Genomic DNA, 72,089 nt, shown 5'->3' with positions numbered 1-72,089 from the left:
AAATGATGAGTCCCTTCAATTTGACGATATATTCAAGATAGACTGTCAGGACCAGTCCTGTGACTAAGAAATGTCTATCAAGAGAACTTGAATGTCAAAAGTTGAAAATGGTCCCTGGTCGGAGTTTTCTATAAAGATGGACGCATAGAAAACGTTAGACGACTGGAATGCAAGATGACTAGTAGTTCTGTTTCTTGAACTATGTGGACATGGCAATGTCGTAATCATTTGCATAGATACTTACTTTGGGAAGACTAGTATCGGACAGACCTATGAAACTTTACTGTAAGAGATGAAAATCTGTCATAAGTAAATTTCATTAAAATTATTAGACACTAAATCCTCAATACCTGAGTGATTTGAGATTACTTGTTTGAGAACTGCTTACTTTGACGTTGACCAACCGTCGCACCGTAAAAGGACGTTATAAAGGCAACGCTCAGGTAATCACCTATCAAACGAAGTCTAATCTCAAGATCGCAAGATTGGGATTGTCCTCCCATAAATCGGGATGAGATGCTTAAAAGTTGTACAAGGCCACTCGGAGAGCTAGAAACTGTAAAATGCATGGCCGTGCTCGGATGAATCATAGGTTATGATTATCTGTTTATTTGATCAGTTGAACTCTGAAACCGAGAAACACCTCTGGACGTAATAAGGATGACAACTCTTACCTTATGTTCAAGAGCAAGCATCGAGCGACAAAGGAATTAGGAAATGCACACTTGTCCCTAAGGACAAGTGGGAGACTGAAGGAAATAATGCCCTTGGTCCAAGTATGCATTTAATGTTAAGTCTAATAAATGCGGTTCAGTATTAATTAACAAGTTAATAATTCAGTGAGATCAAGTGAGCTGATTGCCTATCTAGAGGCCGCTTCAGTTCAAGTGGAATTAACGATATTAATCCACAGCTTACTCTTGACTGAACCCGTAGGGTCACACAAATAGTACGTAAACGGATCAAGTATTTAATGGAATTAAATACTCCATCTATGGATAATCGGAATCGACGGATCTTGGTTTCAGTGGGAGCTGAGATCGTCAAAGGAAAGAAATGAATACTCCGGAAACGATGATATTGTTAGGTTATGATACATATGACATTACATAAATCATGCGGAAACAACCATTAACCCAGGACAACATATTATTTACACATAATCATATAGCATAATTTAGATGCATACTCTTTGTTGCGTGCCCTCCCTAGCTGCGCCCGAACCGAACAAGAACAAGTCTTTTAGGACTCCAAGTGTCGTCCCTCCGTAGATAGTCCACAGCACGTCCGGATCCGCCTTAAGATTGACCAACTAGAATCGCCCTTAAGGTACTAGAAAATTTCGGCACTTTTGAGCAAGATGTGTGTTTGATTTTCTCTCAAAAAACTCACTTTTGAATACTTTGAAACTTGTGTATAAATTATGACCCCTAGGCCTTTATTTATAGAGTTATGGAAAAGGAATCGTAATCCTAGTAGGATGCGAATTAATTGGAATTAGAATTCTACATGAATTCTATTTAATTAATTTATCCAATTAGGAATAGAAATTTAATCATACACTGACTCTTGTAGATTCAGGAATCACGCATCAGCACAAACTCACACACACACGGCAGCCACAAGGGCTGCCCATGCGCGTGCAAGCAGCAGCCCGCGCAGCACGGCCCACGCAGCCGTGGCCCTTGGCGCGCGCTGGGCCTGCCTTGCGGTAGGCCTGGCCGCTGCCTTGGCTGGGCTTGTGGCGCGCATGCTTGCTGGGCGATGGCCCCGGCTTCGTGCTGGGCCTTCGTCCGGCAAGCCTCGTCCGATGCTAATTCGTACGATATGCTTCCGATTAAATTTCCATTTCCGGAATCTATTTCCGATACGAACAATATTTAATATTTCCGATTCCGGAATTAATTTCCGTTTCGAACAAATATTTAATATTTCCGTTTCCGGAATTATTTTCCGATTCCGGCAATATTCATAGATGGAGTATTTAATGCCATTAAATACTTGATCCGTTTACGTACTATTTGTGTGACCCTACGGGTTCAGTCAAGAGTAAGCTGTGGATTAATATCATTAATTCCACTTGAACTGAAGCGGCCTCTAGCTAGGCATTCAGCTCACTTGATCTCACTGAATTATTAACTTGTTAATTAATACTGAACCGCATTTATTAGACTTAACATAGAATGCATACTTGGACCAAGGGCATTATTTCCTTCAGTCTCCCACTTGTCCTTAGGGACAAGTGTGCATTTCCTAATTCCTTTGTCGCTCGATGCTTGCTCTTGAACATAAGGTAAGAGTTGTCATCCTTATTATGTCCAGAGGTGTTTCTCGGTTTCAGAGTTCAACTGATCAAATAAACAGATAATCATAGCCTATGATTCATCCGAGCACGGCCATGCATTTCACAGTTTCTAGCTCTCCGAGTGGCCTTGTACAACTTTTAAGCATCTCATCCCGATTTATGGGAGGACAATCCCAATCTTGCGATCTTGAGATTAGACTTCGTTTGATAGGTGATTACCTGAGCGTTGCCTTTATAGCCTCCTTTTACGGTGCGACGGTTGGTCAACGTCAAAGCAACCAGTTCTCAAACAAGTAATCTCAAATCACTCAGGTATTGAGGATTTAGTGTCTAATAATTTAATGAAATTTACTTATGACAGACTTTCATCTCTTACAGTAAAGTTTCATAGGTCTTGTCCGATACTAGTCTTCCCAAAGTAAGTATCTATGCAAATGATTATGACATTGCCATGTCCACATAGTTCAAGAAACAGAACTACTAGTCATCTTGCATTCTAATCGTCTAACGTTTTCTATGCGTCCAATTTTATAGAAAACTCCGATTAGGGACCATTTTCAACCTTTGACATTCAAGTTCACTTGATAGACATTTCTTAGTCACAGGACTGGTCCTGACAGTCTATCTTGAATATATCGTCAAATTGAAGGGACTCATCATTTAATAAACCACAAATTAAATGGAAAAATGAATTCCTTTCATTTATTGTGAATGATTAACCAATAATGTTTTACAAAGATTTAAACTCTAAAACTTTAAAACATTAAACAGAGACATCAAAGCCATTCTCCAATATGCTTGATTCCCATAGCTGCAGTGTGCGAGTTGTGCTTCGCTTGCGGCAGAGGTTTAGTTAATGGATCTGATATGTTGTCATCAGTTCCAATTTTGCTTATCTCGACTTCTTTTCTTTCAACGAACTCTCGTAGAAGGTGAAATCTACGAAGTACATGCTTGACTCTCTGGTGGTGTCTAGGCTCTTTTGCCTGTGCAATAGCTCCGTTATTATCACAATACAGGGCTATTGGTCCTTTAATGGAGGGGACTACACCAAGTTCTCCTATGAACTTCCTTAGCCATATAGCTTCCTTTGCTGCTTCATGTGCAGCAATGTACTCCGCTTCAGTTGTAGAATCCGCAATGGTGCTTTGCTTAGCACTTTTCCAGCTTACTGCTCCTCCGTTGAGGCAGAAGACAAACCCAGACTGTGATCTGAAATCATCTTTGTCGGTTTGGAAACTTGCGTCCGTATAGCCTTTAACAATTAATTCATCATCTCCACCATAGACCAGGAAGTCATCTTTGTGCCTTTTCAGGTACTTCAGAATGTTCTTGGCAGCAGTCCAATGCGCCTCTCCTGGGTCTGACTGGTATCTGCTCGTAGCACTGAGTGCGTACGCAACATCCGGGCGTGTACATATCATAGCATACATTATTGAACCAATCAATGATGCATATGGAATCCCACTCATTCGTCTACGCTCATCAAGTGTTTTTGGGCACTGAGTCTTGCTTAGAGTCATTCCATGAGACATGGGTAGGTAGCCTCGCTTGGAGTCCGCCATCTTGAACCTATCAAGCACCTTATTGATATAAGTGCTTTGACTAAGTCCAATCATCTTTTTAGATCTATCTCTGTAAATCTTGATGCCCAATATGTACTGTGCTTCTCCTAGATCCTTCATCGAAAAACATTTCCCAAGCCAAATCTTGACAGAGTTCAACATAGGAATGTCATTTCCGATAAGCAATATGTCGTCGACATATAATACTAGGAAAGCAATTTTGCTCCCACTGACCTTCTTGTATACACAAGATTCGTCTGCGTTCTTGATGAAACCAAAGTCACTGACTGCTTCATCAAAACGTATATTCCAGCTCCTGGATGCCTGCTTCAATCCGTAGATTGACTTCTTTAGCTTGCATACCTTTTTAGCATTCTTTGGATCCTCAAAACCTTCAGGCTGTGTCATAAACACAGTTTCTGTTAAAACGCCGTTTAAGAAAGCAGTTTTGACATCCATCTGCCATATTTCGTAATCGTAATATGCAGCGATTGCTAACATTATTCGAATAGACTTTAGCATTGCAACTGGTGAAAAGGTTTCATCGTAATCCACACCGTGGACTTGCCTGTAACCTTTTGCAACCAATCTAGCTTTGAAAACTTCAAGTTTCCCATCCTTGTCCTTTTTCAGTTTGAAAACCCATTTGCTTCCAATGGCTTGGTAGCCATCTGGCAAATCGACCAAATCCAATACTTGGTTTTCAGACATGGAGTCTAATTCAGATTGCATGGCTTCTTGCCACTGCTTGGAGCTAGGGCTCGTCATAGCTTGCTTGTAAGTCGCAGGTTCATCACTTTCAAGTAATAGAACGTCATAGCTCTCGTTCGTCAAAATACCTAAGTACCTTTCCGGTTGAGAACTATATCTTTGCGATCTACGCGGGGTAACATTTCTAGATTGACCATGATTCTCACCAGATTCTTCTAAAGATCTCTGAGTTTCATCCTGAATGTCATCTTGAGCATTCTCTAGAGTTTGTTGTTCGACTCGAATTTCTTCGAGGTCTACTTTTCTCCCACTTGTCATTTTGGAAATGTGATCCTTCTCCAAAAAGACACCATCTCGAGCAACAAACACTTTGTTCTCAGATGTATTGTAGAAGTAATACCCCTTTGTTTCCTTTGGATAGCCCACAAGGATACATTTGTCAGATTTTGGATGAAGTTTGTCTGAAATTAATCGTTTGACGTATACTTCACATCCCCAAATCTTAAGAAAAGACACATTTGGAGGCTTTCCAAACCATAATTCGTATGGAGTCTTTTCGACAGCTTTAGACGGAGCTCTATTTATAGTGAGTGCAGCTGTATTTAGTGCATGTCCCCAAAATTCTAATGGAAGTTCGGCCTGACCCATCATTGACCTGACTATGTCTAGCAAGGTTCTGTTCCTCCGTTCTGACACACCGTTCCATTGTGGTGTTCCAGGAGGAGTCAATTCTGATAGAATTCCACATTCTTTCAGATGGTCATCAAATTCATAGCTCAGATATTCACCGCCTCTATCAGACCGCAGTGCCTTAATCTTCTTGCCTAATTGATTCTCTACTTCACTCTGAAATTCCTTGAATTTGTCAAAGGATTCAGACTTATGCTTCATTAGGTAGACATAACCATACCTACTGAAGTCATCAGTGAAAGTGATAAAGTAGCTGAAACCACCTCTAGCATTTGTACTCATTGGTCCACATACATCTGTATGGATTAAACCCAATAGTTCATTTGCTCTTTCTCCAACTTTAGAGAAAGGTTGCTTTGTCATTTTGCCAAGTAAACATGATTCGCATTTACCATAATCCTCTAAGTCAAATGGTTCTAGAATTCCTTCCCTTTGAAGTCTTTCTAAGCGTTTCAAGTTTATATGGCCTAATCGACAATGCCACAGATAGGTGAGATCTGAATCATCCTTTTTGGCCTTTTTGGTTTTTATGTTATATACTTGTTTGTCGTGATCTAATAAATAAAGTCCATTGACTAATCTAGCAGATCCATAAAACATCTCTTTAAAATAAAACGAACAACTATTGTTTTTTATTATAAAGGAAAATCCCTTAGCATCTAAGCAAGAAACTGAAATGATGTTTTTAGTAAGACTTGGAACATGGAAACATTCTTCCAGTACCAAAACTAGCCCGGAGGGCAACGACAAATAGTAAGTTCCTACGGCTAATGCAGCAATCCGTGCTCCATTTCCCACTCGTAGGTCGACTTCTCCCTTGCTTAACTTTCTACTTCTTCTTAGTCCCTGTGGATTGGAACATAAGTGTGAGCCACAACCAGTATCTAATACCCAAGAAGTTGAATTAGCAAGTATACAGTCTATAACGAAAATACCTGAAGATGGAACGACTGTTCCGTTCTTCTGATCTTCCTTTAGCTTTGGACATTCTCTTTTGTAATGGCCTATTCCATCACAATAAAGACAGCTTGATGTGGACTTGTCCTGCTTTGATTTAGCATTGCCCTTGGACTTTCCACCTTTCTTGAATGGTCTCTTTCTAGCCTTGAGTAAATCTTTGGCTTCACAGTCCAGTACTATTTCAGCCTTTCTGACAAGGTGAATAAATTCTGCAACTGTTTCTTCTCTTGGTTCACTAAGGTATTGTTGCTTGAAGCGACCAAACCCACTGTGTAGTGAATTGAGCAAGACAGAGACTGCCATCCTTTCGCTTATTGGTGTTCCTAGTAGACTTAGGCGATCAAAATATGAACACATAAGATCCACATGGAACCTCAGTGGGACGCCTACCCTCTGTTTAGTGCGAAGGAGCTGAACATGTGTTTCTTGGACCTCCATCCTATAACACCTGTTGGGAGAACTAACCTTTAGACCAGACATTGATTCAATCAACTCATGGACGTTTAGGTCCCTGTCCTCCGTACTTCCACGACAGATATCCCTCAGATTCTTGATGAGCGTAAAAGGTTCATAGGCTACAAACCTTCTAGCCCAATCATCAGGGATATTGTTCAGCATGAGACTCATAACCTTTTTGAGATCCGCATCCCAGGCGTAAAATCTCTCAGGGGTCATGTCTCTGGCATAGTAGCTTGGCATGGGATGTGATAGTACATACTCAAGTCCATTGAGTTTGACTATTTCAACTAGCTTAGCTTCCCATTCAAGAAAATTTGTCAGGTTCAGCTTGACCATAAGCTCAGAACCCATGATGATGTTTTGATTGTTGTTTGCCATATTAAAACTACAATTGAAAAGAATAAACAAATAAATAACCATTCACAGTTTCTCTTAATAAACTTAAATTCTAGCATACATGCATAATTCAATGTTTATTAAGCATTTTATTCAAGTTATGTGTTCCGGCAGGTGTGAATAAAATGATTCCAAGATCCTAAAATCATTGAAGAACTAAGCACAGTTTGTCGACTTAATCCTAGAACATCTTAGGTAAGCAAAAGCCTTTTGCTAATAGTCTAGAAACTATTCTTGGTTGATAGGTACGTCTAAGAACTTATTAGGTAAACCTATCGAATTTGCCACGACATAAAAGGACTCCTTACTTATATCGTTGAGTTTCACCAAAACTAACATGTACTCACAATTATTTGTGTACCTTGCCCCTTTAGGACCAATAAGTAACACCTCGCTGAGCGAAAACTATTACTAGATTGATGTAAAGGATATCCAAGCAAGTGTATATTTTGGCATGGCACCTTTTAACTCAATTTTTAAGTTTGGAACTTAAGGCTCTTACTATGTTGGTTAGATTTTAAGTGAACTAAAATCCTTAATCATGCAACATAATCAAGCTTTTGATCTCATGCATTTTAAGACATATTTAAAGCAGTAAATAACTTAAAACATGCATAAGATATTTGTGATCTAGTATGGCCCGACTTCATCTTGAAGCTTTGACTTCAAAGTCCGTCTTGAAAATCTCCGTAGGAGGCACCATTTTCTTCAAATAGGATAAGCTATAACTAATTACAACTATTTGATGGTTCGCAGACCATATTTGAATTGAAAAATAACTTTGGTACTTTAGACCAATTACATTCAAATTAATGGTACGCAGACCATATTTTCTATCCTATTTGGGCCATACTAGTCACTTCATAACCTGCAAAACAGTACATATACAATATATACCATTCACCCATTCATTATCATGAATGGCCCACATAGCTGGTTAGTAAAACACATTATGCATCACGTAAACATTTGCAGCAATTAATCAAGGGCACCAATAATCTACCAATTATTCAGTCCTTATTAATTCTAATCGAGTTGTTTTAACCTTAAGGATTTGTAGACCTAATCAAGAGTTTATGACTAAAAAGCGCTCCCACTCAAACCAATAAATTCATATGCTTTACTAATTTTAAACATAAAATTGTATTTCTAGTCTAACCGGAAACATACAAATTTAATTAAAATTTAAAGCTCATATAAATTTATGATTGAATCCAAAAATTTAATTTAATTTCAGTCGCATTTAAATTAATTCATGATTTTAATTTTAGTAAAATAATTAGAATAAATTCCATTTATTATAATTATAATATTCAAAATTAAAATCCAAGAAATTAATTCAAATTATTAATTTTAAAATTAATTAAAATTACGTGAACTGAAATTTTCAAATTAAACATTCAAAACGATCTAATCGTAACGCAAACACCCTACGCGTTGCACGCCCATGGGCCGTACGCACACAGCCATTGTTGGCCATGTGCGCGCAGCCCATGCGCTCGTCGCATAGCTGCTGCTGTCCTATCGCAAGCCTCCGCACAGCGCCCCATCGCACGCGAGCTATCGCTCGCAGTGCGCGCGCGAGATCGCTCGCTGGGCGCGCTGGCTCGCTCGCTGTGCGCGCGAGCCATCGCTCGCTGGGGCGCGACATCGCTCGCTGGGCGAGCGACATCGCGCGCTGCGCGCGCGAGCCATCGCTCGCTGGCGCGAGCCATCGCTCGCTGGTGCGCAACATCGCTCGCTGGGCGAGCGACATCGCGCGCTGCGCGCGCGAGCAGTGCTGGGCGCAGCGCTCGTGGCACGCGAGCTTGCGCTCGCTGCGCGCGAGGCTGCGCGCACTTGTGCGAGGCAGCGCGCGTTGTGGCGCAGCTCGCTTGCTGCCCACACGCGACTGCCTTGGCTCGCCCTTCGCCCATGCCCATTCGTTCATTGCTCGTGGCACACGACACAAGGCAGGGCTGCTGCCTTGTGCTCGTGCACTACGCCCTTGCTCATTGCATTCGTGCCGCACGGGCGACGAGCTCCCTTGCTCGTCGTCGCATGCCCGCATTATACAACACCCCTTAAGGGTAACACGAAGCGTCCATTGCTTCGTGCGTGCAAGTTATTTGAACGAATCGCATAAAATTTTAAAATTTATATTTAAAATTAATGACAAATTAATAAATATTATTAATTTCATAATTTTAGGGCGAAAAAATCGAAAATTTATTATCCAATTGATTTCCGATTGATATGGATTCAAGTCTAGGTCATAAAAATTTAAAATTTATCGTAAATTTACAATTTTTATGGTGGTTTTTAATCATAGGTTTCTAATTAAATTACAATTAATTATGAAAATCAAATTAATTCTAAATTATTCTAATTTTCAACAAATTAATCATAATTACAAATTAGATTGCATAATTAACAAGACTAGGCATTCAAACTTGTTAAACATATGCAGTAGGTCAATCAAAAATTCAAGATTTATCAACAGGAATAGCAAATATTTAATTTAACATCTTAAATTTACGAAATTTTGCATTCGAAAAACTAAAACCTTCGAAAAGTCATAGTTAGGCTTCGAATTTGAGAATTCTGGGTTCGGCAGAAAAATACTATTTTTGTCAAAATTTTAGAATGCCTTTTACATGCGGAATTGACACAAAAATCACTCAATTCGGATGAGTAATGAAGAAACTGCCGAAAAACTGCGTACATATAATTAAATAAACGCAATTTGCAATTAATTAACAATTACGAAAATTAATCACCCCTTTTAATTCTTGCAAATTTGTAATATTTAACCATGTTCATGCAATTTAGATTATGAAAATAATAAGGTGCTCGTGATACCACTGTTAGGTTATGATACATATGACATTACATAAATCATGCGGAAACAACCATTAACCCAGGACAACATATTATTTACACATAATCATATAGCATAATTTAGATGCATACTCTTTGTTGCGTGCCCTCCCTAGCTGCGCCCGAACCGAACAAGAACAAGTCTTTTAGGACTCCAAGTGTCGTCCCTCCGTAGATAGTCCACAGCACGTCCGGATCCGCCTTAAGATTGACCAACTAGAATCGCCCTTAAGGTACTAGAAAATTTCGGCACTTTTGAGCAAGATGTGTGTTTGATTTTCTCTCAAAAAACTCACTTTTGAATACTTTGAAACTTGTGTATAAATTATGACCCCTAGGCCTTTATTTATAGAGTTATGGAAAAGGAATCGTAATCCTAGTAGGATGCGAATTAATTGGAATTAGAATTCTACATGAATTCTATTTAATTAATTTATCCAATTAGGAATAGAAATTTAATCATACACTGACTCTTGTAGATTCAGGAATCACGCATGAGCACAAACTCACACACACACGGCAGCCACAAGGGCTGCCCATGCGTGTGCGAGCAGCAGCCCGCGCAGCACGGCCCACGCAGCCGTGGCCCTTGGCGCGCGCTGGGCCTGCCTTGCGGTAGGCCTGGCCGCTGCCTTGGCTGGGCTTGTGGCGCGCATGCTTGCTGGGCGATGGCCCCGGCTTCGTGCTGGGCCTTCGTCCGGCAAGCCTCGTCCGATGCTAATTCGTACGATATGCTTCCGATTAAATTTCCATTTCCGGAATCTATTTCCGATACGAACAATATTTAATATTTCCGATTCCGGAATTAATTTCCGTTTCGAACAAATATTTAATATTTCCGTTTCCGGAATTATTTTCCGATTCCGGCAATATTTCCGATTCTGACAATATTTCCGTTTCCGGTAATATTTCCGATTCTGGTAATATTTCCATTTCCAATAATATTTTCCGATACGTACCATGTTTCCGTTTCCGGCAACATCTACGACTTGGATAATATTCATATTTCCGATACGATCCATATTTCCGTTTCCGGCAATATCATCGTTTCCGGAGTATTCATTTCTTGCCTGTGACGATCTTAGCTCCCACTGAAACCAAGATCCGTCGGTTCCGAATATTCATAGATGGAGTATTTAATGCCATTAAATACTTGATCCGTTTACGTACTATTTGTGTGACCCTACGGGTTCAGTCAAGAGTAAGCTGTGGATTAATATCATTAATTCCACTTGAACTGAAGCGGCCTCTAGCTAGGCATTCAGCTCACTTGATCTCACTGAATTATTAACTTGTTAATTAATACTGAACCGCATTTATTAGACTTAACATAGAATGCATACTTGGACCAAGGGCATTATTTCCTTCAGATATTGCCGGAAAGGAAATATGGATCGTATCGGAAATATAAATATTATCCAAGTCGTAGATGTTGCCGGAAACGGAAACATGGTACGTATCGGAAATATTACCGGAAACGGAAATATTGTCAGAATCGGAAATATTATCGGAATCGGAAAATAATTCCGGAAACGGAAATATTAAATATTTGTTCGAAACGGAAATTAATTCCGGAGTCGAAAATATTAAATATTGTTCGTATCGGAAATGAATTCCGGAATCGGAAATTTAATCGGAAGCGCGTCGTACGAATTAGCATCGGACGAGACTTGCTAGACGAAGGCCCAGCACGAAGCCAGGCCTACGCCCAGCAAGCCAAGCACCCAAACACACGCCGCCAAACCGCGCCAGGCCCAGCGCAAGGCCAGGCCCAGGAAGGCATGGCGCGCGCGCGCGGGCTGATGCTCGTGGGCTGCGAGCAGCGCCAGCTCGTGTGGACCGCAAGGCCTGCGCGGGTTTGTGCGATGCTCGTGCTCGTGCAACGCTTGTGTTTCAATACAAATCCTAAAGCTAATGGAATTTGTTCTATGATTAAATCCTAATCCTAGTAAAGATAGAATTTGTTTAATAGAGTTTTAATAAGATTCTAATTAAATAAATTAGTATCCTAATAGGATTCCAAGTCCTTTTCCATAACTCTATAAATAGGTGCCTAGGGTCACATATTTAGATCGAGAATTGAAGTATTCAAAGGTAAGATTTTCAAGCAAAAATCAGCCACAAACACTTGCCCTATTAGCCGAAATTTATAGTACCTTAAGGGCGATTCTAGTTGGTCAATCTTAAGGCGGATCCGGACGTGCTGTGGACTATCTACGGAGGGACGACACTTGGAGTCCTAAAGACTTGTTCTTGTTCGGTTCGGGCGCAGCTAGGGAGGGCACGCTACAAAGTGTATGCATCTGAATTATGCTAAATGATTATGTGTAAATAATATGTTTTCTGGCTTTATGGTTTTTCCGCATGATTTATGTTTATTCATATGTATCATAACCTAACAGGAGCAACTTTATTGAACAAACACGACACGAAAAAACGGGTTAGTTTCAAGAGCTTTCGACACGATTAGTTAAACGAGTTAACACGACACACACGTTTATTAAATGAGTCGGGTTAGTGTTGAAATTTTTAATTTTCAACCCGTTTATATTCGACACGAACACGACCCAACACGGCAAGTTTGCCATATCTACTTAAGATTGATCTAATCAGAACCTGACCCGTATTTGAAACTGGATGATTCAAAATGGACATATCAAAATCAGATGTAGTTGAATATTGAAATGGATTTAGTGCCTTATAATAAGTTTATTTTCAATAAAACCCCAAATTAACATGACTAGCTTAAATGAGTATGACATGGCTTATACCCGATTCGAAATTATTCTTACCCGAATATTCCCTCTCCGTCCCATTTCAAATGCCACAAATGGGCTTTACTCGGAATTTTAAGCATAAAGAGAAAAATACAAAAGGAACTTTTTTTGATCATGGATTTTATTTATTTATTTATTTGAGTGCGTACGTGTAATTAGTAATGTACGTAATTAATTATGACACGAGATCCACTTTTTTAAGCAAAAATGTTACATTTAAGATGGGACAAACAAAAATGAGAAATATACTACATATTAAAAGACGTATGTAAGAAAGTACCACTAAACTATTATATGTTTCATGTTATCATTGCAAAAAATAAAAATTAAGTAAATGTGAATATTATTAGTATAGTAATCCGGGCTATCGTTCGTGTCAAAAACTAGTGTCTAACTTAAAATAGGACAGAGTGAGTGCTATCGATACCATAATCAGTTATCACCAACACTAGGTAACATCCACCGTTCTTGTGAGAGCTTTGAAAATGCAAAATACCAAAAATGAAGCTCCTTTTGTCCCTTTCCCATTCCCATTCCCATTCCCATTCCCATTCCCATAGATTGAATATTGTATTAAGGCTTATAATTGTTAGGTGACCCACTAATTTCTTGTTTAAGATAGACTAATTAAGTAATTAATCAGTGGTCAAGGGAGGAAAAGCAAAAGGCCCACAATTTTAGGGTCAGAGAGACCACCACCAATCCACCATTATCACTAAATATTTTTCTTTTAGCCTCTAGCCTAGCCAACCTTGAGATTTTGCTTCTTTCAATTCATTTTATTTTTAGAGTATAATACTGAAATTAAAAATAAATAAAAAAATCAAGACAATTTTATGTTGCCACGTGGCAAAGAGTGATCTTCTGACTCCTGCTACTGCCATGAGAATTAAGGTAATGCTCATAGGGATTAGGGATTAGAGATTAGAGATCCTCTGGCTAATTAAATCCCTTAAAATAATTCAAATTAGAACTTATTTAATTAATTATTACCAAAAAAAATGGTTAAATAGAAAGCATCTTCTTAATCTTGAAGGGTAGCCTTTGCTTTTGGGGTTACTTTGAGAGTAGTCGATCATATCGGAGGTTAAATAATTGTCAACTGATTTGTTAAGACTAAGACATACTTCGATATGAATACCACTTGGCTACATTGCAAGCAAGTAATCATATTGTACCTTTTCATTATTACTCTAATATTTTTTGCATCCTAACTCACAAGTCACTCCTATAGTTTACACGTACTCCCTCTGTATTTATTTAAGAGATACACTTGTTTTTTTCGGCCGTATTTATTTAAGAGATACATTTGTCATTTTTAGTAACTTATCAACCCCACCATCTAATTAAATAATATATCTACATCCACCCCCACCCCCCACTCCCTAAAATGACATGGTCCCCACTTATTTTTCTTATTAAAATATCTACTCAACCCCACTTATTTTATTACTTTATTTCATTCAATTCTTTTTCTTAATACGCGTGCCCGACCAAGTGTATCTCTTAAATAAATACGGAGGGAGTACATTATAACACATACAACTATTATATTATAAGATAATTTTAGGGTGCGTTATATTCACCTGATTTGATCTGAACTTACGCAAAATTCAACCTATGTTAAAAAAAAAATTATCTAAATTTATTTTTCCTGAAAAAGTGAATAAGGTTACCATAAGTACATAACAAAGCCGCAATTAGATTACCCCAATAATGGTATTAAAAGGGTAGACTCGTTCAAAAGTAATTATTGGTATCATAGCTGAAACATATACTTCGAAGTAGGTTGCTAGGGAAGAAGGGTTTTAGTTGTCTGACGAGGAATACTTGAGCGCATTTTCTTTTACTCTTGAGTCTATTAAAATTATTCGTGTGATGAGTTATTTAGTTTGGTTTTAAGTTAGTTTTTTTTTTTTTTTTGACATAGGCTTAATTTTGCATAAATAAAAAGGTTCACAAATTACAAAGAGTTACATAACACACTGAAAGCAAACTACATAACATTAAACAGATAGCAAGATCTTCTCCATTGGCCATCTGGTTGTTGACTTGACTTTGTTTACATCGCCACAGATCAAGTAGCATGCCAAAGCCTTTCATGTTGATTTTCTTGTAGAAGACTAGGAAATAGGGACCATAACCTGGAGGTTCCTTTAAAAACCTGATACAATTTAAACCCAAGGAAAGAAGTAGAAGAGTAGTAATGACATGGACCGGTTGCAAAGAACTTGTGATTTGCTCACAAGCGGCATGAGTCACTACAAGTGACTCGAAAGGCATGCTATGAACCCCCATAAAATGGGGAGCAGCGCTAAAATACAAGTTTTTGAAAGCGACAAACTCAGTTATCGCTAACCTAAAATGAGAATTAACTTTCATTAATCTCATAGACGACCTAACAACCAAGAACCAAGTAAACTCAAACCCCCTCCCACACCAATCTCCTTTCCTCAACTCAGCATCCAACACAGAACCTCCAACAATGCTAACACCACACAAGGACACTCGACTACCAGAAGAACACGAATGCCCAAACGAGGAAATGACATTAACACACATCACCTCCACAAACTTAGTACCTAATCCCCACATTCCTATTTCAATCTTCCAAATTAGGACAACCCACATAGGACACCCTAAAACCAACCATGAGTTCGGAAACCAAACTTTAGCCGAACCAACAACAACCTCATATGGATAAGCAGCCAACCTACACAGAGAAAAACAAACTAATGCTACCCAGAACAAGTTGTCCCAACAAAAACACATTAATGGACCAGCAACTAAGACAAGGAACAAGCATACCAAGAAAACACCTACAGACAGTCCTAAACCCATTAAACCACACAACAAGGTAGAAGGAAGAAAAGAGGAAAAGGAACACCACTTACAGCCAGCCAAATTGTGACAAAAGCCAATCCGAAAACTGAAGCAGAAGCTTGACCAAGCTTTCACATTTTATCGTCAAGATCAGAGTTTTTTTTTCCCGACACCACAAGACAACGATGACTAGGTTAGCTCCAATTTGATTCCTCTCCTCTCCTTTATTGTCAAGATCGGCGTTTCTCCGATACCACAAGACGACGGCGATGAGAGTCGCTCCAATTACAATTGGCCGGAATTCCCTCCAAAATAGACCTGAGAGCCGAAAACTCCTAATTTCCCCAAAATAGAAACCATAGCCCGTACTTTTACCTTTATCGTCGTTTTTCGATGGCGGCGTACGGAATAGATCTGAGGTTAGAGAGCCTCAACTGTTAAAACCCATGTAAAACTTAATCTTCCTTCTTCAAGAAAGGCAGAGGTAAACAAAAGGACACACACTCGCAACCGACCTACCGCCATTGAGAAAATTTCCGGCAGAAAGAAGCCCAATAAGAGGTGGTAGAAGCTTCTTAACCACAAGCTTGGCTCCTCTTCTTCTCCCCTACCGGAAAAACTAGAAAACGACACACACACAACTAATTAAAGAAGAAAGCGGGCTCGCCGGCGACCGTTTAGCGGGTAGCGGGCTCGCAGGCGACCGTTTAGCGGGTGGCGGCCAAGCGAGCCGGCTAGGACGACGACGAACTTAGGGTTTTGGTTAGGGTTAGAGAGAAGGCAGAGGTATTAAGAGAGAGAAAGTTTGGTGATTCTTCATGATGGTTTTAAGTTAGTTAGATTAGGTACGAGTCGAGTCAATATTGATTAATGTCAAAATTGGATAATCCAGAGTTAGTTTATTGAGTCAGGTCTTAAATAATTTATGACCACTCGATACAAAAAGCTCAGCGAAAAGATTAAAAAATGGAGTATTTTGCGTGTGCCTCTTGTTATCATACTCTTTATAATTATTTTTTATTTACCACCTTTTAAGTTTCATAATTTTGTACTTACCCCCTTATGAAATGTTATTTCATATTTACCACCTTAATCTTATGAAAAGTTTTGTATTCATCAATTTTTAACGAATTTTGTCCAATTTTTCATCCATGTGAGCTCCACTTAGGGTGCGTTCTGTTCACCTTAAAAAAATAAGTTTCAGGTCCAATAAGTTCCAATAAGTTCCAATAAGTTCAGATAAGTTCAGATAAGTTCCAATAAGTTCCAATAAGTTCAGATAAGTTCAGATAAGTTCCAATAAGTTCCAATAAGTTCAGATAAGTTCAGATAAGTTTCAATAAGTTCCAATAAGTTCAGATAAGTTCCAATATTAATAATAATATTATTATTTATTATTATTATTATTAATATTATTATTTATTATTTTTAATTTTTTATTTTTTATTTTTTTATTTTTTATTTTTTTTTATTAATTATTTTTTATTAATTATTTTTTATTAATTATTAATTATTAATTATTAATCATTTATTATTTATTATTTATTATTTATTGTTTATTGTTTATTATTTATTATTTATTTATTATTATATATTATTTGTTTATTATTATTATTTTTTTATTATTATATATTATTTATGTATTATTTATTATGTATTATTTATTATATATCATTTATCATTTATCATTTATTATTTATTATTTATTATTTATTATTTATTATTTATTATTTATTATTTATTATTTATTATTATTATTTATTATTTATTATTTATTATTTATTATTTATTATTTATTATTATTATTATTATTATTATTTATTATTTATTATTTATTATTTATTATTTATTATTTATTATTTATTATTTATTATTTATTATTTATTATTTATTATTTATTATTTATTATTTATTATTTATTATTTATTATTTATTATTTATTATTTATTATTATTATTTATTATTTATTATTTATTATTTATTATTTATTATTATTATTTATTATTTATTATTATTATTTATTATTTATTATTTATTATTTATTATTTATTATTTATTATTTATTATTTATTATTTATTATTTATTATTTATTATTTATTATTTATTATTTATTATTATTATTTATTATTATTATTTATTATTTATTATTTATTATTTATTATTTATTATTTATTATTTATTATTTATTATTTATTATTTATTATTTATTATTTATTATTATTATTATTATTATTTATTATTTATTATTTATTATTTATTATTTATTATTATTATTTATTATTTATTATTATTATTTATTATTTATTATTTATTATTATTATTTATTATTATTATTTATTATTTATTATTTATTATTATTATTTATTATTTATTATTTATTATTTATTATTATTATTATTATTATTATTTATTATTTATTATTTATTATTTATTATTTATTATTTATTATTATATTATTTATTATTTATTATTTATTATTTATTATTTATTATTTATTATTTATTATTTATTATTTATTATTATTATTTATTATTTATTATTTATTATTTATTATTTATTATTTATTATTTATTATTTATTATTTATTATTTATTATTTATTATTTATTATTTATTATTATTATTATTATTTATTATTTATTATTTATTATTATTATTTATTATTTATTATTTATTATTTATTATTTATATTTATTATTTATTATTTATTATTTATTATTTATTATTTATTATTTATTATTTATTATTTATTATTTATTATTTATTATTTATTATTATTATTTATTATTTATTATTTATTATTTATTATTTATTACTACCTCTGTTCCTTAATGTTCTTTACGCTTTGGAATATGTGTCTAAAGTATGAAAACTTTGACCGTGGATTCCCACTGTTACATACATCAAAATGTTATCATGTAAAATCTTGTTAGATTGGTCTCATTATGTATTTTCAAAATATCAATTTTTTATAATTTTTTCACATACGAAAATGGATATATAAGTCGTTAAATATTGCATTGGATTCCGTGCAAATAGTAATCGTAAAGAACATTAAGGAACGGAGGTAGTATTTATTATTTATTATTTATTATTTATTATTTATTATTGATTATTGATTATTTATTATTGATTATTTATTATTTATTATTTATTATTTATTATTTATTATTTATTATTATTATTTATTATTTATTATTTATTATTTATTATTTATTATTTATTATTTATTATTTATTATTTATTATTTATTATTTATTATTTATTATTTATTATTTATTATTTATTATTTATTTATTATTATTTATTATTATTATTATTATTATTTATTATTATTATTTATTATTATTATTTATTATTTATTATTTATTATTTATTATTTATTATTTATTATTTATTATTTATTATTTATTATTTATTATTATTATTTATTATTTATATTTATTATTTATTATTTATTATTTATTATTTATTATTTATTATTTATTATTTATTATTTATTATTTATTATTTATTATTTATTATTTATTATTTATTATTTATTATTTATTATTTATTATTTATTATTTATTATTTATTATTTATTATTTATTATTTATTATTTATTATTTATTATTTATTATTTATTATTTATTATTTATTTATTATTAGTAATAAGTTTCAATAAGTTCAGATAAGTTCAGATAAGTTCCAATAAGTTTCAATAAGTTCCAATAAGTTTAGATAAGTTCAGATCAGATAAGTTCAGATAAGATCGGATAAGTTCAGATAAGTTCAGATAAGTTCAGATAAGTTCAGGTCAAATAAGTTGAACAGAACGCACCCTTAACCAACTTCTTTAATTTTCGTCCTCTTTCATTAGGTTTTCAATTGAAGAAGTTAGTTAAACATGGTTCACATGGGCCGAAAATTTGATGAAAACCGTTAAGAGGGGATGAATTTAAAATATTTCATAAAATTAAGGTGATAAATATGAAATACCATTTTATAAGGTGATAAATACAAAACATTAAACTTAAAAGGTGGTAAATATCAAAATTGAATTAATGTCAAAATTGGATAATTTATGAGTTAGTTTATTGAATCGGGTCTTAAATAATTTATGACCACTCGATACAAAAAGCTCAGCAAAAAGTTTAAAAAACGGAGGGAGTATTTTTTCCGTGTACCTCTTGTTTTCATACTCTTTAATAAAGCTTACTAGATTAGATCCCGTGCACGCACGGATTATGATAATTATTTTTTACAAAATATTTAACTAATTATAAATATCCCAAACTACTACATATTTATAAAAAAATTTAGCATACTCATTTAAATTTATTTATCCTGCATTTTATATATGTGTAATATGCTAATTTGATCGACATATCGAGTGAATATAATTTTCATTACTATAAAACCGATTTGGCTAAAATATTATCAAAAAATATTTAGCAAAATTATTATTACGTGATATCTATTATCTATAATTTATTAACTTTTTTCCATACAAAGATAGTTTACAAAAAGGTAGAGAATAAAAATGAAATAAAAAGATATATATTTTTGGAAAATATTTTAGGCGGGAAAATTTTACACCAGAAAATGACATGTGCCATTCCTGGTGTCTGTTTTAGTATATAGTAATAGATTAAATACTCCGTACATGGTACCACATAATCACGAATAGTATAGTAGTAGTATGGTCCATTGGTTCTGTACGTTCAGCCCAACCTATACACTAATACACCCAAAGCTTGAATAGTAGACAATAGGAGTAAGAATTAGCAAACCAGTCTACTTCCTTGTGATCAATTTTGCTTTTTCAGCTAAATTTCTATACACAAAACAACACCACAAACAAAGATGAGATAACAAGCATCTCATTCTCTTGATTGTACGAGAAGCCAAGAATTTGATTCTCAATTCCACCATCTTTCTATGAACAAATGTTTTTAATCATAAAACAAGGACAACAACTTTTAAGATCATTTTCAAAAAGCTATACATGGATGAAGAGAACAAAGCAAGGTATGTAAGTGCAATGAGTTTTAGAGTTATACAATAAAGAAGTTTGAGAATCTAACATGCATGACGGTATTAAAGTATTTCATGGAACAGCTGATAAAAGAGTTGTGCAACTTTTTAAGAGTTCTCGAGTTTGCGAATTGAAAATAAAATGACATTGATAAGAGGAGATCCCTCTTTGTATTTGAGACCTAGCGCGGACAAAGTCAAAATTAATACTTCTTCGTATGATATTAGCGTTACCAATATTAGATGACTTACCTAATATCTAAAACAAGGAGGCTACCATCTTTTCATCCAGAGTCACTACAATAATTTATATCTTTAATGACAACCTAATAACGAAGGTTCAAAAATCGAGTCGGAAAAGCCTTTTGCGATGGGGCTAACAACAAACAAAGACGGGAACAACCGTCAATGTCTTTTACGACGGGTTAACGACGGAATTTTCCATTAATGACGGCCCCCTTTTATAACGGGTTCGCGACAGGAAATCCCGTAGTTAATCAACAATTTTTGGCGTCTAGCGACGGGATTTCCTGCCGTTAATGATACAATTTCTTGTAGTGAGCCAACTTCATTTTACCAATATTTCACTCTACATATCAGTTTTACCCAGCGTTGCCCAAAACAACCTCAAGACAATTCGTTGTTAATCGAATGCCGATTGGGTACATAATACGACTTAAGATTACCTGTCTTTACAGATAAAACGTCTATTAAATAATAAAATGCATTAATATTTGGCTTTCAAAAAACAAAATTATAACCACCCTCCCCTTTCCCAAAAAGGAGATGAAAGAAGCATCCGATACTTGTGCTTCTTACGCCCCTACCTAAAAGTCCTTGTCTCTTTTCTCGTCAAAATGTCCTATAATTGTTAATTATTACAAACACAGTCAGAATCCAATGGACAGGAATGGATTACCAACCCAAAATTATCATCTTTTATTTTCCTTGATTTTGGCAAAGAATTGTGGTGAGAATCCAATGGTAACTCCTAACTCAAACTTAACAAGCAGAAATTTACTCCACCGTTTTTCCATGAACATAATAAAATTATAGTACAATGCTACTTCTGAAATTCGCGGAAAGTAAGGTAACGATAAATCGATAACCCCTACCATATAAACCTTTGAACACCAGATTCGTGGCTCCACTCGAATGATCGAAACAAAAACATGTACATGGTGAAGCTGTTAACAACTACGTATAGAATCGCTATCAGAAGCCACTTACTAATCTCTTCAATCCCAGAATTAAGCATAAAAATGAAGAACGGAATTGTGTAATATCTAAACTCGACCAGTGGGGTGGGCACAAGAACTGCAGCACAAGCCAAGAAATAGGCCAACACCCAGATTCTGCTCCGAGCCTTTCCTGTTGACAGAAATGTAAAGAGGAAGAGTGACCACAAAGTTACTTGGTAGAGAGGGCTTCGACATAAACTATACTTTGAAAGAAGGAATACCAAATAAAAGCTATAAATGGCTGGATTATTACTTACCTAGTATGTGCAAGATTGATAGCCATGAATAAACATAAAATGGGACTAGGAAGTATTTCATCAACTGATGAGCGTTGATAACCTTGCGCCAAATGTAAAATGGATAGTGTCGATTGTCTGCCAGAAGATAGGGGTGAGCTATACTGCAATATTCAACCAAAATTTATCAGTGAAAGGAAACTGGATAAGTCAACTCTAGGTTCCGTCAAAAAAAGAAAAGAAAAAAAGTCAACTCTAGGTTAATCATATACTCCGTAAATATCAATCATCTGCTGAGTATCTTAACACTGGCATTTCTGATCACAGCCCTATTCTTATCAACTGTATCCCTGAGGATAAGGGTGGGGGCAGACCTTTTAGATTTTTCAACTACTTAGTTGAGCATCAAGATTTCTTACCTATTGTGAAGTAGTGTTGGGGAGAGATAAGTGGTTCAACAATGGCTTTAGTGTGGAGCAAGTTTAAATTGATAAAAAAGAAGTTGAAGCATTTACATCAGTAGGAGTTTAGAGGTATCCATTAGAAGATAGACCAAGCTAGACACCACTTAGATAACATTCAGACCCAACTTCAACAGCAGCATGGTGATACTCCTCTTTTGGGTCAGGAACAGTCTTGTGCTACTCATTTGAGGAAATGGCTTAAAATTGAAGAGATTGCTCTAATGCAAAAATCAAGATTGCAGTGGTTGAGATCAGGGGATGCTAACAACAAGTTTTTCTTTGCTGCAGTCAAGGAGAGACATAGGGTTAATAAGATTTCAGTCTTATTTGATGATAACAATAACAAGTTAGAAAAAGTGGATGATATTCAAGCTTAAATTCTGATGTTCTATGGCACTTTGCTAGGGTCTTGTGCTTCTACCTTGCCCATGATTGATGCTCCTACTATGAGAGCTGGAAATACTCTGAGTTATTAGGAGAGATCTCTTTTGTGTAGGCCTGTGACAACAAGAGAAATAGATGATGTTCTAAAGGGTATTGATGACAGTAAGGCTCCTGGTATTGATGGTTTCAATGTTGTATTCTTTAAGAAGTCTTGGGAGGTCATCAAAGCTGATATGTATTCTGCCATCAAGGACTTTTTTGCTCACAAGAAGCTTCTGCCTCAGATCAATTGTACTACTATCACTCTGGTTCCTAAAATCCCTAACCCCTCTAAGGTTAAAGATTTTAGGCCCATAGCTTGCTGCACTATTGTCTATAAAATTATTTCTAAGATCTTAACGTCTAGGTTGCAGATGGTGGCCAGCCTTATACCTGGGAGGCACATTGCTGACAACATTCTGCTAGCTGCTGAATTGGTCAAAGGGTACAACAGGAAGCATCTATCTCCACGATGCATGATCAAAGTAGATCTTAAGAAAGCTTATGACTTCCATTGAGTGGAGTTTTCTGATAGATGTTATGAGAACTTTAGGGTTCCCTGAGTTGTTCATTGACTGGATTCATGCGTGTATCTCTTCTGTTTCCTATAGTATCCTGCTGAATGGTAAACCTTGTCCTCCCTTCTCTGCTAAAAAGGGTTTAAGACAAGGAGATCCCTTATCCCCTTTCTCATTTGCCATAAGAATGGAGTACCTTTCTAAGAGTTTGATGTAATTGAAGGATGATCCTAATTTCAATTTTCACCCTAGATGTGAAAGATTGAACATAACCCATTTGATGTTTGCAGATGATTATGTTCTCCAGAGCAGACTGTGTGTCTGCCTCAATGATGTTCCAAAAATTCCTGCTCTTCTCTAAGGCTTTTGGGTTGGAGGCTAATCTAGATAAGAGTAACTTTTACACCAGTGGGGTTTCATTGGACATTCAGAAGGAAATTCTGCTTACTTTGAATATGGCTGATGGTGATTTCCCCTTTAGGTACTTGGGAGTTTGTACTTGGTGCAGTGGCTCTGGTGGAGGATTTTGGATTCCTACCCGGAAATTGTAACTTTTGTGTTCGAACCACCACTTGTGGTGGCCGGAACAAGGGACTAGAGGGATCCGTGAAGGACAGTTCAGAAGCAAGCGGGTCTAGTGGTGGTGAACCTGGAGAGTTGTCCCAAAAAAATACTGGAGATGGTTTACTCTTCTTCTCCGGTAAGAATTCTGGTGGTTGCGCACAACGTCAGTCATGGAGATACTGGTACTTGCAGAAGGAGATTCCAGAAAATTGGTGTGGAAGAAGCTTGGTGGGGTTAATCGTTGACTGGGAGGGGAAGCCTATTGTAGATAATAGTGTTAGTAAGGGTAATTTTGTAAAGGGACAAGGTAGTGCTGATGATTACAACAATGAAGTGATGGTGATGGGGCCTACCCATTTAAAAGCCCTGCCTTTTACAAAAGAAGGCCAAACAGATGACTTTAGGCCCAATTTTCTTTCCCCAACTCTGAACCCCAATTACTCCAACCCACAATTCACGACCCAAAGTAACTTACCCAACATCAATGTGGCCCGATTTTGGAGACTCGAATTACCCACCTCACAACTCAATCATCCACCAAGCCCAATTTACAACAGACCCACCCAACCTTTTATTTTTAAACCAAATTTCTTTTCAGATTGGCCTAACTCTAAAGCTTACAATCAAATATCAGAATCATCTCCCCACATGACCATTCCCACTCTCACCTTAATTTCAAAACATGACAGCTTTCTACTTCCCCATGACAACCTGATCAGTTTGCTTGCAACACCCAGCAAAGAAGAGCTTGAACATTTATGGCAGCACTGCTATGAAGATAACATGGACCAGCGTTATCGAGGTCGAGAATCGAGTGCAGACTACTATCCACCTTGAGGACAAGGTGGAAGTTTAGGGGGTCGGTATTGTAATGAATCAATGTAAGGGAAGGACATAATAGTTAGTGAGTGATATTAAGTAAAAGACAAATTAGGTAAGTGTAGTAGAATGGTTATAAATAGTGGCACATTAGGTTATGAGAGAGAGGTTGAGAATTTGGTAAACCTTAGGCTTTGGAGAGTGGTGACCTCAAGTCACTAAACCTAGAGATTGGTGGCCTCAAGTCACTACTTTTATCCCCTTTTGTGTTCCTCATCAATCAACCTAATTAAATATATTTCTGTCATTAATTTTTCTACTCAAAAATATCAGTTCATCACAGAGTTCCTCTCTCTACAAAAAAATTGTCTTACATTCAGTGTAAGCCCTTGATTGATAGAGTGCTTGTTAGAGCAAAGAGCTGGACAAACAAGTATCTTTCTGCAAGCAGATTCAGTTGGTGAGAACTGTCCTGTTAAGCCTTCAATCATTTTGGTGCCAGATTTTTGTCATTCTAAAAAAAGCTATTAAGGAAATTCAAAGCTACTGCAGGCTTTTTCTCTGGACAGGTGATACTACTACTTCCAAGAAAGCTCTGGTTTCTTGGAATAGCATTTGTCTACCCAGGTCAGCTGGGGGTTGGAACATAAAAGATATGGTTCTTTGGAACAAAGCTGCTATTTGCAAATTGCTGTGGGCTATTGCTCATAAGAAGGATAAGCTTTGGGCAAGGTGGGTAAACACTTACTATGTGAAAAATAGATCCTGCCACCATGTCTTGGTCTTTGAGAAAGATTTTAGAGTGTATTGAACTGATTGAGCAAGTAGGAGGTTGGTCTGCAGTGATGAAACATGGGGTGTTTTCTATCAAGCTGATGTACCAAAAGCTCAGTGGTAATCATCCCAAAGTCCCCTATAGAAGATTAATTTGCAACAATCAGGCTACTCCTGAAAGCTTGTTTATTCTTTGGATTGCTATCCGGAAAAGGCTCCCTACCTTGGATAGGTTGTTGCAGTGGAGCATAGTTACTAACAATCTGTGTCCCATGTGTCAAAGTGGTTCTGAGTCAGTTGAACACATGTTCTTTGTATGTCAGTTCTCAGCTCAGGTGTGGCAGAAGGTACTGAATCTTCTGCAGTTTGCAAGGAGAACTGTAGTCTTCACTGATGAACTGAAGTGGGTGCTCAAAAGTTGCAAAAGGGGAGGTAATAGGCACAATTCGTTAAGAATGTTCTTTGTTGAAAGTGTCTATTTCTCTGTGGTTAAATAGAAATGATCAAGTGTATAACAAGCATTGTAAAACTCCTATTGAACTGTTTAGAGAAATTCAGTTTAGGGTAGCAAGTAGGCTGTCTGATGAGCTATGTTCTTACTTGTTAGAACTGAGTATGTAGTTGAGCTGTGTTTTCCTGTTTTGTAGGTCTGGTTGTTTTAGTGGCTTGTGCTTGTAATGGGTTGTTGCCTTCCCTTTCTCTCCTTTTGGTAATAAAATCTTTAATTGCCAAAAAAAAAAATATCAATCATCTGAGAAATATTAAGGTTGAATGTTACTTTATTTTGGCCTCACAAATAATTGGACTGGTAAGTAAAGGTTGAATGTTTTATGTTACTTTTAATAGATCTACAATGGACAAGAAATTGAAACGTATCCAAATGAGTATTTATGTTCCCATAAATTCCATGTTCCGATATCTCTTTAAGAGCAACTGGAAAAACCTCCGTCTGAATGCAAGAAAGCATGCAAATATCAAAGAAGTCTAATCCATAGCTGCATAAGCATGTACAGTTGGGTTTTCTCTGTTTACCTGAAGAAGTGCACAGAAAGTACACCAGCAGTGAGGATGACAAATCCCAGGAAAAAACTAAGTGGCCTAATCTTGAAAAATGATCGCAGCAGAGCAGTAGCATGGCCCAGAGTGAAATGGAACGGAGCACTAAATAATGCAGAAACCATAGCAAAATACATAGTTTGAGCAAAATGAGGGGATACAGCATGGGCTTCCTTAGCACCTGCAACACAAAGAATGGAGGATATAACATGCATACAGAAAAGTAGAAGTAAAGGCAGAGAGCCAGCACACAAAGACAAGAAGAAGACAGAAGTTGGAAGTTGGAAGTTATGGCAAAGACACAGCAGCAGAACAAGAGGGCAGTACCGAGAACAACACTTCCATTCCAGTAAACAAAAGAAACAAAGGCTCCCAGCACCAAGATAAAGGGGGTAAAAGAGACCATGAGCTCCCATTTTAAATGCCATGCTTGTATAATAATGTATTGGAACTCATCAAACAATCCTGCAAAAAAAATAAGCACAAGTTAGCAATTGCCTAGCACTTATAATTAAAGCATATCTCGTATGAAAAGCTAGCCCAGATGCAACGATTACAGAGAGGAAGCTGCATTTAATAGAAACAAAGACCAATGGATTCTCCCCCTGCCCCTAAGATTTTCTAATAATTGCATACTAAACAATAACAGTCTGTTAGACCATGGAATTACTTGGGTAGTTTTACTCCGATTCCCCGAAAACAAAAACCAAAATAAAATAGGATATAATTTGGTTAAGCTTTCCAAGAATGCTCCGCATTGGCCTCAATGAAAAGACCGGAACTCTATAAAAAAGATATAGAAGGACAGCTTTTAATCTATTTGAGAATATGGGAAAACTAATGTGCGTAGTGGACGAGATATCGAGGTTTATGACTTTCCAGTTGAAACTTATAGAAGCCGGTAAGCAGAGGGAAGTCAGCCGGTCAACAATGAGTTTACTGGAAAAAGTCAATGGTGAATTGGTGAGCCTGAATAGTGGAGTTAAGATGGAAGGCAGAAAAGAAGAGAGTGGGGGATGTCAAATGATAGAATTATGTTGAGACCGATACTCCAACAGCGAAAGAGGGAAAGGTTTGGCTATGGAAGGACACCTTTTAATTGCTCGAATGGTTTAAATTACGCAATAAACATAAGTATGTAAGGCTCAAATGAGAAGTATAATGCAAATTTAGGTATATCATCTAAAATTGGGATGTAGTAATGCTAGGAGCAAAGAAACCCCTCAATCAGCGGACACGGCACATAAAGAGAAAGGATGAGGGGTAAGATGACAGTTGACATAAAATACAAAAAATACAGCACTTCTCCTGTAATAACACCTAAAAAAGAACTTGAAAGACACTCTAACACCTAGAAGAACTTGACTGGAAAAAGTAAAACTAGCTGTAGCATAGATAGAAAAGAATTACGGAGTACATGATCCTAATAACCGAATTTATCATCACGAAGCAATAGGAGATGGAAGGAAGAAACAATAGATAGCATCAAGCACTACAATTTGGCAACTCCTCATTGCATTCAGTATCTGTTTTCTATAAAACAAAATAATTTCAACCTTGCTATGGTAAAAAAACGTACGCTAGTGGCTTAATAGCTGCAATTACTGCTCCAACTATAAATAGATGGCATCAAGCATAACAATTTGGCAACTCCTCATTGCATTCAGTATCTGTTTTCTATACAATAAAACAATTTCAACCTTGCTATGGTAAAAAAAATACGCTAGTGGCTGAATAGCTGCAATATCTGCTCCAATTATAAACATTAATAGTGACCCTTGGGGACTACTTATGTTTAAACTCTTTAGAGACGGCAGACAATAAGTTGGAAAATGAGCAAAGATGCAAAAACTACCTGAAAGATGAGATCCTGAAAGAGTAGCCTCATTGCCACCCGTAACTGTAGGGAAGGGAACATCTTGCGTGCCCTTCATCTTTCGCCGTCTTACTCCTGGTTTTGCTGAAAAATTATCTTTAGGAGATATCCGGTTCTTTTCAGCAATAGATATATCAGATTTCTGAATACCTACACTTTGTCTATTGACCAACAGCATATCAATTACACCATCACATGCAACAAAAAGCATCCATATGATATTGGTTTGTCGAATGCATACAGCCAATGCCCCCATCTGCATGAAAGAGATTAAACAAGATTATCATTTGTCTAATTTCGTGAACAGGAAAAAAGGTATTCAGAATACATATGGACACAGTCCATACCAAAGCACTCAAAAAATAGTTCTTCTTCAGGGATGTCAGGTACATAGCAAGGAACACGGTCAGAGATGCCACATCAGTGTAATATAGATAAGTGAAGAACCAATGAAGAGGGTATAATGAAAGAACTACAGTGTTAAGTGCTGCTTTTCTTCTGTCAAGTGCCGGTTTTAACTGTGTGATGATCTCATATATAAGAATGCTGCATACAATAGCTAATGCACCATTGACAGAGCGAAGAATTGCAGTAGAACATAGATCTGAAAAGGATGATATCCGCTGCACCCAAATCATGCCTGGAAACAAAGAAGCAATATGGGCTAGTGAAAGATAGTACCTGCAAAGGTTTTGACTTACAAAATCAACTCCAACTTTCATTCTATCTTAAACTAGGACTCCTGATAGGTAATCCTATGCGAGAAACTAAGTTGCACAATCCATATCAAGGAATTGTCTACTCACTGTTTGAATTAGTTGCAAATAATGTGGAAATGACATACTTCGTAACTTTTTAGGCTAGCCAAATTAAAGACAGTTTTGTCTATGCGACAGACATCAGTCATCGAGTAAGATAGAATCATTTAGAAAAAATCCTAGCTAACTCTTCAGAAAGGCTTATCCCTCCGTCCTTCTCTATCCGAACACCAATTTGTTTCATGTCACAATAAAAAAAAACAATGTCACCGAACTAGGCTACTTGCAAGAACCGATATGTCTACTTGGGAAAATCGCCATTATGTATAAGTTTTCTCCTCCATTACAAATTGGGTCAATCCTTTTTAACAGTTTCTTGGGCCAATTCGAATGTTCTGGAGTTTGAACTAACACCTAGACAAGAAATAAATCAAACCCAAACATATCCCTTTAGAGTATGTACATTGGTTGGCTCTTCAAAAGAGCTCTTGGAGGACTCTCCACTCTCTCTCTCTGCAATACACACTCAAAAATTCATTCCTAAAAACACCCAACATTAGTTGGTTCCTCAAGTAAGCTCTCCAATCTCTTTTTTACCATTTGGTGGTCCATAATTAATTACGAAGTATCTTTTTAACCAAAGTTATCATCCACTTTCAAAGTTACTCCCCACTTTTCAACAAGAATCAATTCTTGGAGGGCTCTTGGGCAAGAGCTACCTTGATGTAGGTCTCCATGAAAAGCTACTCAAGAACCACTCAAGAGCCCCAATGTTGGCCAAGAGATAGTTCTTGTTGAAGAGCTACTTGGAGAGCCACTCCAAGAGCACAAATGTACATGCTCTTACATCAACAGTTCTTACAGAAATTGAAATAATTGAGTTTAATTCCCCATTCAAATTTTCACACACAATGGTTCCTTCACATTCTAGCATCTTAAAAGGTAAAACAATAGATTGGTAAATCAAAACACACATGATAGTGATACAGCTACACAACTTCAGTTTCATGCCTCTAAACAATCAAGAACTAGCAATCAACATAAAGAAGAAAACAAATCATGGCATTTCTAAAAGAGGAGGTAATAAAGATTAAAACCCCGAATCCTACAATTTTATGGTGACAGGGAGCCGCATAGCGCAATGATACAGGATGTGATACGACCCCAAGTCTTGGATACCACCCCGGACTTTAACCAAATAAGCTAATTGACATCGACAAACATTAGTAACAGAATTAAAATTTGAAGGGAATAGTTGACATACAAGCCAGGAGGAGTAGTAATCATGGGATCCCAGCTCCTGAAATTGCCTTTACAGTATTGTTGAACTTGTGGAATGTGAAATATTTCGTCCTGTAAAATTCAATGCCAAATCAATTTCAGCAAAAAAAATAATTGATTCAGCTCTTAAACTCACAATCAAAGCGGGGGAAGATCAAATTACCATGTAAGAATGAGGGACAATTCTATTAACAAGAATCGAAACCGGGATCATCCATAAACTCACAATCAAAGCTACTACTGTTCTTCCCATCTTTGTTTTGCCCAGAAATTGTTTTCTGCAAATCTGCAACTGTCGAAGTTGAAGAAGATGAAATTGGATGGGATTTTGTTAACTTACTGTGCGGCTTATTAATTCTGAGAATTGAAGGTAGTTCGATTGGGTTGCAGTCTGAAGTGTGGCCTTAACTTGATTTGTGGCATGAGGTTATTTTAGCGAAAAAGCCCAATTGCGATTTTTTTTATTTTTTTTCTTCTAATTTAAACATTGTTTTGGAAATTTTGCCAAATACGACTCAATAAATATGCTTCTTTGCAATTATAACATAAAACTTTCAAATTTGTAAATTATAATCTTAAACTTATATCTCCACTTTAAATTACATCTCTGGGTAACTTTCCAGCGAAATTAATCGGAATATGATGTCAATTAATTTTATTAAAATACATTACATAATTTTCTTGAAAAAATAAAAAAAATAAATTATGATTAATTTGTTTTGTTTTTTTGGAATTATTTAATTTTTGTTTAGAGCTTTTTATAGAACTTTTTTTATAATTATTTTAAATGACATCATATTTCGATGGTTTTTGTCGGAAAAAGATTTATGGTTGTAATTTAAATTGAGGAATAAAATTTAAGATTGTAATTAAAATACTGAAAGTTTGATGATGTAATGGGGAAGATCGAGATAACTTTATTGGGTTGTATTTGACAAATTTTTCCATTGTAAAAAATGATTAAACGTGGTCTAAAAGTTGAGTAGGTAACAGAAAATACACAAATTCTTATTTACAAGGGGTGTACAATAAATATTGTACATTAGAGTAAAAGTTAACTCAAAATGTTTAAAAGTTACCCTTATATATGTAAAAGTTATCTATTTTTTAGTGATAAATTTTTTCCATTTTAATAAAAATTATTTCTTCAAAATCACTAATAATGTATAAAATTAATCATTTAACCCTTTAAAATGTTTATCTATCGCTTTTTTTTTATAATAATATAAAAGTTAATCAAAGCATATTAAAAGTTACATAAAACTACGTAAAAGTTACATAAATTTGGGTAGAAGTTATTTTGGTGTACAATAAATTTAGGAAAATTTGTCAGAAATGACCTTTTAAAACACAAAAATTGTGACAAACGACCTTTTAAAAAAGTTGTGATATAGGGCCAATTCGTTTTTTTTTTTTGTGAATAAGGACCAAAGGCTATTTTCCGGTAGTCAACGCCAATTTTCCGGCGTTGACCGTCACGTGGCCTGCACATGTTCCTTTTTTAACATTTTTAAAAAAAATTAAATGATTCCCTCCCATTCCCCCCCCCCCCCCCCCCCCCTTACTTCATCTTCTTTAACTTTACAGCTTCAAAGGTTTCAGTGAGAAATCAGTTGCAGAATTTTGCACAATTGTTGGATTGCTAGATCGATCAAAGAAGAGAGAGAGATGATAAGAAATAAGCTGCAATGGCTGAACACAGTAGTAACAGAACCACATTACTTCTTCCATTTTCTAATCTTCTTCTCATACCTTCCAATTTGTATTTCTGCTTCTTCCATCTTCTCTCCCGACATCTCCCTCGGCCTTCTTTGCCGCGTAATCAAATTTACTCTCTCCTCTTTTCTTCAATTATCGTCAATTTCTTCCGTTTATCTTTATATTGATTTTTGTTGATTTTTTTGCAGGAGATTCAAGCGGTTCTCGCATTTTCAATCTTTTCTGTTGTCAAGGTATTCTTTTGAAGAACTTTAATTTAGCTCAAGAACCCTAATTTAACTCAAGAACCCTAATTTCAAGAGTAAAAAAGTTGGGGAAATTTGAGTAAAAAAGTTGGGGGTTTTACTGTTACCTTGTACGAAATTGCACGAAAGCAAAATGGTTCCTCAAATTTGGTTGATTTGAACTGCAGAGAGGAAATTCGTGGATTGAAGGAGGAAGAAAATGGCGATGCAACAGCTTGAGGAGAGAGTATCAAATTTTTTGTTTTGTTTTTATCTCAGTAAGGTTAGTTGGGTCAAGTAGGGTGGGGGAAATTGGAGGGAATCATTTAATAAATAAATAAAAATTGTTTAGAAAGAACACGCGCATGCCACGTGCCGATTAACGCCGAAAAATTGGCGTGGACCATCAGAAAATAGTCTTTGGTCCTAATTCACAACAAAAAAGCGAATTGCGCCCTATATCACAATTTTTTTTAAAAGGTCTTTTGTCACAATTTTTTTTAAAAGGTCTTTTGTCACAATTTTGTGTTTTAAAAGGTCATTTCTGACAAAAGGTCACAATTTTGTGTTTTAAAAGGTCACAATTTCTGACAAAAAGGTCATAATTTTGTGTTTTAAAAGGTCATTTTGTCATAATTGTACGCTTTGTATGCACAAGACCTTTTGCAGAAAATATGATACGATAGGAGACTAGCCAGCTACATCATTATTACAAAAACTAAAAGATATATAGTTGATTAATTCCTAAAACAATATAGTGTTTACCTCTGAAGACCATTATTCCATTTCAAGGATGCAAATTAACCGAGTGAAGAAAATTATCCCAAACTCGGTAATATATTACTCGATCGTACAATTTTACACATGATGTTTGGAAAGGGAAAAATACACCTGTTGAAGGACTTTCCTCTCTTGCAAATGCTGTCAAGATTCTCGAGAAACCACATCAATTGAATCTCTTCATGAGTTTTATAACTTTTACATAATCACTTTATAACTAGACTAAATGGTTATTTTAATTAACATGTATATGTGACGTGCATTAGACGGAATAACATAGTTTTAATAAAATCGAGCCACCATTTTAAAACTTTGTGTCAGTTACAATGCACCATTTAGTAAAATACAAAAAAAGTAGCACCATGTCATTACATAGTACTCCCTTCGTGTCGGAATACTTGAATCAGTTTGACCGACACATAGTTTAATAGAAAGTAATTGACTTATTGTTTAATTAGATGCTACTCCGTAGTTGATAGTGGAGTATTTTTTAATATAGATAGAGATATGTGTCAACTTTTTAAAGGGGGTAAGAGGTTAGGGGGGAGGGTGCATGATCAATCACACAATAGGCATTTATGCGGTTGTTACTTGCTACAAAGTCCTTCTACTCCCTCCGTATTTATTTAAGAGATACACTTGGCCGGACATGGGTATTAAGAAAAAGAATTGAATGAAATAAAGTAATAAAACAAGTGGAGTTGAATAGATATTTTAATAAGAAAAATATGTGGGGACCATGTCATTTTAGGGAGTAAGGGGTGGGGTGGGGTGTAGATATATTATTTAATTAGATGTTGAGGTTGATAAGTTACTAAAAATGACAAGTGTATCTCTTAAATAAATACGGCCGGAAAAGGCAAGTGTATCTCTTAAATAAATACAGAGGGAGTAATTGTTATCAATTGTAGTTCCCATAATTATATAACGACCATAAACGTGTTCACAAATAGTAGTTCCCATAATTAATTCTTATTTACAAGCGGTGTGCAATAAATATTGTACACCAGAGTAAAAGTTGATTTAATGCTTAAAAGTTACATTTATATATGTAAAAGTTATCTATTTTTTAGTGATAAATTTTTTCATTTTAATAAAAAAAAATTTCTTCAAAATCACTAATAATGTATAAAATTAATCATTTAACCTTTTAAAATGTTTATCTATCAACTTTTTTTTTACAATATAAAAATCATAAAAAACTAGGTTGAAGTTACAAAAAACTGCATAAAAATTATCTTGGTGTACAATAAATTTATTGTACACCTTATGCGCGCAAGACCTTTTGATTCTTTTGAAACTTATTAGCCTTTGAATATGTACACAATTGTATATTTTAATTGATGGATTGTAATAAATTATTGTGGAACAAATACGAGCCCATACTAGAGACCACATATGAAAATTTATCATTTCTTTTACAGTTCCCAAAAGAAAATTTGTTCATTAGATAGAGAGGCGTATAGATGTTTAAAGCTGGACAAATATGAAGGAAATAATGCCCTTGGTCCAAGTATGCATTCAATGCTAAGTCTAATAAATGCGGTTCAATATTAATTAATTATGCAAGTTAATAATTCAGTGAGATCAAGTGAACTATTGACAGGCTTAACTCGTATCACCTTATCAAAAATAAACCTAAGTCCACTAGCTGGGTAGCAAGGGAAGTCAGGATCGAATCCACAGGGAAACAGTGTTCTTTCTACTACTAATTAACTAATCTAGACTACTGGTAACAAAGGGTTTGGATGGGTTTGTATGCTAAACTAAGGTAATAATCAAAATGGAATATAACAATATTAAGGGAATCTAGGGCAGCGGTTCACCACAAATGTAGACCGGGATTGGATAACGAACAACAACAATCAATTAACAATCATAACTAGGAAAACATGCATCTCTCGAATCTTATGAATTCCTTAGGATAAAATAACTAGCAGGCTCTCTATGTACTAGAAATAATTCCTATCTAATAGCCACATATCAAAAACATCAGATTTATACCTCTCGGCGCATAATCTAAGGTTAATCAAACTCAAATCAAAATAGTCCGGCCGAACAGAATTGACGAGCAATAATAATAAGCTATAGAAATTACAATTAATTAATCAATTAATCATGTCCACAATTAATCCCAATCATGCATTCATGGATCCCCTAAAGCCTAGAAAATAGACTACTCACTCATGATAACAAATAACAACGCAATTAGTATAACGGAAAACATGATCAAAAGCAATTAATAAAGCAAGATAGAAATTAATACCTAAACGAAGAACGAAAGGAGGAAATAAAAATTAAAGCTTTGATTGAAATTAAAACTAAGTATTTGGAACAATTTTGAGAAAAAACTAAAATAAAACTAAGTAACAATCCTAGAATAAGAGATGTCTACTAAAAATAAAAGGGCTTAGTATTTATAGTTTGCCCAAAATAACACTCAAAAACGGAAAATAAACTCGCGAAAAACTGCAGGAGGTTGGCGTCGCCCGATCGGGCGTCGCTTCGCCCGATCGGGCGATGTGCTCGATTGTCGGCCCGATCGGGCGGTTTGCGAAAGGTCCACAGCAGTGCCAGATTGACCGCCCGATCCGGACCGTGCGAGGGCCGCCTGATCGGGCGCGCAGCGATGACTTCAAATCTCTTTCATTTTGCCCGGTCTTTGCATTTCGCCCTTAGCTCAAAGGGTGATTTGCAAAAGTGATGATTCTTCGCCCATATCACCTAGTATAACACCCGGAGCTCAACCATAAGTATCTAGGCTCCCGAAAGTTGACGATAATGGTCCCAAACTTCCTCGGGCTCGTGTAGTGGCCTAAATCACAATGAAACGGGCCTAAAAAGACCAATTTCTCACTAATCAAACCTGAAACTCAAGGCACACTCAATAACACATATTAGTACTAAAAACGGCTCCTAAGAGCTCATTTGATGCATAAAAGTACTAAGGGACGGGGGTAAAACTCTATATAAAACACACATATCAAACTCCCCCAAGCTAGATCCTTGCTTGTCCCTAAGCAAGGAAATCATCAATGAATACAAGACCAACTTCACCCTCAACATATTTCAAAATGAAAAACATAATTCAAGGCAAAATCTACCGAGCATGCATCAATGTCAACCAATCAAATCCACCCAACCACAAATCCTCCCTAACAATCGTCACGCACAGCGAACCACAAGTGCACAATTGAATCCAAGACTAGTGCTCACACACTCGTCACTCATTTATGTGGCGGGTAAAAGACGTACCCGTTCGCTCTCCTCCCAACATATTGTAGGGGAATACAGTTAAACATAATAACATGTGCGGAACAATCCCCAAAGCCAGGAAACATGTATAAAGCACAGATTAAGCAAACTTACATTCGAAGCGTGTTTTCCACAATAATCTGTCAACGAACACGAACAAAGAACTCCACTTGTCGTTCCTCTACTTGGTTCACCGACACGATCAGATCCGTCTTGATAATCGTAGCTTAGACAATCATTCAAGAGTTTGTGCTTTTGGGAAGAACACATCCATGGAGGCTAAAGAGAATTAGGGTTTCTCTCTCCTCCTTAGGGTTTGATGTGTAATCTGATTTTTGCATTAGGTTATTGGAAAACGTGAGTTGGAATAATATTATAACCCTTAGGTTATAATATCAACCGGCCAAGGCACATAGGCCATGCGCCAGCCAGCCACGTCCGTGCAAGCCCACACGCGCACAGCCACACAGGCGCTGGGCCTTGGGCCGCGCTGTGTGTGCTGCTGTTGCTGTACCTCGCGTGCGCGCGCGCCCAGCCAAGGCTTGGGCCTTGCGCGCTGGCTCGCTGCTACGCCCAGTGGGCCTTGTGCGCTTGCGCGCCTTGGCTCGTTGGGCTGGCAGCGTTGCGCCTTTCCGTATCCGCGATTAATATATTTCCGATATATTATTTATCGTTTCGTATACGACGAATCACCGTCGTATGATACGATTTATTCGTTTCGCCTAGCTTACGAATATTCGCGATACGATATACGATTCCGATGCAAGGTCGTATCGTATAATACGTTTTCCAACTAATTCCCGAAAAGCTATTAAATGAATTTCCGATTCATTTAATCCGGTGATCTGTTACGTGTCATTGGTGTGACCTTGTAGGTTCAGTCAAGAGTAAGTTGTGAGTTCAATATCCATTAGAACTCATTGATCGGAAGCATTGCTCCATCTAGCTGTTCCGATCACTTGATCTCACTGAATTAATTGTTCGCAATTAATCTGAACCTTGGTATTAGACTTAATGCACCTTGGGTGAAGGACATATTTCCTTCAATCTCCCACTTGTCATTCAGACAAGTGTGCATCCACATTCCTTTGTCGCTTAGTGTTACTTACTGAACATAAGGTAAGATCCAAGCCATCCTTATTAGTTCCAGAAGTGTTTCTCGGATTGCAGAAGGTTAAGCCTAACCATTCTGAGCACGGCCATGCATTTTACAGTATCTAACTCCCCGAGAGGCCTTGTTACACAACAACACCATATCCTATCAAATATAGGAGGAAAATCCATTCTTGCAATCTATGAACACTCACTTTGATTCATAGTACGCCCAATAACTGCTTTTATAGCCTCCTCTTACGGTGCGACGTTTAGCTAGTATCAAAGAGAACTAATTCTCAAACGAGCAGACATAATCGCTCATGTTCCGAGGAACGGTTTCTAATCACCATTAATGAGAACTACCTATGACATGACTTTAATCTCTTAAAGCGTTCTCATGGTCAATCCGATACAAGATCCAATAAGTATCTATGCAAATGATTTCTGACATCCAGTCCATCTAGTTCAAGAAACAGAACTATAAATCAACTTGCAATCTAATCTTCATTAGTCATTGGTCGTCCACCTTTCAATGACCTGGATTAGGGATCCTTTGTGACTTCAATATTCAAGTTCACTTATGGGTGTTTCTTTGTCGAAGAATCCATCTTGACATCCCATTTGAATGATTTGAATCACATGGACTTATCATTTAATACTAAACCAAGATTAAATGAACTATGAAATATAATTTCATAAATGATAAATGTTTAAACCAAATTCTTACCAACTTGTGGGCCTCTAACCCAAAATCAAGCATTTAATGTTTTACAGATATAGGCCTTTCACCCAATACTTAAAACATTCATGGAACTTAAACTTGATTCCATATCTGCATATGAATGTTGTGTATCATTCAATGCAGAGGTTTAGTTTATCGTACTTTGCTATCCTCAGCATCTTTTCTATCGAAAGCCTTTCGATGTAAGATGAAAAGATCTTTGAATATGTTTCTAGAATGATCTAGTCTTTCGTTGCTGTTTAGAATGATAATCATATCTAAAATAGAAAATCATCCAGGTAGCAGACTTGTGATCAACCTGAGTTCATTGAAGAACTCCCACTAAAAACAATTCCCTTTCGTTGCTTCTTAGGCAACAATGAATTCATTTCAATTATGTAGAATTTCAAATGATGCTTCCCTTTTGGAATGCTCCAACCAGTTCACATAGATGTGGGAGATACATTTTTCAACTGAGAACTTGGAAACTAATCATTGATTCAGTTTCTTATGCATCACATATGGTTTAGAACCTATGTAACCACCTTTTAATCACGACGCCTAATTGCCCGCGTTTGTTTGTGGTTTGCCTAACAACAAGATTCAACTTTTGCTTAGGCAAATGCATGTAGCATCAAAACTTTAGTTATCTTCACTTCCTCTTATCAAGTGCTCATCCTACATCTCCAAATGTATTGGATGTTCTTGATACTGTTCCAATGATCTTTGATCCAGATCAATAGAGATTGGTATAAACTCGTCACGATCCAATGTTCACAAGTTATCTTGGCGATCAATATATCACATTATACATGATTGATTGTAATGCAAAAACCATTCGCATTTTAAAATCCATCCATGTAACTTTTAGCTTCATTCTGTTTCAAGAGACACTGAATCTTGCTAAAATCTTGGCATCGCCATGTGACATAAGGTGAAGGCACCTCTTCAAGGTCCTTCATGCTTAACTTTAGTGATAACAGCCTAGCTTTATACTTAGTTAAAGCATTCATAACTTAGACTTACTCATATGGGTTGAGAGTCTCTTTTGAGTCTCTCCATTGTGTTTGATTTAGTAATTACTTTTACAGAATCCAAACAACGCTTTAGATCCTATCCAATAGATCTTTAACCCAGTATGTTCTAAGTTTCGCCATGGTTCTAATATTGACAAATACTTTCAAATCTAACCATTTAGAATTTGAATGTCATCTTCAATAGAGAGATAAGCATCTCATATATATAAAACCAATAAACTTGACTTAGCTCCCACTAAACTCCTCATCTATAAGATGATCCATATTTTCATAAAGCTATGATTCCTCAATAGCCTTTTAGACAAATATGGTCCAATTCCCACTTGCATGCTTTAATCTACGAATAGATTTCTTAAGCTTGCTCTTTTTATCTAGCATCCAAAACTTTTACATTGTGTGAAACTTTTACATTGTGTGATGTACACAATTCCTTTCTACAAGTCCAATTGAGTAAGGTGTTTCGTTTTCCAATTGTCATATTGCCATATGCAATGATTGCTAGATTTATCCAAAATAGTTCAAGCATTCCGACTTGGTGAAAAAGATTTCAACATTATCAACGCCGTGAAGTTGTTTACAATCTTTAACCACCAATTTAGCTTCTCTTTTGTATGTGTATACAATATCATCTTTTATGTTTTGAAAACATTTTGCAACCAATGGGAGTGAACCCCTTATATCAACGTTGTATGTTTAGAAAACATGTTTGCAACCAATGGGAGTGAACCCTTTATGCAAATCAACCAAATCATAGATTTGATTCTTTAAGATGAAGGTACTTTGGATGAAATGGCCTCAAACCATTTTGTATGGCCTCGAACCATACTTATGTTTCTGATGGCCTCAAACCATACTTGGGAATTTTTAATTCGTCGTAGCTAACCTGTAAGTCGTATGTTTTTGAAGCACTTTCCAAAGTCTTCATAGTTTTCATTCCTCAAGATATCTATGTATCTATCTTGGTTGAATTCTATTCCTTATACGATTTACCTAGGTATTGAACATCAAACGTTAGTGTCTATAAAGACATTACTCAAGTCCTTTGAGTATTAGGATTCTCTTGAAGCACTTCTAAAGTCTTGATGAAGCTCTTCCAAAGGCTTCTAAGTACGGAGCTTTTCCAAAGACTCCTAAGTATCCTACATTTGTTTGTTGCTTGACTCGAAGTCCATTCGAGGTCATTTTTCTCCCACTTGCCTTTTTGGAAATATGATGGTTTAAAGACATTATCTTAAGCAACAACCATATGTTCTCAGATTTGTGGTAGAATCAATACCTTTTGTTTCTATGAGTCGCTCATAAAGAAACATATATCTATCCTTGAGTTTGTTTGATGTAAACACTAACTCCCACTGGGTTTGACAACCCTAGATATATATGTACTAAAAAGATGTACTGAACCGAAGTTCAATCCTTATGACATCTTATCCTTAGCTTTGACAACTTTTTTTAGTGTGAAAGTCACTTGAGAGTATCATTTAGAAACTATATAGGAAAATAGTCGTGATTATCGTTAATCGAAATAGATTCCGATTTCTCCATTTGGACATACCATATTCTTATGGAGATTCAATTGTCATATTACCATATAAACAATCTAGATAATCCTTCTTGGCTCATGCACACATCACCTTGACCCAGCCTAGATGTTCCAAAATTCTTGCCAAGTTGATTTTATACCCTTTTGTGAATTACATTGAAGCATTTCACACATTTCACTTTGAGTAAATATAGCCATATTTTCTCAAATTCTTGTGAAATAGGTAAGTCATAAAATCCATCTTTGGCCCATGAACTTTATTGTCTAGAAACTTCTAACAATAGTCCATTTCTATGTCATGTTCAACAAGCAAGACCCACGTGTCTTAAATTAAACAACTTTCAGAAATCCATGACATGGAATCTTAGAATGTTGTCTTGTTGATATGGTCGTATGACATTGCCAAAGATATGTGGAACAAAAATCAAAATGTTTGATTTGAACCTTCTGAAGTTTGAGTGTGAAGAGATTTTTTTTGTTTATTAATTAATCATATGACTCAACCCTTAAATGACCATTTCATTCAAATAAACACTCAACGAATGTTTTTGTTTGAATGTGAGTCTTTCCGTTGTCCAAACAGAAATTGATTATGATGATTAATGGAACATAATACCATTAAGTTCCAGCCTTTAGAAGGACTTTAAAACAAACATGATGACCCTACAATCAATGTAGCACAACTTTGCTTCATTTCCCACTTCTAGGTCAATAACCAGACTTAGCTCCCGGAATTTGAGTTCTTAACAAGAGTTTAGAACCTCAAGTGGTAATCTAATACCATAGGAGTTTATTTGCTAAGTCGTTTCTCTTTAACATAAACTTCAAGGTAGAAATTGAATATTGAATTCATTTCTTTTGTTCCCCTTTCCTATCCTTTCTAGCACGTTTTCTTATAGTCCTAAAGATTTTACTCTTTGCTTGATCTTCTTACTTTGTTATGCGTACAAAGTCCCTTTCGTTTATTCACTTTGAATGACCGCATCTAATGAGTCTAGTTCATCATCGAATCAAAAGAAAATTGGTTGTTAACCATTGGTTATACATGAGTCTTTAACTCAATACTTCATTACTTCAAAAGTACCCAGTATTCTGAATATATGAGGTCCAATTGGTCTACCATTCAAATTTCAGTTTGAAAACAACCATGAAGATCACTATAAGAAAATAGCATTCAAGATACGCTCTCACTCTCCTTTTGTTTGAGAATCGCTCTCAAAAATAGTTACCAATCGATCGAGGAAATATCGCAGTTCTATTATCCGAACGCAATAAGGTTGAAGATTGACTATGCTACAAAATGAACTAGCAAAGAAAACATTTATCATACTTTAATAACTTGAAATAAAAGCATTCACGCAATCATCAAAGCTATTAAACATTTCATTCATGCAAAAATAAAACATGGTCCAAAATGAATGAAACGATTCCAAGACCCCAAAAGTCCTAAATCCTTAAGCAGCTTTAGCATGTCTTAAGTAGTTTAAGATTTTAGGTAAGCAAAACCTATTGCTAGTAATCTCCAAATTACTCTTGGTTAATAAATTAATGCCATAATTTATCCCATTGCCACAACATAATGCCATTGTTGTTTGAGTTGTAACCACAATCAACGTGCTCCTTTAGGACGCCTTACCACCTAAGTCAACTAAAATAGCACCTCGCTTTAGCGTAAACCTACTATTTTAGATCCCTAGATTTTTATAAGTGTTGATTTGGAAGGCAATTTTTAAACTCAATATTACTTGGACCTAGTTGTTTCTATGTTGGTTCGATTATTAAGTGAACTTAAAACTAATCGATTCATAGGAAACAACCTGTTCATGCAAAGCATACATACATTCATACATTCACGCATAATATATATATATATATATATATATATATATATATATATATATATATATATATATATATATATATATATATATATATATATATATATATATTAAATTGCATAAATAAATGGTGATCTAGTATGGCCCAAAACATCTTGTCTTGAAGCATCCAATCTTCATTACCTGCTTGTTAGCTTGGCATCGTCTTGAATCTTCGTTCAAATGCTAACTTAAAGTTCTAAACTTAGAAATACTTGAAAATAATAAATTACATCAAAATTTTCATGGTACGCAGACCATATTTAAAACTTTACATTCAAAGATAGAACGGTGCGCAGACCGTATTTAACTATCCTATATTGGCCATACTAGTCACTTGGAGTACCTGCATTACATAAAATAGATATTCTATGCATTCACCCATTCGTATGCTAAAACGAATGGCCCATGTTAATATGCAAGTATTTACGTGAATTAATTAAAATTCACGTTCACATAAACGCGTCCTAAAAGATTAATCAATTTCCAAATTATTAATCCTTAGACTTTATTCTAATTAAAATTGAATTTAATTAAAATAATGTGACCTACGAAACAATTAAAATAATTATTTCATTTTAATTTCATTTAGTGGCTCCCACTCAAACCAATAATTATTCCGGATAATTAATTATGAAATATTAAATTAAAACTCGCGGCCCGGCCCAAGCAAATAAAATATTAAATTAAATATCCCGTTAGCCCAAATTAATGCAAATATACGAAGCTCAACTAATTAAACGATTCAAAAAAAGAGTTCAATTAAACGGCCTAGGCTTGCGCCCAGCCCGTCGTGCGAGAGGCCCAAGAGCACACGAGCACTGCCCGCGCGCCCCGCCCCATCGCTCGCGCCCCATCGCTCGCGCGCACGCATCGCGTACCCGCAGCCTAGCTGCCCCTGCGCTGCGTGTGTGTTATGCGTCGAGTGTGCTGGACGTCGCAAGCCTTGTGCTTGCTTCGTCGCAGCCCCGCAAGCAACATGCCTGCCCCTTCCTTGCCTAGCGCGCAAGAGGCACGCAGCCTTGTGCTGCTGCCCGTGTCGCATGGCGCGGCGAGCACAATGGCCTCGTATGGCTCGACGAGCCATACTTCCATCATGCTCATGCTCGTGTTTTTGGTTCGTAAAACGGACCAACTTAATTAAAATTAAATTTAATTCACGAACTTGCATTAATTTTATTTTTCAAAAAGGTTACGATTTAATTTTTGAAAAACAACGATTTTTAACGATTTAATAAACTTTAACGACAATCCAATTTCGTAAAATTAATAAATCAAGGGCTAACAATATTCAAACTTTTAAGAACGATCGAATGAACTTTAAAGTTTGAACTTTTAATTAATAAAATCCGAAACTTTATATCGTTCATAAACAATTAAATTTCAGATTATTAATAATTTGGTTTAAGTGCGATTAAAATTAACGAAACCATTCAAATTTTAATCCAATAATTTTTAAAATTAGCCACTGACCCATGAAATTATATCCCCTTCCCCAATTAACCGAATTATTAATCCAAAATTAATTAAAATTCAATTAGGGTTGTAAATTTTACGAATTGGGGAAAGGCGAAATTAGGGTTTGTACTTATCGGAAAAATCTGAACTTTTTACCATAGATCAAACATGTACCCAGAAACATTGTGTCAAAATTTCAAGAAATTCCGAGTAGTTTAGATCGACCTTTTAATTGAATTACTGTCCGACACATTTAATTTTTAATAAAAAATTAACAAAAATGCCCAAAAACTGATGCTTCGAGGCCTGTTTTCGCAATTTTATTCTCATGAGTTGATCTTAGAAAATCGTTTTCCATCAGATTAGGGTTTTAAAAATCGAAAAAGCGAATATTTTTGATTTCGGAACTGCCAATTTCGCAATTAATCCAATAATTCGAAAAATTTCCGAAAAAGCAACAAAAATTCCAAGAATTTCGACAATGCAAAAACAATAATAATCATGCTAATTCATGCTTTGAATACATAAGGCTCATGATACCACTGTAGGGGAATACAGTTAAACATAATAACATGTGCGGAACAATCCCCAAAGCCAGGAAACATGTATAAAGCACAGATTAAGCAAACTTACATTCGAAGCGTGTTTTCCACAATAATCTGTCAACGAACACGAACAAAGAACTCCACTTTTCGTTCCTCTACTTGGTTCACCGACACAATCAGATCCGTCTTGATAATCGTAGCTTAGACAATCATTCAAGAGTTTGTGCTTTTGGGAAGAACACATCCATGGAGGCTAAAGAGAATTAGGGTTTCTCTCTCCTCCTTAGGGTTTGATGTGTAATCTGATTTTTGCATTAGGTTATTGGAAAACGTGAGTTGGAATAATATTATAACCCTTAGGTTATAATATCAACCGGCCAAGGCACATAGGCCATGCGCCAGCCAGCCACGTCCGTGCAAGCCCACACGCGCACAGCCACACAGGCGCTGGGCCTTGGGCCGCGCTGTGTGCGCTGCTGTTGCTGTACCTCGCGTGCGCGCGCGCGCCCAGCCAAGGCTTGGGCCTTGCGCGCTGGCTCACTGCTACGCCCAGTGGGCCTTGTGCGCTTGCGCGCCTTGGCTCGTTGGGCTGGCAGCGTTGCCCCTTTCCGTATCCGCGATTAATACATTTCCGATATATTATTTATAGTTTCGTATACGACGAATCACCGTCGTACGATACGATTTATTCGTTTCGCCTAGCTTACGAATATTCGCGATACGATATACGATTCCGATGCAAGGTCGTATCGTATAATACGTTTTCCAACTAATTCCCGAAAAGCTATTAAATGAATTTCCGATTCATTTAATCCGATGATCTGTTACGTGTCATTGGTGTGACCTTGTAGGTTCAGTCAAGAGTAAGTTGTGAGTTCAATATCCATTAGAACTCACTGATCGGAAGCATTGCTCCAGCTAGCTGTTCCGATCACTTGATCTCACTGAATTAATTGTTCGCAATTAATCTAAACCTTGGTATTAGACTTAATGCACCTTGGGTGAAGGAAATATTTCCTTCACATATAAGTAAACAATGCCCTCCCAAACTCACAACACTCGTGTGTCTAGAAAAACATACACTCAACCTAGTAGTCGACTCGAAATGTGTCATGTCATAACTTGCATGGATAAACAACTATTTTCGCATTAATACGACTCTATGCACAAAGGTCGGAAGGTCTTGAAAGCTTGTAATGATAGGCTTAGGTAAGGGTGCGGTAATTTTGGGTATAATGTGAGCTTAAAGCCTTGGCTTTGGGGAGCATAAATCCTAAATACAACCATGATCAACCAAAATAATGACCATAACTCTCCCACTCAACACATGACAAAACAACAAATAACCAACACCATACTTTATTGCCTTTTTTTCACAATTACAACCAATCACTCATAAGGATAGGAAATTACAAAACCGGAGTGACAAAAGCTTTGAATTATTTTGAGAATAACAATTTTTTCTTTTTTTGCTCAATCTCTTTTTTTTTCTTTTTTTTTTGGAACCTTCACATTTTTTTATTCCCCTCATCCCATTCATTTTTCAACTCATTTTTTCAACAACAATCATGATAAGAAGAACTTCCCTTTTCAATACTCAATATGCTCAAAATGTACTACACTACAACTCCCTCACCTCACTACTATTAGCTCCTCCAAGCTAGGCTTGTGACTAGTAACCAACTAGTATAGTACCCGTGCGATGCACGGTATTTATAATCTATACATAAATTTGTATTAAATCTGTTAGGAAAATATAGCCAAATAGAGATTATATATATTCTCCAAATTAAAATTAGTTACTGAAAAGTTTATCATTGCTCATTTATCAAACCAATTAAAACAAATAAGAGTACATAGATAAAATTATTTTCATTCTTATTAACCACTTGTGTCAATCATAAAGTTATCTCATCACTCCTTACTTCGATAGTAATACCCATTTAATACTCGCAAAATCTCTCAATCAACTTTATTACCCGATCTCTTAACACCTACCTACACCATTTACTTTACTAAGTTAAAGATGACTTTTAGGAGAAGCGGGGCCTGCACACCCGTGCCCGCCTACAGTTCTCATACCCATCTCCTCCATCCACGATGGAACGATACCCACCCCTCTCAATCCTCGTCTCGAGATGTACAAAATAAAATTCATCCCCTCTTCATCACCCACCTCGCATGTATCTACACCCGCCTCAAACACACACCTAGAATCAACTTTGGTAAAAGAGCTTTTAATTTTACAACTCTATTCTAGAGTCTTTGACAATTTGTTTGTCTAATTAGAGTAATTATATTGAGTAAATAAACAAAACATTATAATATATAAGTTAGTAGTAAATTTTATTTAATATATTCATAATCAATAATTAAGGATTAGAGACGCAGGTGGGTCCAATTTAAAATTCATTATTGCCCCGTCAACCACGCGTATACATCACCCACCAAACTTTCCTCCATCCCTGCGCACTTGGAGAGGATCCACGGGGGGATTTTCCGAAAAATCCGTCCCACTAACAATCTGACATCACTATATTCGATAAAAAAATCCACTTTTTCTTCCAACTAACTTTTAAATATATTGACATAAGTTTATTACGATGTATTTTAATTGATTGTATTAGCTATAATATTGTTAAAAAATATATATTTAAAAGTGACATAGATAATTAAGATTGGGTGAGTGTTCTCAAATCAAGCAATTCAACCTCGCCCCATCACCAAAGAGGGTACATGTTATCCTTATACCCGTCTACCAACAACAAATCTCTATTTGTTAGTCAGCATTGGTCAACATTAGGCAATCATCTACGATTATCTTTGTCGTAAGTCCAATCTAAAATTGAAACTCGCGCCATCTCAATTGTGATGTACTATTTACATATATAAATTTAATTTTGCACAAAATTTTAATGTGACATTGCAATCATTGGTACATTAAGATATAAAAAATATTTTTTTATTGCAAACATATTAATCATCTAAATCTTATGATTTTGGAAATAATTGATTACGATTAGTCAAAATTTCAATCAATATGCCCTTTAAGACTTCAATAATATGAGCGGATAAATTATTATCCGTGCTTCGTACAAAGTATTACGATAATGAGAATTTGGCAAAATTTGTTTTTGATATTTAAGATTAAGTATAGGCCAGAGCCCGTCATTAAAAAGTATGTGGCTATGGGTCTCATTTTGTTAGTTAACACCGGGCCTATAAAATGTTTGAAACAACCTTGTTAAATATATTAAATCAAGAGTTATCATTTGTTATGCATATCCAGATTTATTATATGAAACAAATTCTTAAAAAGTTGATATTATTATAATAATTTTATTGATAGTACATGTTCAACTATTATAAGATTTTCTATGTCGATCGGTTATTATAAATTTCATGCAAAGATTTTTCTTTGGATTACAAATAATAAACGATCAAAGGTAAACATTCATTTTACATTATTCACATCCATTATACGTAGTATGACACAATTTATAAACAAAACATGATATTCGACTATTTACGTTATAAGAGAGGAAAATCAAAGAGTGACATTTTTCATCACCACGTTAATTTACCTCTCTTTTATTATAATATATGGAGTACTCCTTCCGTTCTCGAATATTAGTCCTATCTGGAATCTTGTGACTATTCACAATTGAAGAAAATTTTCTAATTTATTTCGAATACGTATTTCAAAACATATTTATGTGAGATTTTATTTTAATGTTTGGTTTAACAATATCAAAATTTTATACTTTTTAACATACGTATTTGGAGATATTTACGTTTAAATATTGAGTTGAAACGGGTGAAAAGTCAAAAGATGACTAATATTTAAAAACAAAGGGAGTATATAGATATATATTTAAATTAGGAAATTTATTGACATAAGTAAATAAGTACTTCGTAGTATCATCGATTATTACCATAAGTAATTAGAAAATTTTAGGAAAAATATACGAATTATATTAATTAGTACGCAATAGAGTAGTAGATAGATTAGATTACGCAAGTTTTATGAAAATTACATAATTACTATCAATGACGGTGATAATTGTTGAAATTAGTTGCTAAATATAATACATATAAAACAGTAGAATAATTGGCGGTTATATTTATCGATTTTAGTTGTTTAAATATTATAGAATACTATAGTAATTTTTTTATACACTCTTATAATCTTATTTAGTCTTGATTGATTCTCTTATTTATTTGTATTTTAATTATGTAAGTACAAATCAGTAGACTACTCTTAAATTTTTATAAAATACTACTATGTACTCTATAAAATGGTTTAATTATTCGTAGTACATTATAATATAACAAACACCATGAGTGACACGTGTCATTTCCTTGTGCAAATTTTCCCACCAACTTTTGACAAATTTGTCTATAAAACGTTCGTAATATATAATTAGGAAATGGTTATTAAATTAATAAATCAAGAGTGTATACTTTTGTAAGATAAAAAGTTCACGATTTTTTAATGGTGCTAGAAATCAAAACATTAGTAGATACATAGTACATGCCCAAGTAAAATGTGAATATATATTTTAAAAATTTAAGTTATTTTTTAGACTTGGCTATATATTTCATTTCAATTTTTTTTACCTTATTTAGCTAGCTTGATATACTGCTATAGGAATGATTAAGTATGTGTTGGTTTATTTTGATGAAATGAATACATCTTTTGTACTAATTGATCGTATTTTTATGTGTCATTTAATTATGTTGAAATAAGAATTTTCCTAATCGATATTGAATATATTATAAATAAATTAGTCCACATTTTAAGGAATGAGTTTCCGTATTTCTTTATTTATATGATGTTCTATCTAAATCGAGATTTTATATCGTTGGATAAATGTCTACAATAGTAATGTTTCCTTTTATAAAAAAGTAATCTTAAATTGGTTATATTATATGAAAGTATAGAAAAAATAATTTACACAATATTTTCCATGTATAGAGTGAATTTTTTAAAGGAAAATAGAATCAAATATTCTTATGAGGTGAAAGTTAACAAAATAATTATAGAATGTTTTATTTTTTTATAATTTTTTTATATCTAAAAGAGAGGCCAATCAATAAGTGACATTTGTCATCACCACATTGATTTCCTCTCTTTTAGTATAATATATAGATGGGGAATTCACGGGCTTGTAATGTGGTTAGTCACCAAATAAAGGGTACAAGCACAACATGGGTAGAAAAAGAGGGAACAAATGTATCTAATTTCATCTGAAGGCTGCCTAAATAGAAAAAATGCCTTCGTCCTCCACAATGTGCATGTATATGAGTCATAAAACACTATTAACAGATGCAAATCAATACTCAAAATCAACGACACACTAGGAAACTATCACACATTCCTAACCAAGTCAACTAGCCAAGCACCAAGTCCACAAACAGTTAGTCAGAGTTGACTCATGTTAAGGCATCAAGGTAATCGAATATTAAATCATGGCTAACACATCTACATTGCTCATCATCAAATACCAAGAATCAAAACAATTTTCAATCAAAGGGGCACAAGGAAACATGATTTTGCATTCATTGGAACGTATTTTTGAATTTTAATTTTTTCAAAGCAATAAACTAATCTAGAAAGCAATAAACACACAAAAATCGACACACCAAAATAAGAAAACACGAAATAAAAAGAAAACATACCTAAAATGTACAAGTGAGTGAACACCCCCCCCCAAGCTAAATCAGACAATGTCCTCATTGGCTCAAGGGGTACCGAACCATCTCGATCATCCTCAGCATCATTGATGGCCTTGACCATCATCACCATCATCACCACCTCGACCACCATGACCGCTAGAGCCCGCTCTATACCCACCATAGTGGGTGGGTATGAAGGTGCCCATGGCACCGGGAGCTCCATATCCCTCCGCGAGATAGGTAAACCAGAAAGGGTGTTGGGCATCCTGAGCAATATAGCCCTGCCTGGCATACTAATCATAGATAGGGAACATGGCTCTCTAGTGATCACTCGCAAACTCATGAAAACCGATCTCAAGCCTGCCCAACCTCTCATGAATGGAGCCCTGCTCCTCCTCTAGTGTCGGGCCACCCTGTGGCCTCCCCTCATCCCCACGACGCCCCCTCCTAAAGTAGGTGCGAGGCTCGGGCTGAAACTGGTGGGGCTCTGGCTGGGGCTAAGGCTCCTGCTCTTGCTCCACCCCAACATACAAATAGTGAGCCCGGCCGGGTCTGAAATGGGTGCGGCCCTGAGGGTCAGGCAAGGTGAAAAGCCTGTTCCCCTCGAACATCCAATACATGGCACCCGGGTGAAACAACCCATGCTCACCCTGCAATCGGCGAAGCCCAGCAAAATAGGCCAAGTCTAGTAAGTTGCTACCCAAAACCGGAGTCTGGTTTGCCTCTACAAAGTTTACCGTGGCCATGGCAATGTGGGTGATCAACCCACCAATGGTGATGCGAGTGGTTTGCGAGCTAGTGGCTACTGAATAAAGGTGGGAAGCCATATGATGGGCTGAGTTCATTGTATACCTCTCCTCCCCCTCTAGAACATAGCCACCCAAAATCTCCAACTCCATACTCCTAACATTCTGATTCTCCTCTCTACCAAATATAGTGAACCCCAGGAACCTGTAAAATACAATGGGGACAGGGTGTTGAATCTTGGAAGCATGTAAGTGTTGCATACTACCGGGATCATCATTACCGGTCAACTTTTCCCACATGACACTATTGTTATGGGCATTACCAGGCTTCCTACTAGGGGTAGTGGACAGACCAAAAATTCCACCAAAATCAGCAATACTCAAATGAACATCACGGTTCATCGAACGAAAATGAACCGAAGACACATTCCTATAACCATCTTTACGCAAATGCAAAGAACTCAAAAACTCCAAAGTCAATCGCCTAAAGGTAAGACGCAACATGATATACATATTCTTCATACCAACACCATAAAAAACTCGTTTGACATCCTGTTCAATACCCATATCATGAATTGCTTTTTGGCAGATAAAGCGGGTAGGAATTACCTCCCTCTTTTTGAGGTTGACGAACCGATCCCGTTGCCACTCCGTAGTAAAGATAATGTCCGGAAAATCCCGGTCAGCTTCGAACTGGGGCGGCGGCGGTGGTGGTGTCGGCTCACGAGCTCGGCTTGTAGAAGCCTCGTGTTGGTTCCTTGCTTGTATGGTGCAATTACTCTTAGGACGGCTAGACATTGTTGAAAATCTGAGTTTTTAAAGTTTTTGGGGTTTTTGGTGGAATTTGGGGATTTCTTGGAGAGTGGAAGAATCTGAAATTAATTAGGCGGAGGTTGTAGAAGATGATGAGAGGAAGATTTTGATGTATGGTGTGTTGAATTTGGTGAAGAATTGAGTGAGATATGAGGGATTGAAGAATTTTGGAGACGGGGTTTAATGGAGGAAGAGAGAGAAATTTTGGTTGAAGAAGAAGATGAGAGTGAAGAATAGGCTAGATCCGTGTGCTTTTGTCGCTGAAATCGCCCGCCGCCCGATCGGGCAGCAGTTCACCCGATCGGGCGAAATAACAAACATTAGAAACCATATGTGCGCGCCCGATCGGGCGCACCTCGCCCGATTCGGATCGGGCGATTTGCGAACTGCCTCCTTTTAATCTTTTTCAACCCATAATTCCTCCCTTGACTTTAGAATGACGTCATCAACAACCGCCCGATCGGGCGGAATATCGCCTGATCGGGCATTCCACTCGACTTTCAGGTCGATCGGGCCAAATTCGCCCGGTGCGGCAAAAAATCAACTTTCCTCAATTTTCTGTGCGCGCCCGATCCGGGGCACTTCGCCCGATCAGTACCGGGCGATTTGCAAAGCGCTCCGTTTCAGCTATTTTCCGCTTTTTCATACTTGAAGCCTTAGACCTGCACAACATTAAACACCCAAACCGTAAAATACCCTCTTCTCACCTCTCCAATACCAAAAACTACACTGAAACATACTTAAAAAGAATTACACTAAAACACACAAACGAAAGCAAAAAGTATCCTACTAAAAGAGATAAATGGATAGTGAAGTACTCATCCCTCGATTAGATTGATGCAATGTCCCCATTACACAATCCCAGTTTATGCGCAGAAAACGAAAGGAAGGGGATGAGAGCCACGACAACTCATCGAATGGGGGCAGCAAAGATGGTGCCATCTGGTGTCAAATCAATTGCCTTGGATGAGCTATGTGGCGCGGAAAGTGACAGATCACGACCCCGATCATGAATACGGTGCCCACCATTGACAGAACCTTCGGCCTTTTGGGTCACAGCATCATCAAACCATGCCTCCTTTCGAACCCATGCCAAAGAGTTGATACTCCGGTCACCTCCACCTGCAAAACAATTCGAAACACGTGCTTTCTCCGAAGAGTTGTTAGAGTTAGTATGAGCCAATCCATCATTGAAATAATCATTAGAAACATTGACACCACAACATAACTCCTCTATCATAGGACTCTTAGCGACATGGTTTAAATTGAAAGTAACTTTGTCATCCCCCACATTTAAAGTCAGCTTGCCATTCTTGACATCAATGATTGCCCCTGTGGTGTGTAGAAAGGGTCTACCTAATATAATGGGAATCTGTCTGTCCTCTTCCATTTCCAACACAACAAAGTCAACAGGAATAAAAAATTTACCTACTCTAACAAGCACATCTTCTAGAACACCTAGGGGGTACTTCACAGATCGATCAACCATTTGCAGAGTTATATTGGTAACTTTTAAATCACCCATGTTCAATTTAGTGCAGACAGACAGGGGCATGACACTAACACTGCCACCTAAATCACATAAAGCTTTGTCAATAAAAAGATTGCCAATGTTACACGGGATAGAGAAACTCCCGGGGTCCTTCAACTTGGTTGGAGACTTATTTTGTAGTAAGGCACTGCACTCTTCAGTAAATGCAACAGTCTCCACCTCACTAAAATCTCTCTTCCTAGTCAAGATGTCTTTCATGTATTTGGCATATGCAGGTACTTGAGTTATTAATTCAGTGAAAGGGACTGTTACCTGCAGATTCTTTACCACTTCTAAGAACTTACCAAACTGCTTGTCTAGCTTGTTCTTAAGCTGACGGTGAGGGAAGGGAAGTTTGATAGGTGGAACTTGTATCTCAACTTTCTTCTCAACCCTTGTGCTAGCTTCCTTCTCCTTGACCACCTTCTCGCCTTCTTCTGGCACATCATTACTGACAGACGCTTCAACATCTCCTTCAATTGTCATAGGCGGCCCATGATACTCATATCCACTCCGCAAAGTGACAGCATTTACAGACTCTTTGTTCTCGGGCTGTGAAGGGAGATGACCTTGGGGTCTCCCTGCAAGAGTAGTAGCCATTTGTGCCAACTGTGTATCCATGATCTTGTTATGAGCAGTAAGAGCATCAATTTTGGCATCCTTTTCGCTCAGAGACTTCTGCAATTGCAACATCATATTCCTCATCTCTACAAGCATAGGATCAGACTGTATGGGTTGAGGTTGTGGAGGGGACGTGTTTTGTCTAGGGAACCCAGGTGGTCCATTAGACTGCGGGCTGTAGTTACTCCGCGGTTGGTATGACTGTTGTGGTGGTGGTTGATAGGGTTGTTGTGGTGGTGGAGGGTGTTGAATCTGATGGGGGTTCTGGACATTAGTACTTCTATATGATAGCAGGGGGTTATTTTTATACCCCCTCATTGTAAGAGTTGGAGTACGGATTATTCTGCTTGTTGGACTGGAATGCATTGCATTGTTCGATAGAGCTCCTACATTCCTGTGCATAATGACCTTGCATCCCGCAACTATCATAGACATTGACAAATTGGGCACTCATTGCAGCGACGCTAGCATGTTGGGTGGACTGGGAAGATGCGATTTGCATATTGTCAAGTTTATGATGTAGGGCAGTTAGCTGAGCAGTAAGTTGTTCAATAGAATTCATCTCATGCTTAACACCCCGGTCGGCAAAACCTCTAGGATTCCCATATTGGGCACGATGAATGGCCATCTCCTCAATCACCTCTGAAGCTCTAGGTACTTCCAGTTGCATAAATCTCCCACTAGCAGCAGAATCTAGAATAAGTCTAGACTCGTTACCCAGACTGTTGTAAAATTGTTGGATCGAGAACCAGTCACCCAGACCATGGTGTGGGCACTCTATCTGCAGATCCTTGAACCTTTCCCAGACTTCAAACAAGCTCTCGTCTGCTCGTTGGGTAATGGAAATTATCTCTCCCCTCAGACGAGCCGTCTTCTCAGGTGGGAAGTATTTCACATAGAAAGAAAGAGCCAAAGAATCCCAATCGGTGATTTTCATAGCTGCGCGGTTGAGACTATTAATCCATAGCTTTGCCTTCCCACTCAATGAAAATGGAAAGAGCATCTCCATAGTCTGCTCTGGTGTTAGATTCTTCTGCTTAACAGTAGCACAATATTGAATGAAAGACTGAATATGAAGATTAGGGTCTTCACCCTTTTCCCCACCGAATTGGTGTCTCTCAATCATATTTATCAGCTGGGGTTCAATCTTGAAATTCTCGACCGCAGTAGAAGGCATGATCGCCTTGGGAAGCACAGACAGACTTGGCTTAGAATAGTCTATAAGCCTTGGCGCAGGTGGGGGTGGTAGTGGTGGTGTTTGGTCACCCATCTTTGAATTTGTATGGAATAGATTGCCAATCAGATGGTCGGATTTAGAGTCCGAACAGTCTCTCAACTGTTCAACGAATCTACGTCGTCTACGGAAGGTCCGTTCAGGTTCAGGATCGAACGAAGTCAGATCGCTGGTATGGACAGTCCTGGGCATAAACAAGGAAAACTAGAAGACAGTCGTGAGATCCGATCTCAAGGAACGGGAGTTCCTTGAGAAGTAACAAACAATAATCTAGAAAATAACAATTAATAACAGAATATAAAACCGTTTCCCCGGCAACGGCGCCAAAATTTCACAGGCTTAAGTCGTATCACCTTATAAAAAATAAACCTAAGTCCACTAGCTGGGTAGCAAGGGAAGTCAGGATCGAATCCACAGGGAAACAGTGTTCTTTCTACTACTAATTAACTAATCTAGACTACTGGTAACAAAGGGTTTGGATTGGTTTGTATGCTAAACTAAGGTAATAATCAAAATGGAATATAACAATATTAAGGGAATCTAGGGCAGCGGTTCACCACAAATGTAGACCGGGATTGGACAACGAACAACAACAATCAATTAACAATCATAACTAGGAAAACATGCATCTCTCGAATCTTAGAATTCCTTAGGATAACATAACTAGCAGGCTCTCGCTATGTACTAGAAATAATTCCTATCTAATAGCCACAGATCAAAAACATCAGATTTATACCTCTCGGCGCATAATCTAAGGTTAATCAAACTCAAATCGAATTAGTCCGGCCGAACAGAATTGATGAGCAATAATAATAAGCTATGGAAATTACAATTAATTAATCAATTAATCATGTCCACAATTAATCCCAATCATGCATTCATGGATCCCCTAAACCCTAGAAAATAGACCACTCACTCATGATAACAAATAACAACGCAATTAATATTACGGAAAACATGATCAAAAGCAATTAATAAAGCAAGATAGAAATCAATACCTAAACGAAGAACGAAAGGAGGAAATAAAAATTAAAGCTTTGATTGAAATTAAAACTAAGTATTTGGAACAATTTTGAGAGAAAACTAAAATAAAACTAAGTAACAATCCTAGAATAAGAGATGTCTACTAAAAATAAAAGGGCTTAGTATTTATAGTTTGCCCAAAATAACACTCAAAAACGGAAAATAAATTCGCGAAAAACTGCAGGAGCGCCGCCCGATCGGGCAATGTGCTTGATAGTCGGCCCGATCGGACGGTTTGCGAAAGGTCCACAGCAGTGCCAGATTGACCGCCCGATCCGGACCGGGCGAGGGCCGCCCGATCGGGCGCGCAACGATGACTTCAAATCTCTTTCATTTTGCCCGGTCTTCGCATTTCACCCTTAGCTCAAAGGGAGATTTGCAAAAGTGATGATTCTTCGCCCATATCACCTAGTCTAACTCTCGGGGCTCAACCATAAGCATCTAAGGCTCCCGAAAGTTGACGATAATGGTCCCGAACTTCCTCGGGCTCGTGTAGTGGCCTAAATCACAATGAAACGTGCAAGCGCTGCTGGGCCGAGCCACGCGCACAGCGCGCCCCTCCGTGGGTTGTGCTTGTATGTGTGTGTTCGTGCAACGCTACGAATCCTTAGACGCTTAGGATTTGTCCGATTAGTTGTTTTCCTAAATCGACTAGAGTTAGTCGTTTAATTAAACACTAAAATACAAAGGATTAATTTAAGTAGAATTCTTATCGAATTAGTAAAATGAATCCTAGTGGAAATCTAAGTCTGATATTTCCTCCCTATAAATAGGTGATACATAATCACAATTTATAACATATCAATCACAAGTATTCATATAGTTTAAGATTAAACTAGCTTAATAATTTGCCAATATAATTAAGTTCGAATAACATAAAACCTTAGACTATATTCTAGTTAATTGAATTTAAGGCAGATCCGAACGTGCTGTGGACTATCTACGGAGGGACTATACTTGGAGTCTTAAACTTGTTCTTGTTCGGTTCGGGAGCAGCTAGGGAAGGCACGCATCACATGTATGTCTCCTGAATTATGCTAATTGACTATGTGGCAATTAATTTGGATTCCTGGCTTTATGGTTTTTCCGCATGAAATATATGTTTTATATTTGTCATAACCTAACAAAATATAATGAGATGTACGTGGGAGTGTCAATTCTCAATCCGATCCAGTGAACCCGATGGTTTTGTCCGACCGTTTAGAATCCGAACCGTTTAGAACCCGCGAGCTAAAATTCGAAATCCGATCCGATCCGATTATATTCAACTCGAATCCGACCCAACCCGTTAGTATTAATCCGATTAAGATCCGAATTTGTTAACAGACCGATCCGTGACAATCTGAATCCGTTTAATCTGATCCGAAGCGATCCGAAACCAGTTTATGATCTGATCCATTTCAATCTGAATCTGTTCCAACCCGAGGAATGTCCGTTTAATAGGACCTCTTATAATCCGTGACCCGTTTAATTCGAACCGTTTCAACCCGTGACCCATTTAATCCGAACCGTTTCAACCCATGACCCGTTTAATCCGAACCAATTTGTTACATTCTTGTGTTGTTTAGTTAAAAGTTTAAAACTATATATGATCATCACTATCAGTTATTAATTTGTTAGAGTAATCATTATTAATAGTTATAAATTATAATCGTTGACTCGTTATAGTATTATAGAGCTTATGTTACGGACTTACAGTATTATAGAACTACTATAGTTAGAATGGTAAACATTATAAACTTACATGACTCTGTATTCATAACGTGGTAGAATTATATATTTGTAAACTTATAATATTATAAAAAAAAGTATATAGTTGTAGCTTATACAGTTATTTACTGTGTAATTATCGTCTGATAACCATATAGTCATATAATTATGCAGTTATAGTATTACAAAGTTTCTTGTATAGTTATAGTCGTACATAGTTTTAGTTTGAACATCATCATCAATCCATAAGATATCCAATTCCGTATATGAAAAAATTATAAAAAGTTGATATTCTGAAAATATACTACGTATATCGAGACCAATATAACAAGATCTTACCTGATAACATTTTGATGTATATAATAGTGATAACCTACGGTCAAAGTTTTCATACTTTGGATACATATTCCAAGTCGATGTATTAATTTCAGGAACGGGGGTAGTATTAACTAAGTTGTATACAATATAGTCAATAACTTATATTTTTTATCTTAAATTCTTATTACTTTTAAAAGTTAGTTATCGTTTTCGTCTTTTAGTTTAGTCATCGATATTATAATTATATAATTTGGAATCGAATGGACTCGACCTGAATTCCAACCCGCTACCGAAAAACCCGATCCGGTAATAACCCGAACCAATATAAAATTGATCCAATCTAACCCGGTTAAATCTGTTTTAATCCAGCCCGTTTTAGTCCGTTACCCGATTAATCCGATCTGATATGAATCCGATCCGATATGAATCCGAACCCGTTATAGTCCGGCTAAACCCGTTAATAATCCGTCATGTTCCAATCCGGTCCAATCCGACCCGATATGAACCCGTCCATAAAAAATCCGACCCAATCCGATCCGTTAAGTTTTCAATCCGATCCGGTCCGACCCGTTAGCCAAATAATGCGTTCAAATTCGATCCGTTTCAACCCGAATCCGATAATTCCGACCCAAACCCGATCCGTAGATCCGATTTGACACCCTTAGATGTACGTCTTGAATATACGTAACGAAATAATAAGCTATATTTTATATGTAAACTTTTGTTGAAAATTTGAAATATTCATTCATATCTGGCAGTACGTAAGCTATGGTAATCTAGTGATGGATGTTCACTCCTCCAGTACTCTGTATTCTCTAATGACATCATGCTACCCTGCAAAAATAAGAAACATATAATGCTATCAGCACTTTAAACACAATCAAACTCTAAAAATTAGAGAGTAATTTTATTTCATTGATCAATATACAATCAAACTCTCAAACTAGGGAGTAATTGTATTTGATTGATCAATATTCATAGGGTTACAATGATACTGCTAATCATATTAGGAAATAATCTGTAATGATACCTAACAAAATATGTAGACTTAGGGTTTTTAATGCAATTTTATTGTTTTTGCAGCTTGTTATTCAGTAGTATTACATACCCAACAAATTCTGTAGCAATTAAACTAAAGACATGGTAACATGACGTTAAAATGGATTTTGAGTGCAATTTGTTAGAAATAGTCTTCATTTGAATTAAGTCATATATACATGGAAGAAATATGATATTAAGTATATTGTATAACCTTAAATATGATTTTGTGCTTTGTATATTGAATTGTTATAGGCTTAAATTATTGGGCGAAGTGGGGCAACGGGCTTGATATGCTTGTAATGAAATAAGCAAACTTACTGCTCGAATTGAACGTTAATCGAGGTGGCAGTAAAGGGCTTAACAAGCTGATTAAAGGCGGCAGTAGAGAGGACAAGGGTGGTCCCGGTAGTCGAGGGGTGGTACACGGCGGTGCTTGCTCGGTCAACGATTTTGACCGTGATGGTGGTGCCTGGAATACAAGTGTTAGGGGCAGCTGCACTTATGCAAGTCACTTTGTACTGCTTCCCACAAGCTCTCCCATGGTTCCATATTCCTTCCCCAGCTGCCGCATATAGGTTGTTTGCTGGGAAAGCCGTTGTGTCTTCGTAATAACACCTCGTTGCTGCAACCATACAATCATTTCAGTGATTCTTATTTAAGGATGGTGTACACTAATATTGTACATCAGAATAAAAGTTAACTTAAAACGCTTAAAAATTAACCCAATATATGTATAAGTTATCTATTCTTTTGTGATAACATTTTTCAATCGAATAAAAATTATTCTTATACCTTTAAACATTTAAAATGTTTATCCATCAAATTCATTTTTTGATAATAGAAAGTTAATTAAAACATATTAAAAGTTATACAAGACTGAGTAAAAGTTTGCCGATGTACAATAAATTTATTGTACACCTTATGCGTGCAAGACCTATTGCAATTATTTCCATGTACTCGTATTATATAAATGCATGTCTTGCATCTAGGGGTGACAATGAATCATGTTTGGATCGGGTGAGACTCACCCGCGTCCATCCATCACATTTCATCCGTCATCCAACCCACACATCACCCGTTAAATACTTCTTCTACATCCGACCCATCCATACTCCACGGGTGTTTCGGGTGGATCGGGTTAAATATGAAGGATATTTGAAAATATATAAAAACAACTCAAAGTGACACATATTACAATTAGGAATCAATAGTCCACATATAATAAACATGGCTATTTTTCTTTTTGAAAAAAAAACCATAGCATGACTTTTACAAAGCTTCAGAATTATCAATGTGTTATCCTAGTAAGGGAACGTAATAGTTTATGTTATACTTATGTCTAGTATAATTTTATTTACAATAATCAATATACTCCGTATTAAGAAAGTAAATGACGACATTAAATCTTACAACTAATGTTATAGGTACGTTGATGGATCGGATGGTGTGTTGGATGCACCTTCATCCATATCCGGCCCATCTGTCAACCGATCCATCCATCATCCGTCAAGCATCTGCTTATTTTCGGATTTTTGTCCATATAATCTGGATTGGATGGATGGATACCTATCGATTTCGGTTGAAATTGTCAGCTCTAGATGTATCGTCATTAATCACTCATAAAATTGAGATAGAAAGAATATACTTACGTGTATACGGTGTGTTGTAACCGTAACGTGCGGCCGTGCCATGTTCGGTAGCAGCATAAGCGAGGGGAACAAGGTAGACGAGGAGAAGGCCGAGAGAGAGGGGTAATACCCATTTCTGCCGGCGTGCTTGTGAAAGTTGATGATTTTCAATGCCCATTTTCCTCTTCCAGTAGCTTAGAATGATCTCAAACTACGTACCAAAGAACAATCTAAATATATGTATGATTTTATTATTATTGTTGCTTATTATTTGGTTGTCTATGCGCTAATGTCTAAGCATCAACCATCATTTATTACTTTTGTTTTATTTTTTAACTTTTTAATTGCTAATTTGCTAATTTCGCTAATGGTGTTAAACTTAGAAAAGATAGGAGAATACTAGTTGTCTTCATTTCATCAAAAGAATGTCTCGGGGCATCGCCCGACCCCAAAAACTATTTGTCTTCATTTCATCAAAATGTTATGGTGTATCATTTTTCTTTATGCTAACGTAGTTTTTACCACATATGTTTACATAATATACTTCAGATGAACCGTTCTAAAGCAACATTTGAATTTATATGACCTTATTTTTGTTGCAATAAGTCAAAATAAGTTGAAAGTCTTAAAACAAACATAAGCTTAACCTTTTCAGCCAACCACACTGTTTAATGCTATCTACTTAACAACAACGCGGAAACAATCACCAAATCAAGAATCACATGTAAAAGCATGAATTGAGCGTGAAATACATTTGTAGCATTTACTCTCACTTGCCTCACGAACACGAAGATCCTCGTGTAGTTCCTCTACAATAGTCCACCGGCACGTTCGGATCCCCCTTGATTCCATTAGCTTAGAACTTTCTCAAGATATTTTGGCTATTGAGAAATTCACTCACTTGGAGGCATACAGAGAATTAGGGTTGCAATGTGTGTGGTGTGTAGCATGGAAAACATATTAGGATTTTATGAATAAAACCCTTGGGCAAGGAAAGTGAGTTGACCGACCAAGGTACAAGGCCTTTGGCCGGCCAACACAAGCAACACAGCCTGCGCCCAAGCCAACGGATGTGCAGCGCGGCTGCTGATGTTACTTTGCTTGGCCCCCGCGCGCTTTACAATAAGGCCATGGGTCTGGTGCTTGTAGGGCCTAGGGCTTTGCTGTGCATAGAGATGTCAATTTGATCTGACTCCGACCCAAGTCTGCCCTGATCCGAAAGAAAAAGTGTGATCCAAATCTGAAACATTAAAGTTCGAGTCTGAATCCGACAAAAAAAGTCTACATCCAAATGGGAGGCGAGTCGGATTCTCCGACCCGTTTTGACCCAGTCCGTCCCAGAAAATGGTTTACATCGTATTTTCCACATGGCGTATAAAAGCTGAAGAATCCTAAAAATAACCTAACATTAAATCATTCTCAATGTGTCGCCGACACCTTCATACCTCCTTCTCTTTCACTTTCTATGAATATTCTTTGCATTTACATGTGTATAACATATATATATATATATATATATATATATACACGTTTTTATCAAACATGTAGCGTTTTTTTGGAGTTACAAGGCACTAATTGGGCAATCTACGTCATGCCCAATTAGTGAAGATCACTAAAGTGTGGCTACTACGTCATGCGTTTTATGTACGAGATAATTACAAATCATCATAATAGTGAAGATCTTACCACAGTATGTGCTCATAAACTACTTTATCTAATAAATTGAAGTACACAAAACTAATGATCGTTGATCCAATTATTTACACTTGTGTGTGTTTTAGGATTTTTCAAGAACATTGCCTTATTCACTGGAGGAGATTAATGAGTTTAAAAATCTTTGGGCTGATTACTTTATGAGCAATGTCGATGTTTAGCTTTGTACTTAATTTGAACTCGATCTCTAGCTAGCTAGTTTGTTGTAATATTTAACTTTAATTTTTTATGTTTAAAGTGTAGTTAGATTGGTTGATCTATGATGAATTTGCCTTTTGTTGGGTTGTAAACTTTTTTGACAGATATATATTAATGTATTGGAACATTTTCGGTATTGGGGATGGTCAAATTACAAAGGAGACTCTGCCAAAATTTTCACCTAAGTTACTTTTATTTTTATGCTCTGGATAGTGTAATGAGAGGTGCATAAAAGCTGCTAAATAAAAATATCCGAAAAAAGAAAAAAATTACACCAATGCCTTTTACGTCGTTTGCGTCGCAGTTTAAGCTAAAGTGCTACGCAAATGACTGTTATTTGCGTCGCACTTTAGTCAATTGTGTCGCTGCCAGTTGCGTCGCACTAATGTGTGACGCAAATGAATGTTTTTCCACTAGTGTATGTCTAGATCAAAACCAATGTGTCCATATCACAATTGATATGTCTAGATCGTGTAAATATCAAAATCGATCTACGTCTAAATCATGTAGAGATCAAAACCGATATGCTCTTATCTGTTCATGTCAGAATATTAATACAACATTTTATGTTATATTTATATTAATACCAAATTTCATTTTCGTATTAATATTAATACATGATCATGTTAATACAATAGGTAAAAGAAGAATCATTTTATCATTAAAATTAATATTAAAACAATATTTCATATTAATACGTTTTTTTTTAGTATAGGTATTTATAGTAAAAAAAAAAAAGTTAGTTGAAGAACTACAAGTCTATCTAATATAAAAATTAGTTAAATTGTATTATGAGAAAAGTCAAAATAAATATTGTAATTTATTTTACAAGTAATATTAATTATGACTTTAGTTATTTGACCTATTAATAATAATTGTATGTTTTTATTTAAATCTTAATTCTTATAAATCAGACCAGGTCAAAAAAAGTAAGTTCATATCATATTATAAAAAATAAGTTTAGATCAGATCAAAGTAGGAGAAATTAGGTGAACTAAATGGGGCCTTGAATACGACTTTGAACAACCCATGACGTGATAAGAGACCCGCATGCTAGCACAAAACAAGTCTGGCCCAACGACATGTAGGCCATGATAAGCAATGGATCAGATTTTGGCCCAGTCGAATGTGTCGTTTACTCGTTACTCTTAGCCGTGGGCCTGCTCATATAGGTCATAGCCAGTAGAAACAAAAATGGCTTCACCATGAAATGAATCTTTAGCATTAGCAACGCACACCCCAAATTAAAAAAGCTTCAAAAAATTACTATTAGAAAATAAAAAAAGTGGGTGAGGTCAAAAAAGTGCAAGGGGGAAAAGAATGGATGATTGGCGTGGGGAACCAAGTATAAAATGCAAACAGCACGCTATTGAGAAGTGAGAACAACGAACAAAGGCGTACAACTACTCGCAGCCTACATTGGAGACATTCACATCTTTCAATACTGACACCCCTCAACCCCCCCCCCCCCCCCCCTTCTTGTGCGTTCTCTCCGTCTTACAAAATTAAGTTTTCGATTTAATAAGTTTACTTACATTTAAATATAGTGCATCGCTATTCGACGTCCTCGTACGTTAATAACGCCCGCGTATTTTACATGAAAGAACATTTGTGCCCTTATAAACTTTCACCCTCCCTCTTTCTCCGGTTTATCTAAACATTTTCCGGAAAATAAAACCTGGGAAAAATATTTCTTTAAATTTGTGTTTGCATTTTATTTAATTATGTAATTGTTAAAAAATTACGACATTTTATAATTCGTTTTAAAAAATCATTTTAAAAATCTATTTTCAAAAAAATGTAAAAAATCTGTTAAAAAATTCGGTAATTTTTTTAAAAAATAATCTCTTAAAAAAATCTTGGAAAAAAAAATTATGTAAATATAAAATGTTTAAAATAATTTTTTAAAATGTAAATATAAAATGTAAACATAAAATTAGTAATAAAATGTTTAAAGTAATTTTTTTTAAACACTAAATGCCGCCCAAAAATGACGTTTTGGGCCATGGTTGTGCCGCCTTGGAAAAGCGGCGGCGACCATGGTTCAACCACCCAAGATCTGCGGCTGAACCATGGTCGCCTCCGCTTTTCTGGGGTGGCACAACCACGGTCCCGACCGCCATTTCTGGGCGACAACGTCAAGTTCAAAAAAAAAAAATAAGCACTTACCAATCGAAGCCGCGACGCAGGCGGAGGTAGGGACGGCGGCGCAAGGCCTCTTTGGCGACATCTCCTCTTCATGGTTTCTCTTCGTCAACTGCCCTCTTCTCTTCGAGGCAAAGCACCGGCGCATCGGAAGGGGAGGGGAGGTTTTTATGTGCAGCGGCAGCGACAATGGTGTTCTCGAGCAACGATAGGGGCAACGACAAGTTCCGGTGGGTAGTGTAGCGGCGCAGGTGCAGTGTGTGCAGTGATGGTGGTTAAGGTGTGGTGCGGTTTGTGGTGGTGGCGGTGATTGACGGCAGGGAAGGAAGGGATGAGGTGAGAGGAGAATGGGAGAGAGGGGGGTCAATTTTTACAGGGGTAGTAGTGTACTTTTACCATTAAAATGAGGGTGTTTTTAGCAGAATAGGACGTCGAATAAAAACCCCCTAAATATATTTCATTCGTATTTTATTAGGAGTCACATGTTGATTGTCACACGTATTAAGGAATGACAGTTGAATCTAATAAAAATAATAAAACAAGTTCGGGAAGGAGTAATAACAAAATAGAAAGAAATAGATGATAGAAAAAAATATTTTAATCAAAGTAAAGAGGAAGTTTATTGTAGTGGTGGTGTCTAAAGAAAATTAGACATACTCCATATTAAAAAATTAGAATGTGGGGTAAAAATGTTGCTAAAAATAAAAGTGTAATTCATAATAAAAGACGGCCGAGAATGGTAAGCGTGACTCATAAAAAACACGGAGGGAATATTCAATAAATTTTACAGTAAAACAGGTTAAATGAATATATTAATGTCTAGTCAAGTTTAACATGTTTCAATCAATTTAAATATATTCAAGAGATTTCCGATAAAAAGAACACACCCTTATTCTATCAGTCTTTAGGAGACTCAATGTTACTATAGCATAGCCAATTTATTTAGAATTTCACCCAAGACAAGGCTTATCAAAATCAATACTCCCTCTTTCTTTCAGTTTCTTCTACGGAGTACACTCCGTACGAGTGAATGTAAGAAAAAAAATTATTTCCTCCATTTTTTTTAGGAGTTACATGTTGACCTTCATAAGTAATAAAGCAAGTGTGAGAGGAATCAATAAACAAATAGAAAAAAGTTGGTGAAAGAGTATTTCAATCAAAGAAAAGAGAAAGTTTATTTAGTAGTGGCCGCATAGGAAAGATTATATGTCTATTATATAAGTGAAGAGTTGAGGTTATTTTAGTAAAACCACTTTTGGTGTCCCCCTTGGAATAGACGACAATACCCCCAGATTTTCACAAATTATTTAAATTACAATGATGATTTGATAAATCAAGCTCAGCTCGTGTGACGCATCCACTCTCAACCCTACCCTAATTAATTAGGATTCCCCCCATTTTCTTCAACCTAAAACAGTAAATCCCCAATTTCTCTCTCCTATTTTTGCTCTAATTTTTACCCCAAATTTCTTCAATTTTCTTGCCGAAATATGCTTAAAATATGCATCAACCAAAAAATTTAGCATAATGGAACCAAAAAATTCATGAAATAAAACCCTAGAAAGTTCAAATTTCAAATTCGAGCGAAGTAACGAATGGATCGAAACGACGAATAAGAGAATCAACGTAAAGTAATGTTAGGTTATGATACATATGACATTTACATAGATCATGCGGAAACAACCATTAACCCAGGAAACATATTATTTACACATAATCATATAGCATAATTAGATGCATACTCTTTGTTGCGTGCCTTCCCTAGCTGCGCCCGAACCGAACAAGAACAAGTCTTTTAGGACTCCAAATGTCGTCCCTCCGTAGATAGTCCACAGCACGTCCGGATCCGCCTTAAGATTGACCAACTAGAATCGCCCTTAAGGTACTAGAAAATTTCGGCACTTTTGAGCAAGATGTGTGTTTGATTTTCTCTCAAAAAACTCACTTTTGAATACTTTGAAACTTGTATATAAATTATGACCCCTAGGCCTTTATTTATAGAGTTATGGAAAAGGAATCGTAATCCTAGTAGGATGCGAATTAATTGGAATTAGAATCCTACATGAATTCTATTTAATTAATTTATCCAATTAGGAATAGACATTTAATCATACACTGACTCTTGCAGATTCAGGAATCACGCATGAGCACAAACTCACACACACACGGCAGCCACAAGGACTGCCCATGCGTGCGAGCTGCAGCCCACGCAGCAAGGCCCACGCATCCGTGGCCTTGGCGCGCGCTGGGCTTGTGACGTGCGTGCTTGCTGGGCGACGGCCTGGCTTCGTGCTGGGCCTTCGTCCGGCAGGCCTCGTCCGATGCTAATTCGTACGATACGCTTCCGATTAAATTTCCATTTCCGGAATCTATTTCCGATACGAACAATATTTAATATTTCCGATTCCGGAATTAATTTCCGTTTCGAACAAATATTTAATATTTCCGTTTCCGGAATTATTTTCCGATTCCGGCAATATTTCCGATTCTGACAATATTTCCGTTTCCGGCAATATTTCCGATTCTGGTAATATTTCCATTTCCAATAATATTTTCCGATACGTACCATGTTTCCGTTTCCGGCAACATCTACGACTTGGATAATATTCATATTTCCGATACGATCCATATTTCCGTTTCCGGCAATATCATCGTTTCCGGAGTATTCATTTCTTGCCTGTGACGATCTTAGCTCCCACTGAAACCAAGATCCGTCGGTTCCGAATATTCATAGATGGAGTATTTAATGCCATTTAAATACTTGATCCGTTTACGTACTATTTGTGTGACCCTACGGGTTCAGTCAAGAGTAAGCTGTGGATTAATATCATTAATTCCACTTGAACTGAAGCGGCCTCTAGCTAGGCATTCAGCTCACTTGATCTCACTGAATTATTAACTTGTTAATTAATACTGAACCGCATTTATTAGACTTAACATAGAATGCATACTTGGACCAAGGGCATTATTTCCTTCAGTCTCCCACTTGTCCTTAGGGACAAGTGTGCATTTCCTAATTCCTTTGTCGCTCGATGCTTGCTCTTGAACATAAGGTAAGAGTTGTCATCCTTATTATGTCCAGAGGTGTTCCTCGGTTTCAGAGTTCAACTGATCAAATAAACAGATAATCATAGCCTATGATTCATCCGAGCACGGCCATGCATTTCACAGTTTCTAGCTCTCCGAGTGGCCTTGTACAACTTTTAAGCATCTCATCCCGATTTATGGGAGGACAATCCCAATCTTGCGATCTTGAGATTAGACTTCGTTTGATAGGTGATTACCTGAGCGTTGCCTTTATAGCCTCCTTTTACGGTGCGACGGTTGGTCAACGTCAAAGCAACCAGTTCTCAAACAAGTAATCTCAAATCACTCAGGTATTGAGGATTTAGTGTCTAATAATTTAATGAAATTTACTTATGACAGACTTTCATCTCTTACAGTAAAGTTTCATAGGTCTTGTCCGATACTAGTCTTCCCAAAGTAAGTATCTATGCAAATGATTATGACATTGCCATGTCCACATAGTTCAAGAAACAGAACTACTAGTCATCTTGCATTCTAATCGTCTAACGTTTTCTATGCGTCCAATTTTATAGAAAACTCCGATTAGGGACCATTTTCAACCTTTGACATTCAAGTTCACTTGATAGACATTTCTTAGTCACAGGACTGGTCCTGACAGTCTATCTTGAATATATCGTCAAGTTGAAGGGACTCATCATTTAATAAACCACAAATTAAATGGAAAAATGAATTTCTTTCATTTATTGTGAATGATTAACCAATAATGTTTTACAAAGATTTAAACTCTAAAACTTTAAAACATTAAACAGAGACATCAAAGCCATTCTCCAATATGCTTGATTCCCAAAGCTGCAGTGTGCGAGTTGTGCTTCGCTTGCGGCAGAGGTTTAGTTAATGGATCTGATATGTTGTCATCAGTTCCAATTTTGCTTATCTCGACTTCTTTTCTTTCAACGAACTCTCGTAGAAGGTGAAATCTACGAAGTACATGCTTGACTCTCTGGTGGTGTCTAGGCTCTTTTGCCTGTGCAATAGCTCCGTTATTATCACAATACAGGGCTATTGGTCCTTTAATGGAGGGGACTACACCAAGTTCTCCTATGAACTTCCTTAGCCATATAGCTTCCTTTGCTGCTTCATGTGCAGCAATGTACTCCGCTTCAGTTGTAGAATCCGCAATGGTGCTTTGCTTAGCACTTTTCCAGCTTACTGCTCCTCCGTTGAGGCAGAAGACAAACCCAGACTGTGATCTGAAATCATCTTTGTCGGTTTGGAAACTTGCGTCCGTATAGCCTTTAACAATTAATTCATCATCTCCACCATAGACCAGGAAGTCATCTTTGTGCCTTTTCAGGTACTTCAGAATATTCTTGGCAGCAGTCCAATGCGCCTCTCCTGGGTCTGACTGGTATCTGCTCGTAGCACTGAGTGCGTACGCAACATCCGGGCGTGTACATATCATAGCATACATTATTGAACCAATCAATGATGCATATGGAATCCCATTCATTCGTCTACGCTCATCAAGTGTTTTTGGGCACTGAGTCTTGCTTAGAGTCATTCCATGAGACATGGGTAGGTAGCCTCGCTTGGAGTCCGCCATCTTGAACCTATCAAGCACCTTATTGATATAAGTGCTTTGACTAAGTCCAATCATCTTTTTAGATCTATCTCTGTAAATCTTGATGCCCAATATGTACTGTGCTTCTCCTAGATCCTTCATCGAAAAACATTTCCCAAGCCAAATCTTGACAGAGTTCAACATAGGAATGTCATTTCCGATAAGCAATATGTCGTCGACATATAATACTAGGAAAGCAATTTTGCTCCCACTGACCTTCTTGTATACACAAGATTCGTCCGCGTTCTTGATGAAACCAAAGTCACTGACTGCTTCATCAAAACGTATATTCCAGCTCCTGGATGCCTGCTTCAATCCGTAGATTGATTTCTTTAGCTTGCATACCTTTTTAGCATTCTTTGGATCCTCAAAACCTTCAGGCTGTGTCATAAACACAGTTTCTGTTAAAACGCCGTTTAAGAAAGCAGTTTTGACATCCATCTGCCATATTTCGTAATCGTAATATGCAGCGATTGCTAACATTATTCGAATAGACTTTAGCATTGCAACTGGTGAAAAGGTTTCATCGTAATCCACACCGTGGACTTGCCTGTAACCTTTTGCAACCAATCTAGCTTTGAAAACTTCAAGTTTCCCATCCTTGTCCTTTTTCAGTTTGAAAACCCATTTGCTTCCAATGGCTTGGTAGCCATCTGGCAAATCGACCAAATCCCATACTTGGTTTTCAGACATGGAGTCTAATTCAGATTGCATGGCTTCTTGCCACTGCTTGGAGCTAGGGCTCGTCATAGCTTGCTTGTAAGTCGCAGGTTCATCACTTTCAAGTAATAGAACATCATAGCTCTCGTTCGTCAAAATACCTAAGTACCTTTCCGGTTGAGATCTATATCTTTGCGATCTACGCGGGGTAACATTTCTAGATTGACCATGATTCTCACCAGATTCTTCTAAAGATCTCTGAGTTTCATCCTGAATGTCATCTTGAGCATTCTCTAGAGTTTGTTGTTCGACTCGAATTTCTTCGAGGTCTACTTTTCTCCCACTTGTCATTTTGGAAATGTGATCCTTCTCCAAAAAGACACCATCTCGAGCAACAAACACTTTGTTCTCAGATGTATTGTAGAAGTAATACCCCTTTGTTTCCTTTGGATAGCCCACAAGGATACATTTGTCAGATTTTGGATGAAGTTTGTCTGAAATTAATCGTTTGACGTATACTTCACATCCCCAAATCTTAAGAAAAGACACATTTGGAGGCTTTCCAAACCATAATTCGTATGGAGTCTTTTCGACAGCTTTAGACGGAGCTCTATTTATAGTGAGTGCAGCTGTATTTAGTGCATGTCCCCAAAATTCTAATGGAAGTTCGGCCTGACCCATCATTGACCTGACCATGTCTAGCAAGGTTCTGTTCCTCCGTTCTGACACACCGTTCCATTGTGGTGTTCCAGGAGGAGTCAATTCTGATAGAATTCCACATTCTTTCAGATGGTCATCAAATTCATAGCTCAGATATTCACCGCCTCTATCAGACCGCAGTGCCTTAATCTTCTTGCCTAATTGATTCTCTACTTCACTCTGAAATTCCTTGAATTTGTCAAAGGATTCAGACTTATGCTTCATTAGGTAGACATAACCATACCTACTGAAGTCATCAGTGAAAGTGATAAAGTAGCTGAAACTACCTCTAGCATTTGTACTCATTGGTCCACATACATCTGTATGGATTAAACCCAATAGTTCATTTGCTCTTTCTCCAACTTTAGAGAAAGGTTGCTTTGTCATTTTGCCAAGTAAACATGATTCGCATTTACCATAATCCTCTAAGTCAAATGGTTCTAGAATTCCTTCCCTTTGAAGTCTTTCTAAGCGTTTCAAGTTTATATGGCCTAATCGACAATGCCACAGATAGGTGAGATCTGAATCATCCTTTTTGGCCTTTTTGGTATTTATGTTATATACTTGTTTGTCGTGATCTAATAAATAAAGTCCATTGACTAATCTAGCAGATCCATAAAACATCTCTTTAAAATAAAACGAACAACTATTGTCTTTTATTATAAAGGAAAATCCCTTAGCATCTAAGCAAGAAACTGAAATGATGTTTTTAGTAAGACTTGGAACATGGAAACATTCTTCCAGTTCCAAAACTAGCCCGGAGGGCAACGACAAATAGTAAGTTCCTACAGCTAATGCAGCAATCCGTGCTCCATTTCCCACTCGTAGGTCGACTTCTCCCTTGCTTAACTTTCTAC

The 72,089-nt window shown here is 36.4% G+C and overlaps 2 protein-coding genes and 1 non-coding gene across 7 annotated transcripts; 1 reads left to right on the top strand and 2 right to left on the bottom strand.

Annotated features, from left to right (window-relative positions):
• Positions 1–21,560: 21,560 nt before the first annotated feature.
• On the bottom strand, positions 21,561–31,022 carry LOC110775635 (dol-P-Glc:Glc(2)Man(9)GlcNAc(2)-PP-Dol alpha-1,2-glucosyltransferase). Of its 5 annotated transcripts, XM_021980244.2 has the most exons (9): positions 30,738–31,022; positions 30,558–30,646; positions 29,012–29,216; positions 28,883–28,906; positions 28,515–28,791; positions 26,987–27,124; positions 26,636–26,840; positions 22,063–22,205; positions 21,561–21,935 (listed from the first exon to the last, which is right to left on the bottom strand). In XM_021980244.2, the coding sequence occupies exons 1-9, from the start codon at positions 30,825–30,827 to the stop codon at positions 21,676–21,678; spliced, it is 1,431 nt and encodes a 476-aa protein (XP_021835936.2). In that variant the 5' UTR covers positions 30,828–31,022; the 3' UTR covers positions 21,561–21,675. The 5 variants fall into 5 exon arrangements, with proteins under 5 accessions (XP_021835936.2, XP_056691240.1, XP_021835935.2 ...); XM_056835262.1 differs by having other exon boundaries at positions 22,063–22,179; positions 28,883–29,216; positions 30,738–30,993; XM_021980243.2 differs by having other exon boundaries at positions 28,883–29,216; positions 30,738–30,990.
• A 23,951-nt stretch (positions 31,023–54,973) lies between these two features.
• LOC130466611 (small nucleolar RNA R71) lies at positions 54,974–55,080 on the top strand. The gene has a single exon (XR_008926791.1). It is a non-coding gene; the product is annotated as a small nucleolar RNA R71 (small nucleolar RNA).
• A 4,113-nt stretch (positions 55,081–59,193) lies between these two features.
• On the bottom strand, positions 59,194–61,386 carry LOC110775640 (uncharacterized). Its single transcript, XM_021980249.2, has 3 exons — positions 61,191–61,386; positions 59,860–60,163; positions 59,194–59,334 (listed from the first exon to the last, which is right to left on the bottom strand). The coding sequence occupies exons 1-3, from the start codon at positions 61,345–61,347 to the stop codon at positions 59,325–59,327; spliced, it is 471 nt and encodes a 156-aa protein (XP_021835941.2). The 5' UTR covers positions 61,348–61,386; the 3' UTR covers positions 59,194–59,324.
• Between the last annotated feature and the right edge of the window lie 10,703 nt (positions 61,387–72,089).

This window comes from Spinacia oleracea, chromosome 1 (genome assembly GCF_020520425.1).
Source record: "Spinacia oleracea cultivar Varoflay chromosome 1, BTI_SOV_V1, whole genome shotgun sequence".
NCBI classification, from domain to species: Eukaryota; Viridiplantae; Streptophyta; class Magnoliopsida; order Caryophyllales; family Amaranthaceae; genus Spinacia; species Spinacia oleracea.
This window is presented reverse-complemented; position numbering and strand designations above follow the sequence as displayed.

Coding starts and splice junctions, on each gene's coding strand:
- LOC110775635 (XM_021980243.2), bottom strand. CDS start 30,827: ATGGGAAGAACAGTAGTAGCTTTGATTGTGAGTTTATGGATGATCCCG. Junction 27,125..28,514: donor TTCAGGATCTCATCTTTCAG/GTAGTTTTTGCA, acceptor TTTTTTTTGCAG/GATTGTTTGATGAGTTCCAA. Junction 22,206..26,635: donor CTTTCTGTGCACTTCTTCAG/GTAAACAGAGAA, acceptor TGAATATTGCAG/TATAGCTCACCCCTATCTTC.
- LOC110775640 (XM_021980249.2), bottom strand. CDS start 61,347: ATGGGCATTGAAAATCATCAACTTTCACAAGCACGCCGGCAGAAATGG. Junction 60,164..61,190: donor TTACAACACACCGTATACAC/GTAAGTATATTC, acceptor GTATGGTTGCAG/CAACGAGGTGTTATTACGAA.